The sequence below is a fragment of the Pituophis catenifer genome, unplaced genomic scaffold (genome assembly GCF_029215685.1).
Source record: "Pituophis catenifer annectens isolate HBS135680 unplaced genomic scaffold, rPitCat1.0.hap2 SCAF_7, whole genome shotgun sequence".
Lineage (NCBI taxonomy): Eukaryota > Metazoa > Chordata > Lepidosauria > Squamata > Colubridae > Pituophis > Pituophis catenifer.
In genome coordinates this window covers 2,098,233-2,168,653 of record NW_027256887.1, presented here as the reverse complement: position 1 = coordinate 2,168,653, position 70,421 = coordinate 2,098,233, and the positions used below count along the sequence as shown (strand labels likewise).

At 43.2% G+C, this 70,421-nt stretch overlaps 2 protein-coding genes across 8 annotated transcripts; both read left to right on the top strand.

The window, feature by feature from the left end:
- Positions 1 to 16,046: 16,046 nt before the first annotated feature.
- On the top strand, positions 16,047 to 36,446 carry OPTN (optineurin). 7 transcript variants are annotated; one of them, XM_070946902.1, is made up of 15 exons: positions 16,047 to 16,346; positions 16,462 to 16,567; positions 20,211 to 20,381; positions 21,269 to 21,471; positions 22,063 to 22,230; positions 24,182 to 24,261; positions 25,280 to 25,426; positions 26,413 to 26,497; positions 27,590 to 27,705; positions 29,049 to 29,198; positions 30,034 to 30,127; positions 31,125 to 31,283; positions 32,257 to 32,387; positions 33,879 to 33,934; positions 35,102 to 36,446. In XM_070946902.1, the coding sequence occupies exons 3-15, from the start codon at positions 20,216 to 20,218 to the stop codon at positions 35,224 to 35,226; spliced, it is 1,680 nt and encodes a 559-aa protein (XP_070803003.1). In that variant the 5' UTR covers positions 16,047 to 16,346; positions 16,462 to 16,567; positions 20,211 to 20,215; the 3' UTR covers positions 35,227 to 36,446. The 7 variants fall into 7 exon arrangements, with proteins under 7 accessions (XP_070803003.1, XP_070803007.1, XP_070803008.1 ...); XM_070946906.1 differs by having other exon boundaries at positions 20,205 to 20,381; positions 21,272 to 21,471; XM_070946907.1 differs by having other exon boundaries at positions 20,205 to 20,381; positions 24,182 to 24,255.
- A 2,755-nt stretch (positions 36,447 to 39,201) lies between these two features.
- Positions 39,202 to 64,709, top strand: MCM10 (minichromosome maintenance 10 replication initiation factor). The gene is made up of 19 exons (XM_070947447.1): positions 39,202 to 39,224; positions 41,524 to 41,888; positions 42,660 to 42,764; positions 43,170 to 43,307; positions 44,227 to 44,398; positions 45,652 to 45,817; positions 48,440 to 48,607; positions 49,812 to 49,928; positions 51,091 to 51,290; positions 52,239 to 52,339; positions 52,775 to 52,879; positions 53,609 to 53,726; positions 57,640 to 57,862; positions 59,452 to 59,590; positions 59,883 to 60,001; positions 61,228 to 61,341; positions 61,800 to 61,945; positions 62,843 to 62,885; positions 64,538 to 64,709. Exons 1-19 carry the CDS (start codon positions 39,202 to 39,204, stop codon positions 64,619 to 64,621), a joined length of 2,646 nt encoding a protein of 881 aa, XP_070803548.1. The 3' UTR covers positions 64,622 to 64,709.
- Positions 64,710 to 70,421: the final 5,712 nt, after the last annotated feature.

Sequence of the window (70,421 nt, the reverse complement as noted above, 5' to 3'; positions counted from 1 at the left end):
GAGAGAGATTGATGGATTCTCTAGCTTGGTTTCCATCTTCTCCCATGAAATGACAGCAGCTGTCAGAAGAGAAATGACATTAGAAGAAAGAGAGTTTTGATAAAAAGCTAGTCTGGGCAGTGAGTTTAGCTGTCCTTCAAAACCTAGGACCCTTGTCCCGTAGTTAGCTGCAAGTGGTTACGTCGGCTTTTTAATTGATGATGGGCTGCATTTAAATGAGCAGACTGATAAATTAGCTTTATTTAATTTAAAAATAATAGTTTGCCTGCTGCCCAGGCAAATCAGTCCAACATAATTCATGTTTGTGTGGATTCTAGAAGTTCATAAAAATACAGAATAGCCAGAAAAGACAGAGAGGTGGGATTCCATCATTGTTTCCTGGAAATTTAACCCAGAACTTCCAAGATGTAGGAGAAGCAGAGGCAGAGCTTGGAGGTGGAGTCAAGAGAGGAACCAGTCTGGAGTCATTACATTGCCACAAATGTTCTAAACTCAACCCCTCTTGAATTCCATTGACTCTTACATAATGCCCATTTAGTGCTGATGTTAGTTGACTAGATTTTGTGTAGTAATAAATCATCTTAACTAGAACTTAACTGTGATATCCTGATTCTTCATATCTGGTACAAGATCGTTCCAGGCTCCATCCGGAGGGAATTCCACCAGAGGTGGGCTTCAAACATTTTAGCAAGGGATTCTCTGCCCGGTTCCTGGGTGGACGTGGCCATGGTGGGTGTGGCCTAGTTGGTCTCCTGCACCATGGTGGAGGGAGGGCGTTTTTGCCCTCCCCAGGCTCTAAAGGCTTTCCTCGAGCCTCCGGGAGGGTGAAAATGGCCTCCCCAGGCTCCGGAGGCCCTCTGGGGAGGCCCTTCCAGAACTTCCAATAGGCCCATTTTTCAGCCTCTTCCAGCCTCCATGTGCACCCTGCACTTACCTGCATCCAAAATGGGCCACGTGGGGACTCCTGGGAGGGGCAGGGCAGGGTAGGCGGGGCAGGGCCAGCCAGGAGTGGGATTTGGGGGTTCGCTGAACTGCTTAGCTCAGAATGTTAGCTAGAGCTTTTCCTGAACCCCCAGCAGCCCACCCCTGAATTCCACCATGGTCAGTAAATTTACTGCAAGTACCTTTTACTCGTAAGAAGGTTTGTTTCCCAACTCAGCAATTTTCCTTTGAGCCTAAACCTTCAATAACCTGTAGATCAAAGCCAGTGCTTTGATTATGGATTTGAGACTGCTATGTTTCCAGATTTTTCTTTTGCAAGCAGTCCTGGTTACACATGCAATGGGCAAAATCACCTTGTCGACAGAATTAGGGAAGATTTCCTAACGTTATTGTTTTCCCTCTACAGGGAAATACCATTTTCCTGCTTCCTGAATTGAATTTATTTCCAAGGTACGTTGAGATGAATCAGGGAATAAAATATGAATCAGATGAGGGCTTAGCAAGGAGAAGCAAGGGGGTAATTTATTTATAAAATCAACTTTGCAGAGATGTGTTATCCCTGATTTTTTAAAAAAATATATTAAACCACAATATATTGGTTCGTCCATTTAAAAAAAGAAAAGAAAACATGCTACCTGATCCTCTAATTTGAGTTTAGTTTGGGGATGTTGTGAATTTTATTTTTAAGTTTACTGAGAAATATATAGTTAGGTGAATTGCATCCAAGCCATTTGCGAAGGGGATCAAAACGATGATTGCGCAATCAAAGCTCCTCCCCTTTTGTACATGTCAATGCATGTGAAAGGGGGCGTGGCTTAGAACATGCCCTCGTGGCTGCCATCTTGCCTTTTTTGACCCCCTCTATGGGCATCCCTTAGATCTAAAGACCCTCCGTAATACAGTTCTCTGCATTGCTTAGGAAGAAACATTAAAATAAAATTTTGAATGCAACAGATATATTGCTTCAAATTAAGGAGAGGCTAAGAAATAAATGAATGTATTGAATTAATTCTCTTTTTAAGTGTGGACCCTGGAAGCAATTTTGGAATTGCTCACACCTTCCATCATATCCTGAATCGGATTGATGGAGCCAGCTTGGTTTCACCAAAAGCTACACCAAGCCCCCTAAACAAAAATAAGCAAGTAAGGAATAAGGCTTTTTTTAAAGCAATTAACTTTTGCTATTGTTAACAAGGAACTAACAGCTGTTTTCTCATCTAAAAATAATGCTTGAATACCAGCACGGATGGCAAATTGTCAGCAAAGGAGGGTCTTGCGGTAATTACCTTAAGCTCTGCTTCGTTCCAGAAGGCCTCAGGTGAGTGGTACGGTTTCCAAGAGACTCTTAAGAATGATGACTGCAGCAATAAGCCAGCATCGATTTACTGGTTTATAGGTTGGAGTTTTCTGGCTTCCTTCATACTGCCATCTACTGGAAAGATGGGGAGATAGTCAGAATAGAGCTGGAAGGGATTCTGGAGGTCTTCTAATCCAGCCCCCTGCTTAAGGAGGAGACCCAGGAGTGAAATCCAGCAGGTTCTGACAGGTTCTGGAGAACCGGTAGCGGAAATTTTGAGCAGTTCGGAGAACTGGCAAATGCCACCTCTGGCTGGCTCCAGAGTGGGGAGGGAATGGGGATTTTGCAGTATCCTTCCCCTGGAGTGGGATGGGAATGGGGATTTTGCAATATCCTTCCCCTGGAGTGGGGTGGGAATGGGGATTTTGCAGTATCCTTCCCCTGGAGTGGGATGGGAATGGAGATTTTGCAATATCCTTCCCCTGGAGTGGGGTGCGAATGGGGATTTTGCAGTATCCTTCCCCTGCCACACCCACCAAGCCACACCCAACAGAACCGGTAGTAAAAAAAATTGGATTTCACCACTGAGGAGACCCCATGCCATTTCAGACAAATCAGTTCCTCAGAAGCTTCTTGGATAACAAGCGAAACGTTTTCAAGGAAAAACAAGAAACGCGTTGCTTTTTGAAAAAAGCATCTTTGGCTCTTACCAGCTTCTGAGGTAGCTTCAGTCCACCGATGTCCTGTTTAACACCTTGCTTTTTAACTCTACAATTTCTGCCATGCTATCTTGCTTTCCTTAAACCCAGATGCTCTAACCTACAACAAATTAAGATAAGAGTCTTTGGGTATTGAGTTGCGAGACTATATATGCTGAAGGTCGAGACAATTAGGAGGACCTTCAGTGGCTAAGACGCTGAGCTTGTCGATCGAAAGGTCGGCAGTTCAGCGGTTCGAATCCCTAGTGCTGCGTAATGCGGTGAGCTCCCGTGACTTGTCCCAGCTTCTGCCAACCTAGCAGTTCGAAAGCAAGGAAAAAATGCAAGTTGAAAAATAGGGACCCCCTTTGTTGGGAAGGGAACAGCGTTCCATGCACCTTTGGCGTTGAGTCATGCCGGCCACATGACCATGGAGACGTCTTTGGACAGCACTGGCTCTTCGGCTTTGAAACGGAGATGAGCACTGCCCCCTAGAGTCAGGAACGACTAGCACATAGGTGCAAGGGGAACCTTTACCTTTAAACTTCAGTGAAAGTGAAGTGAAAGAATGGTGCCTGGGGGGAGTGAGGACCTTTGAAAACTATGTCAGTAATTAATTCATTCATTATCCCTTAGAACAGTATTTCTCAATATGTGGAATTCCCCAGTCAGTTCCTGGGGAATTATGGGAGCTGAAGTCCCAGTGGCCAACCCTGCCTTCGAACGTTGCGAGAACACAACCTTAAATCATGGGAGTCCCGAAGCTAGGACCCAAAGAGGAAAAAAAGGAAAACGTATTTTCTCCAAAAACTCCCATTTTGTGGCAAAATGCAAACTCCGTCCGTTTGGTTTCATCCAAAGATGCGTGCAGCTTTGACCAACACGGAGAATAATAGGGTGCCAGCTCGGAGGTGTCATTGGGCATTCTCTGGCCTTAAAAATATTATGGATGTTCTTAAGCGAACGCTCCCTCGCCTGGCCTTGGCTGGAGAACGGTGGCATAAAGCCAAATCAGTGCATTCTTTTGTGTCAAAAGCTTTTACATCGGAGCATAATACCGCCCCTACATCTCCCAGGGAAATCTTGTTTCCACCCTTCCCTTCCCACCAAAACCATTAGAACTGTCACTGGTCACCTGCTGAGATACCTTTTATGACTCGCCGTGCTCCCCATGCGCCAATGTACCTTCCAGGGACATGAATTCATTCCTGCTCACCAGCAATTACCTCTTTTCGCTCTAATCCGCCAAGCAAATCTACGTCGCTGGTTGAAAAGGGCAACCGTTGTTGGAGAAGTGAACGCCGTTTTCATTCCAATGCGGATTCCCACTCGCTTTTGCAAACAATACCAAGAAAAATATCTATGGAGATTCGCAGTCCTCTAGGTCAGGGTTGTCCCAAAGGAGCTTTTTTTTCAAGAGACAACTGGACTTTGTGGTTTTTCTTTGAAGGCGTTTCGCTTCTCATCCAAGCAGCTTCTTCAGTTCTTCCATCCTCCACCATTCACCCTGAACTGAAGAAGCTGCTTGGATGAGAAGTGAAATGTCTTCATAGAAAAACCAGAAAGTCCTCTTGAAAAGTCACCTTTGGGAATGCCAAGAAAAGCACCATAACTGAACTGTCGAACTCGGGTTGGCCATTAGAGGGGGACAAAGAGATTCAGAAAAATCTAACTCTTTGCTGCCACCTAGAGGCAACCTGAGAGAAAACATTTCCCAAAGGTGCTTTTTTTCAAGAGGCAACTGGACTTTCTTTTTTTGTTTTTCTTTGAAAGACGTTTCGCTTCTCATCTAAGAAGCTTCTTGAAAAAGCACCTTTGGGAAAGTCCATTTCGTATTGTTAGCATTATGATTTAAGCTTAGTTTTATTTTATTTTTTCTCCATTTATAATGAGACTAATCCTCTTATCAATAACAAGCAAGAAGTAGTATTCAATTAGTCTTTTTGCGGTGGTATTACTTACTGGCTGTTTAGAAAAACAACTCTCTTTTTTCATCGAGAGAAAAACAAGAGAAACTGGCACAAAACAGAGAACAACGAACACCTCAATAATTCTCTCAAAAGGTGCTTTTTCAAAAGACAACTGGAGCCTGGATAGGCCTTGATTTAAATCAAGCTCAATTCAGGATCGTTACATAGTGCAGTGGACCAACTGTAGCGATCTAGAAAAAAGCTGATCTTTAGAAAATATGCTTTACCCTCGCAGGGTAAAAGACTTCTAAAGATCAGCTATTTTTCCTACATTTTAGATCCCTGCAGTTGGGACCAATGCAATATAGGGTGGTTTCAAAAATAATAATAATAAATCAATAAAATGTCGAAGTGGGCATTAGAGATGCGCTTCCGGTGCCCAGGACATTGGCACGTGGTTAGGCCTAGGATACTGGCAATAGGAGTATGTGGGTCATTGTGGATGCTTTTGTAAGCAATTTGCAAATCCGGTTGTTGAATAAAGCACCAAAGTCAATAAAGTGACAGATAGCAACCTAGAGGCAACCTTGGAAGCCCCCGCCCCCCAAAAAAACAAGTCTGTATGAGCCAATCTCTCCTGGCACCAATTCTCTTCTGCAAACTTCTCCCAGCCGTTCTCCCTTGCCAGGTGGACGTGATTCATCTCCCAGGTGTTTGGCACTGCTTGGAGCAATCCGTCGCATGCCTTCGCACCGTGTGCCAAGCTGAAAGCTGTCAGATCAAATCAATCGCTATTGTGATCAGAGAGCAGGAGAAGGGGATCTGGGTGCAGCTATTAGGAAGAAACGTAAAAAGCAGAACGGGGACAAAGCTAAAAGGGGTGGCAGGGAATGCAAACCCTGAGATTTGAAAAGCAATTGCATGTAAGGGCCACATGAAGAAGGAAGGAAGGAAGGAGGGAGGGAGGAAAGGAAGGAAGGAGGAATGATGATAGGTATGTAGATGATAGGTGAGAAAGAGAGATGATAAGATGATGGATGGATAGGTAGATTCAAAGGAAGGAAGGTAGGTAGGAGGAATGTAAATGATAGATGAGAGAGAGATGATAGATGGATAGATAGAGAAAGAAACAAAGGAAGGAGGAAAGGAAGGAAGGAAGAAAGAATGTAGATGAGAGATGAGAGAGGGATAATAGATGATAGATGGATAGAGTTAGGAAGGAAGGAAGGAGGTATGTAGATGATAGATGAGAGAGGGATGGTGGATGATAGATGGATAGAGTTAGGAAGGAAGGAAGGAGGTATGTAGATGATAGATGAGAGAGGGATGGTGGATGATAGATGGATAGAGTTAGGAAGGAAGGAAGGAGGTATGTAGATGATAGATGAGAGAGGGATGGTGGATGATTGATGGATAGAGGAAGGAAGGAAGGAAGGAAGGAAGGAAGGAAGGAAGGAAGTATGTAGATGAGGAAGGAAGGAAGGAAGGAAGGAAGGAAGGAAGGAAGGAAGGAAGGAAGTAGATGAGAGAAGGATGGTGGATGATAGATGGATAGATAGAGGAAGGAAGGAAGGAAGTAGATATGTAGATGAGAGATGGTAGGTAGGTAGGTAAGTAGATGATAGATAGATACATAGATAGATAGATAGAAGTGACAAGTGAAAATATAAAAAGAAAATATAAAAAGAAGAGAAAAACACTTCCACATTCTGCAACAAACCCAGTGATTGGCAGCCCCAAGTTTTCTTTCCACCTTATTTCTTCAACTATCAACTGATCTCGCACCCCTTCCATGTTTTCCCAAAGACTCCCAGTGGGTTTATTTATGAATCCCTCAGAACCATTTAGGGACGGGCAAAGCCTCAGGCAGGTGCGCACCTTCAGCCGATCCGCATTCAAAAAGAGGATGGGAAACGGCAGCTACACCCGGGCACACACACCCCGTTCCCCCTGTGGGCTGCCTCGGGGAAGGGCCCTCCCTTGCCCAGCCAAGACCAAGGGAGGGTTGAACAATCTGCCATCTAGAACGGGGCAAAGTTTCAAAGCCGTGGACCTTAAAACGGATGCAAAGCTTATTACCTTGAACTTGCATTATGGATTGTGGTTTTCTTGTTGTGAGCCGCCCTGAGTCCGTTGGGGATAAGGCGGCATACAAGCCTAATAAAATAAATAAAAATAAATAAATAATCTGATATTATCCAGAGGGAGGTAGATGGTTTTTGTGACAAGGACAGGCGTTGTGTCCCACTGTGATTAACAGATTAACAGAGTTGGAAGGGACCTTGTAGGTCATCTAGTCCACCCCCCGTGTCCAAGCAGGAGACCCTACACCATTTCTGACAAATGGCAGTTTCTTCTTGAAAGCTTCCAGAGGTGAAGCTCCCACAACTTCTGAAGGCAACTTCTGTTCCATGGGTTGATTGTTCTCACTGTCAGAAAGTTCCTCCTCATTTCTAGGTTGAATCTCTCCTTGTTCAGTTTCCATCCATTCTTCCTTGTCTGGCCTTCAGGTGCCTTGGAGAATAGCTTGACCCCCTCCTCTCTGTGGCAGCCCCTCAAATATTGGAAGTCTGCTATCCTGTCTCCCCTGGTCCTTCTCTTCACTAGACTAGCCAGGCCCAGTTCCTGCAACCGTTCATCATATGTTTTAGTCTCTAGTCCCCTCATCATGCCAATTATCTGAACTGGCCAGAACTGTGCCAGTTTTGTGTTTACAGGACAGAATAAAATAACTGTTTTTTGTTCTCTCTCGCTCTCTTTTTGCTTTCATGTCCCTTGACCTGGCTCTCGTTCCTGAAGATCAAAGGGCTTTTCCTTATGAAAATAAAACAGAGATGGGAAGGGGGCACCGGATGCGTTTCGGGGAGCCCCGTGTTGCCAGCGCATTGACTGAACTTCCTCTGCTTTGCACAGGGTTGATATTGGGCCCCCCCGGGACTCTTATCAGGCTTCTATTTCCGCCTCCCTCCCTCAAGAATAGAAGTTTCCAAACAGAAACCAAACTGGGTATCTTCTTTTCTCTCGTTAAAATGGTCAGTTTTGCCTTCTCTGTCGGCCCCAGCCCTTCTTCTGTGGGGTTCTTCTTTCCATATCTGTGCAGATAGAATTCTGGCTGCAAGCCAACCAAATCTTGTTTTTCCCAACTCCGTATCTAGTGATCCTAAAAGAGAAAAAAAAAAAAAAACCTTCAGGTTTCAATTTTAGGTTAGCTTTATGAATCTTTTGCTTTATAACATGAATCGGAGGCCAATTCTCTCCCTTCCCTTCCCTTTCTCATGTTCCTTCTTTCCTTCCTTTTCCTCCTCTCCCTTCCCTTCCTTCTTTTTTCCTTCCTTCTTTCCTTCCTCCCCTCTTCCTCCTCCCTTCCCCTTTTTCCTTCCTCCCCTCCTCTTCCCACTTTTTCCTTCCTTCCTCCTCCCTCCCTTCCCCCTTGCTTCCTTTTTCCTTCCTTCCTTCCCTCCCTTGCCTTCCCTTCAATTACCTTTCCTTTTTCCTTCCTCCCCTCCCTCTTTTCCTTCCTTGCTTTCTCCTCTCCTCCCCTCCCTCTCCTTTTCTTCTTCCTCCCACCCCTCCCTCCTCTTTCCACTTTTTCCTTCCTTCCTCCTCCCTCCCTTCCTTCCCCCTTGCTTCCTTTTTCCTTCCTTCCTTTCCTCCCCTCCCTTCCCTTCAATTACCTTTCCTTTTTCCTTCCTCCTGTCCCTCCCCTTTCCTTCCTTGCTTCCTCTCCTCCCCTCCCTCTCCTTCCTTTTCTTCTTCCTCCCTCCCCTCCCTCCCCTCCTCTTCCCACTTTTTCCTTCCTTCCTCCTCCCTCCCTTCCCCCTCGCTTCCCTTTTTTCCTTCCTTCCTCCCCTCCCCTCCCTTCAATTACCTTTCCTTTTTCCTTCCTCCCCTCCCTCCCTTTTCCTTCCTTGCTTCCTCCTCTCCTCTCCTCCCTTCCCTTTCCTTCCCTCGTTCTCCTTCCTCCCACCCCTCCTCTTCCCTCTTTTCCTTCCTTCCTTCCTTCCTTCCTTCCTTCCTTCCTTCCTTCCTTCCTTCCTTACCTTCCTTCCAAAGGCTTCCAGGACTGCGTACTTAGAACAACCCGATGTTACACCAGATGTTACACTACAAGTTGCATCATCTTCAGCCCCTCTGGTCAATGATCATTTTGGCTGGATGGCGATCACAGCTGTCACCCAGCATATCTGGAAGCAAAGACTTTGCTATTTCTGTAGGCTGACCTATCTAAGCGATCCAAAGTTCTCGAATTGGGGCTGTGTGATCCTTTAAAAAAAGTAATTATCGTAAGATGATTGTGGTATTTAAGTGCTGTTGTAAAGTTGTTTAGCACACAGTGAGGAAAGGATCCATTGCTTTTAAGTGCTGTAAAGGAGAAACCGGAGTCAACAGCTTCCATAAGGCTTCTGGTAACTCCACTTATCTTCTCCCTAACCTCATATTTATGGAGGGTATCAAATTAGCAGCTGGAGAAAACTCTTCCCCCCCAAAAAAAACTGGTCCTAAAGCTGTCCATCTCTGACCAATTTTTTTTCTACTGAGACCAAAACATGAACAGTGAAAGAACTGAAGACAGCCGGAGAACATGGACTGGGAGTTTTCTGATCACCCCGTAGAAGTGGCGAAATCCAATTTTTTTTTTACTTCCAGTTCTGTGGGCGTGGCTTGGTGGGCATGGCAGGGGAAGGATACTGCAAAATCCCCATTCCCTCCCCACTCCTGGGGGAAGGATATTGCAAAATCTCCCTTCCCACCCCACTCGGGGGCCAGCCAGAGGTGGTATTTGCTGGCTCTCCAAATTGCTCAAAATTTCCGCTACCGGTTCTCCAGAACCTGTCAGAACCTGCTGGATTTCACCCCCTGCCCCGCAGGTATGTATTTTTCAAAAATCACATGTAGATTTAAAAGTTTAATGTTTACAATCTGGTTTAGGACAGATTGAGAAATGTATTCAATTTTTAAAAAAATCAATTAAAAAAAATAAAAAATAAATAGAATGACTGTGGCAGAAGAAAGCAAAGGTAGCGCCAATAGTCACAGGGGCCTTGGGTGCAATCCCAAAACATCTGGACCACCACTTGAAGATCTTTGGCATTGACACATTTGCCATCAGTCAATTGCAAAAAGTGGCTTTACTTGAAACGGCTTACATCCTGCGTTGGTATCTTTAACACCATCAAAGAAGAACTTCTGCCTATCCCAGGTCCTTGGGAAGGATTCGGTAGCTGGACCGAAATGCCAAATCCAATCTCAACATCTGGATGACGGTGCAACCAGCCACAATAACAATGCGCAGTATCAGCTTTCTCCATTTTCCGATCTAAGTTCCCTGGCAGCCAACCACCACAAAGGCGCTACTGCCATCTGCTGGAAACACACAAAAATGACATTAAGATATTCAATTGAGCCTGTAAAGCCGATTTAGTTTTTGTTTTGTTTTGAATTGTTCCCCCTTCGCGAGCATCACTTCCTTGGAGAGTTGCCTTTGAAGGCACAAAGAGGGATCTTTCACAGCCCTTGGGCTCAATTGCAACCTTCACTTGAAAGTCACCAAGGCGGAATTTGAAACATTCTGTCTGCAAAGTTATGAAAGGATCTCTGTTCTTCTTAGATTTTATTAGAACAGAACAGAACAGGAAGAGAAGAGAAGAGAAGAGAAGAGAAGAGAAGAGAAGAGAAGAGAAGAGAAGAGAAGAGAAGAGAAGAGAAGAGAAAAGATGGAATTGAATAAAATATAGAATATTGAATATAGGAATAGAATAGAATAGAATAGAATAGAATAGAATAGAATAGGGTAGGGTAGGGTACGGTAAGGTACCGTAGGGTACAGTAGAAGAGAAGAGAAGAGAAGAGAAGAGAAGAGAAGAGAAGAGAAGAGAAGAGAAGAGAAGAGAAGAGAAGAGATGGAATTGAATAAAATATAGAATATTGAATATAGGAATAGAATAGAAAATAGAGTAGAAAATAGAATAGAATAGAATAGAATAGAATAGAATAGAATAGAATAGAATACAATACAATAGAATACAATAGAATACAATAGAATACAATAGAATAGGGGAGGGGAGGGGAGGGGAGGGGAGGGGAGAAGAGAAGAGAAGAGAAGAGAAGAGAAGAGAAGAGAAGAGAAGAGAAGAGAAGAGAAGAGAAGGAATTGAATAAAATATTGAATATAGGAATAGAATAGAAAATAGAAGAGAAGAGAAAATAGAAGAGAAGAGAAGAGAAGAGAAGAGAAGAGAAGAGAAGAGAAGAGAAGAGAAGAGAAGAGAAGAGAAGAATCCCAACTGGCCAAGTATGATCGGACACACAAGGACTTGGTCTCCGGTGTATAAGTTCTCAGTGTGCATACAAGCAACAAGTGGCAAATCATGATCATCATCATAAAATACAATCATCATAATCATAAGATACAATACTCAGTGATAGTCATAGGATACTAAATAAGCATAGAATCAAAGTTATGGACTTTGTTATAGAATCAAAGTCTAGAATCAAAGTTATTTTATCCCTGGAAAACAAAATAGCAGGATCACTTCAGGAACCGTGGCCAGACTGACTTCCAGGTATAGTAAGCCTGTCTAACTGTCTTCCAAAGCTGGCCTTCTCCCAGCATGTTGGTGTCAACCCTGAAGCTGACTTGACCAATGGAGTTCTGTTTGCTATGGGTGTATTACTTGGAACCCTGACACTTGGACTACAACTCCCATTACCCCCAGCAGACTCCCTCCTCCTCTTCTTCCTCCTCCACTTCGCACTTCCCTCCTCCCTTCAAGCACTGATGACGTTACCTAGTTGGGTAATGAAATGTTTGCAAGAAAACAGCCAAGAGCACCAATGAGCCCACAGTCTTTTGGACTTTCCTCCATTGCTTGAGTACCTGAAGGACAGCTCCTTTTAAAATGTGCATTTGTTACACCGCTTCCTCGTGCAAAGGGGGGTGACATTTATGATGTAACTCTGCTAAGTGGGGTGGAAAAAACCCTCTCCACCGTTCAGAGCTAATCTCCTCCCGGAGTTAATCTTCTTAACTTTGAAAGTGGCAGATCTTTAGGGTACTTTAAAGTCACCTGCTGTTGGAAATATGACTGAAATCAGCAAAATCTGGCCAAGACTCAGGCATTTATCTTGGCTGCAAATCAAGGGATTTGAGCTCTATCCATCTTCCTGCTGGTTTGGAGTCCTGAAGAGAGGCACAGGGGAGGAAAATGCGTTTAAAATTCTGGAAATGAGGTTGCAATGTTCAACAGCACTCGCCTTGATTGACGGAGGTCACGGCGTTGGGCCAAATGCAGGGAAAATCAGAAGGGAAAAAAAAATTAGGAGGAAAAGAGAGGTAAGACAAATTGCCTTCCATAATAAAACAGAGGACAACTTCCTAGCTGAGACCAAGAGTCACAACGCTACAAACTGGAAGTGGTTGGACAAACAGAATGACTTTCCATGTGCAAGGACCATCCATTTCCTAAGATTGGCCCTTTGAAGGAGAAAGAAAAATGGAACAGAAATAGAATTCTTTATTGGCCAAGTATGATCAGACACACAAGGAATTTGTCTGCGGTACATAAGCTCTCAGTGTACATAAAAGCTGTAAGTGATAAATCATGACCATAGTCATCATAAAAAATACATTCATCTAATTCCTAAGATACAACACTGAATGATAGTCATGGGATACTAAATAAGCCATCAACATAAATCATAGTAGGAAACTAAATAAAACAATATTTATTTTTATTTATTTTATTATTCATATTTCTATGCTGCCCACTCTCCGAGGACTCTAGGCGGCTTACACCAAAGACAGTATACTAAATAGCATATTGCCCCCAACAATCTGGGTCCTCATTTTACCTCGGAAGGATGGAAGGCTGAGTCAACCTTGAGCCGGTGAGATTTGATCCGCTGATCTGCTGAACTAGCAGTCAGCTGAAGTAGCTGCAGCACTGCACCCTAACCACTGCGCCACCTCACATTATAAATCGTAAAGATACAAGCAACAAAATTATAGTCATAAGTAGAATAGAATAGAATAGAATAGAATAGAATAGAATAGAATAGAATAGAATAGAATAGAATAGAATAGAATAGAATAGAATAGAATAGAATTCTTTATTGGCCAAGTGTGATTGGACACATAAGGAATTTGTCTTTGGTGCATACGCTCTTGGTGTACATAAAAGAAAAGATACATTAGTCAAGAATCATAAGGTACACCACTTAATGATAGTCATAGGGAACAAATAAGCAATCAAAATCAGTGGTGAAATCCAATTTTTTTTACTACCAGTTCTGTGGGCGTGGCTTGGTGGGCATGATGTGGCTTGGTGGGTGTGGCAAGGGAAGGATACTGCAAAATCCCCATTCCCACCCCACTCTGGGGCCAGCCAGAGGTGGTATTTGCCGGTTCTCTGAACTGCTCAAAATTTCCGCTACCGGTTCTCCAGAACCTGTCAGACCCTGCTGGATTTCACCCCTGAATCAAATCATATTAGGAAACAGTCAATATAAATCTTAAGGATACCAGCAACAAGGTTACAGTCGTACAGTCATAAGTGGGAGGAGATGGGTGATAGGAAGGATGGGAAGATTAATAGTAGTGCAGACTTAGTAAGTAGTTTGACAGTGTTGTGGGAATTAGTTGTTTGCAGAGTGATGGCATGCAGGAAAAAACTGTCCTTGTGTCTAGTTGTTCTGGTGTGCAATGCTCTATAAATTCAAGGCCCAGGGGCCAGATTCGGCCTGCAAGGTGCTTAAATCTGGCCCGCAGAGCTGTCCTAGAAACAGCAAAGGACTTGTCCGCGGTGCCTGTACCAGCGAAAACGGAGCTCAGGGGGAGCCTGAGCTCTGTTTTCAATGGCAGAGGGTTGCAGGAAGCCAACACAGCCGAAAACGGAGCAAGTGAGGACTACGGGTGGCCCTCCCGAGCTCCATTTTCGCTGGTAGAGGGTTGCAGGACACCGTCGCAGCCAAAAATGGAGCTTGGGAGCCCGTTTTTGCTGGCATAGCACTCAGATTGCCACAGGCACTCCCGACATGAGAGATGTCGAGCTGGCCACGGCTGTGCCAAAGTAAATCAATGTACTTTGATTGTAAACACAGATGAAAAATACAAAAAAGGGAAAAATCAACAAGTGACATGAAAAAGAAAACAAACACCGCAAAAACATGCCTTGCTTAGAACAAACACATCATTTCTGAAAGGCAACATTAAGCTTGATTGAGCCTAATAATGATTAATAAACCTTTCTGCTTCGTTGCCAGTTCAAAAGTAAACAGCAAACGCAGACTGCAGATGTCCAGGTTTTTTTTCTAAAAATTAATCCCTCTTAGTTCCTTTGATCAGTAAAGATTATACTTAATCTGCTACAAAACCTCTCTAAATTAGCTATTTTTTTCTCCAAAGTCTTTCCTCTCCAATTTTCAGCTTCTAGGAGTCAACAGGTGAAAAATCCGGAAGGGGAATCTTCATCTCTGGAAGTTGTCCAAGTTAGGAAGAACTCAACTAGGTCTTGCAACCAATTTTGGTCTGTTCTGCTTGGCAACGTATATGACCATCTTAAAAGTGAATATTCCCATAAAGACGGGGGAAAAGACCAAAAGGAGGCTGGGAGGCCCTTAAGAACATCCGAATATCCCATTAATTTATTTAACCTCAGTTTCCATTTGAGGAAATCACAGGGTACGAGCAGTAACTAACGGTTCAGTTACAAGGAAATGATGTTTATGGTTAGAATGGACTTTAGTCATGGATACCCAAAGATCATTTGGATAAGCAATGGGTGGAAACTAATCCAGGAGAGAAGCAACCTAGAACTAAGGAGAAATTTCCTGACAGTGAGAACAATTAACCAGTGGAACAACTTGCCTCCAGAAGTTGTGAATGCTCCAAGACTGGAGGGTTTTCAAGATGACAAGATTGGGCAACAATTTATCTGAAATGGTAGGATGTTTGGACAGGGGGTTGGACTAGAAGACCTCCAAGGTCCCTTCCCATCCTATTATTCTATTCTATTTGCAACCTTCCCAGTTGCCTCTTGATGGAAAGGTGGAGCATAAATGGACTAAAGAAAGAAAGAAAGAGGAGACCTCAATCTCCACGCTAAACATACAGAAGTAATTCAATTAAATAGCTTCACTTCTAACTAGTTCATCCTTCTGTTCTGGAGAAAAGAGGGGGGGGGGAGAGGGAAAAGGGGAAGAGGGAAAATGGAGGGAAAGAGAGAAAAGACAAGGGAAAGAGAAAGAGAAATTAAAAGAAAAAGAGAGAAAAGAAGGGAAGGGGGAAAAGAGGGGAAAGGGAAAGACAGAAAGGTGAAGAAGGAAAGGAAAAGAGAGAAAGGGGAAAATGGAAAGAGGAGGGAAAGAGAGAAAGGGAAAGAGAGAAAGGAAAAGAGAGAAAAGACAAGAGAAAGAGAAAGAGAGAAAGGGAAAGAGAGAAATTAAAAGGAAAAGAGAGAAAAGAAGAGAAGGGGAAAAAGAGGGGAAAGGGAAAGACAGAAAGGGGAAGAAGGAAAGGGAAAGAGAGAAAGGGGAAAACGGAAAGAGGAGGGAAAGAGAGAAAGGGATAGGGGAAGAAAGAAAGACAAGGGAAAGAAAATGAGGGGAAAGGGAAAGATGGAAAGAGAAATAAAGGAGGAAAAAAGAGAAAGGGAAAGGAAGAAAAGAAAAGGAAGAGAAAAGGAAAGACAAAAAGGGAAAGAAAGGAGTGAAAGCTAGAAAAGACAAGGGAAAGAGAAAGAGGGGGAATGAAAGATAGAAAGGGGAAGAAGAAAAGGGAAAGAGAGAAAAGACAAGAGAAAGAGAAAGAAGGGAAAAGGGAAAGAGAGAAAGGGAAAGAGGGAAAAGACAAGGGAAAGAGAAAGAGGGAAAAGGGAAAGAACAGAAAGGGAAAGAGGGAAAGAAAGGAGAGAAAGCTAGAAAAGACAAGAGAAAGAGAAAGAAGGGAAATGAAAGGGAGAAAGGGAAAGAGAGAAAAGACAAGAGGAAGAGGAAGAGAAAGAGGGGGAAAGAAGGAAAGAAAGGAGGGAAAGGGAGAAAAGCCCAGGAGAAAAAGAGAGGGAAAGAGGGGAAAGGACCTGGCGGCTTCCCAAGGCGCGTCCTCGCTTCTTGCCGCGGCCGCGGAGCGAGTCAACTCCCCGGAAAAGCCGGGGCGGAGGCTCTTCCTTGCGTCAGCTGACCGGAGCCAGCAGGGAGCGGGCCGAGGATTCCCAGGCCGGCCGCCGCACCGCGCCCTCCTTTGCGCTCTCCCGTTTGCGCTTTTACGCACCAGCCGGGCCGCCTTGGCACCCAACAGCCGCTGCCCGGCCGGGCCCTGCCGCGGGGGCCCCTGAGCCACTGAGCCGGGGGAAGAGCCCGCTTGGAGCCGCCGCCCCGGGGAAGCCCGCCCCGGAGCTCCTGCCCGTCCGAATGGGCCACTAAGCGGGGTCTCCTTTCCTTTCCCTCTCCGGCCCTGGAAAGGCTTCCTCTGCGCCCCGTTTCTTGCAGCCGCTTTTGCAAAAGGTAAGGAAGGTTGGGGAAGGGCCTGGCCCGATCCAAGCAAGGAGCTGCGCACCCGGAGACTGCGCTCAGCCCTTGGCCAGTGCTTGCAATGCTCCTCTCTCTTCTTTGCATGCAGGGGGTCCTCGACTTGCAAACAGGCTTGCTTTGCGGAATCGGTTGGCCCACAAGATAGATATATATAGGGGAGGAGCTTGGATTTCTCCAAAGTGAAGACAACACAGGTAAATTCTGGACTTCGTTTAGTGACCGTTTGCAATTACAGCGACTGGTTTTTTCCACACTTACGACCTTTGCAGCGTTCCCCACAGTCACGCCATCAAAATTTGGCTGCAACGGATTCATATTTATGACCTTTGTTGCGTCCCCGGGGTCACGCACAGTCCCCTTTTGCGACCTGACAAAGCAAAGTCAGTGAAGAAGACAGGTTCGCTTCATAACCGGGTTACTAACTTATCAATGGCAACGATTCGCTTAACAACGGTGGCCAGGAAAGTCATAAAACGGGGCAAAACTCACGTCACAACAGAAATGCTGGGCCCAATTGTGATTGTAAATCAAGGATTATACCGAGATTCAGTTTCAGCGAGAGGCCTTTCCTGGCCCTGCCATCACAGAGATCAATAAACAGAATAACAAAGAGTGGGAAGGGACCTCCGAGGTCTTGTAGCCCAACCCCCTGCTTAAGCAGGAGGCCCTCTGCCATTTTGTCCAGTCTCTTCTTAAAAACCTCCAGTGATGGAGCATTCACAATTTCTGGAGTCAAGATTTGGAGCAGGGCCCTTCCTGAAATGAGAACAGGTTTTATCCAAGCAGGAAAAGGGGTCTCTTATTGCTTTGGGGGAAATTGCTGTTTCCCCCCCACTCCATCACATACTGGCGTCACCGATTTACATGCATGAATGCTCAGAGCTGGAGCACCCCAAATCATGGAAAGATCACGCACTTTCCTACAAGTAGCAACAGGTAAACTGTAGAAACTTTTTTCCAAGCCATCTTTCTTCTCATGTGATTTTTCAGTTTGTAATTCAGGGGGCCTTCAGATTAGGCTCAAGGATAGAGCGATTACCAAATATGATAAAACTTTAAAAGACTTTTTATAATCTCAGGAGTTTCTTGTGCTTCACCAGCCAGTGCAAAGCAGCGTTTTTTCAAACTTGGAAAACTTTTAAGAGGGTGTGGACTTAAAACTCCCAGAATTCTTGAGGAAAGCTGGATAAGGTGTGTGTGGACTTCAGCATCCAGAATTGTCCTGCACGCTGGCCGAGGACTTCTGGGAGTTGAAATCCACGCCTCTTCAAACTGCCAAGTTTTTTTGGTGGGGGGGGGGATTGTTTGCAGAGAAAGGTGAAGACTTTAAAAGGGTAATCCGTCCTGGCCAAAACGGTTATTTTGCACAATAACTTTGCCAAAGCCTGAAATGCTGGGAAAGAGAAAAAATACCCAACTTTTTGGTCCACTGAGAAATTTGTTTTAATAATGAGCGCAAGGTTTCTTATTCCTTAAAAATAGGAAGAAGGCATCTTGAGTTTCCATCCGCAGTTACATTAAATGTTATTTTCCTTTTGTTTGTAGTTAGTAAAACACTTGAAGGTGTTTATTACTAATTTGGTTACACATTTGAGCTTTTGTTACATTTCTTTTTTTTTAAATTTGGATCCCTATTCTTAGTTAAGTTTTAGGCTGCTCTTTTCTGGATTGGCTTACTTGTTGGAAATAGCATAGAAGGGTCATATGATTTGAGGTTTTATCTTGAAGAAAAGTTGTGACTTCAGGTTTTTGAAAATAATTTGGGCCCTTTAGAATGAGAGGGGAAAAGTTGAGTTAAAGACACACTGGCCTGTTTTAATTTTGCTCCAGGAGTCTTGTTTTACCAAATGAAAATATTTTTTTAGGAAACTATAAAGTGTACTGTATATTAATAGAAACTGTAAAAGGCTTAGAGGCATTATTTTGTTTAATAGGCTTACTATAATGAACGTGGAATATGAGTGCTTTGATAATGACTAGTTGTAGTCACAGTGAACAAGAAAGTACTTCGTTTCTTGTTGGGATCCATAAATTATAACATGTTTTAATCACGAAGAGCATTTAATGATTTTGATTGTTAATTCAGCTAATTCTACTATCATCCCGATTTATTTCTGAGTTTCTTCAAAGGACTGTCCTGAAATAGATGTTTTTTCTAAGCTTTTTAATTTGAATTACAACTAATGATTGCAGAAAAGTTTAATATTATTAAGAACTTCCGGTTGAGCAGAACGCTCCTTTTTTTAAAAAAATCATATTTAGAAAATTGGAATACATTCAAAGCATATATTCTAGAACCTGATAGATATTTGATGTTAGACTGGGAAAAAAAAAAGAATAATAAAGACATGTTCCAGTATTCTGTCTGGAGCTTTAAAACCAACTAATTTTAGATGATTTTAGAATGCTTCATTAAAAAGATATTTATACGTACCCTGTGGTAAGATGGGTGGCCAATAAATTTGACGAATATATTAACAAAAGAAAAAACCTTTTTAATGCAAACTCCATTAAACTTTTAACTCTTTGGGACTCTTGCAAGATATATGTTTGCTACAGCTAGGAAGAAACCTATCAATTTTAGTTTTATACATTTGGGAAAAAAAATAGTTAAATATCTATCGCTGTTTTATGTCAGAAATCATGGAGGAATCTTATAGACTAGAGCATGTATGTAAAACTAAGGGAAAATTGGGGCAATTATATTATGAACACTAAGTATTTTTTTAAATGCACAGAAGAAAAAAACTGTCAATTGGGTGTGAAAACTGTCGACTGAAGCAATCAAAATATCTGAATCTTATCTCTGGAATTCAGGCCAGAAACAGTGATATATTGCCATTGTATTCAGAGACACGGTCTATTAGTCACCAGGTTTTTATTTTTATGTTTATTCTCAAGTACTGTATATCAATCAGATTGAACTGCAAAACTGAATAACAGGTTTTTGGGGACGGAAATTCTCAAGTGTAATACATAAAAGCAATTTGGCATAACCATAGCTAATAACAAAAAAATAACAGATTTATAAAATGAAGGAAAGTTCCTAAAATCCCCATTGAATGTAAAACCCTTATAGATTTATTAGCAGAAGTCATTAATGAGTTATTTAATCGTACTAAAAAAATTCCTTTTTCATTCTGTGAGGCTTATAGTACCAGACCAAAATCAGAGGAAGATTCAGAGAAAGAATTATAGACCAATATTGATTGTTTAATGTGGATGCATAGATTCTGGATTCTGATTACAAAACATATTGCTATTTATAGTTTATCTAACTTGTCTGAAACAGACAGATCTCTGATAATATTTTAATAATCATATAATCATATGAATATGATTTTAATGATTTGCTGTTTTGGAAATAGCTGTGCATAACTTAAATCAGCCAGGGGAAGGAAGCACTTGTATAATTTTGGTGACCTCAGAAGCTTAGTGGATTAAACCATAGTTTGAATTTAGATAGCAAACTCCATAACTTAAGTTAGACGGGAAGTTGCAGAAAGAATACAAAAAGCATTTTTTTAAAAAGTGTAGAAAGGTTAAAATTGGAGAGTCTAGATGAGTTTTTCAAACTTGGCAATTTTAAGACGTGTAAACTTCAACTCCCACAATTCCCCAGTGGAGAATTCTTAAAATTGCCAAGTTTGAAAAACTGGTTTATCCAATTTTAACCCTCCTTTAAAAAAAAAAAAAATCCCAGTGGGGAATTCTGGAAGTTGTAGTCCACACGTTTTAAAATCGCCCTGTTCTAGATCAGGGTCTTGTATTAAGATTGTTTCTCTTTTCTTTCTCTCCATTCCTTTTTATTTTAAAAAAAAAAAACTGAAGCTACAGGAGCCATGTCGAAGAAGCCTTTAAACATCCCTCTGGAAAACGGAAAGTCGGAGAAGTCCGAAGTGGAGAATGGACACCCCAACCTGATGCCACCCACCCTCAGCACCTCCAGTGTGGAAGAGATGGTCCAACAGATGAAAGAACTCATCACGGAGAACAACGAACTTAAAGGTGAACGTTCAGCATCGAACATTGGCGAGCAGGTCCTTCTCGGACCTCTATGTTCCACAGAAGATACCGCCTCTGGGTCTCTTCACCCTGTAGTAAGAATTACTACTAAACACTTAGGCTTAAGATGCCCTGGATGCCCTAGTTCCTCTGATCTTTGGGGATATAGGCAAGTGATTAAATTCTAATTAATTGTTTTCTATTTTCTATATTTTAATGAAAAGAAGGATCAGGGGTGACACGATAGAAGTGGTCCAATATCAGAGGGGTTTCCACGAGGAGGAGGGGATCAACTTATTCTCCAAAGCACCTGAAGGCAGGACAAGAAGGAATGGCTTCCCCATGGCAGGGGAAGGATACTGCAAAATCTCCATTCCCACCCCACTCCAGGGGAAGGATACTGCAAAATCCCCATTCCCTCCCCACTCCTGGGAGAAGGAAACTGCAAAATCTCCATTCCCTCCCCATTCTGGGGTCAGCCAGAGGTGGTATTTGCTGGTTCTCCAAACTACTCAAAATTTCCGCTACCAATTCTCCAGAACCTGCTGGATTTCACCCCTGGTTAAGGCCCTCCTCAAAGTATTTCTTGCAATATTGGTAGATGGTCAGTGCCAGTGGTGGTATTCATCCGGTTCGGACCGATTCGGGCGAACCGGTAGCGGGAACCGTGAGTGGGCCTGCTCACCCGGCCCGGCGCTATGCTGTCCTATTTAGTCACGTTTTCGAGGCCGGCCGCCTCTGAGGAAGACACGCGCGGTGAACCAGTTGTAAAAATATGTGAAACCCACCACATCCCGCCCTCCCCAAAATTTTTCCTTGAACCCACGTTCAGTGTTTTTAGGGAACAGGTCATGCGGACATCTAACTGGGTATTTCTTGGGGTCAACCAGAAGCCATGAGGCAACGGAACCAAGCCATGAAGGACCGTTTCGAGGAGCTTTCCGCCTGGAAGGAGAAATTGAAAGACGAACGGGAATTTTACGAATCGAAATTCAAGGAAGCCCGGCAGTGTTTGGCAGCCAAGTGTCTGGAGAATGAAAGCCTCCACCAGAAGCTCCAAAGCCTGGAAGAAAAAGAAGAAAGGAGCACCACGGTAAGTGAAAAACAAGATTTTTGACTTTGTCTGGGGCCGAGAAGGAAGAGGGGGGGCTCCCAAATTGAAAAACCAGCCAAAAAAAAAAAAACTGTTTACAGGTAGTCCTTGACTTACAACCACAACGGAGCCCAAAACTGATGACGCCGAGTGAAAAATTTGTTTAAGTGAGTTTTGCCCTGTTCTACGGCTTTTCTTGCCACCGTTGTTAAGTGAATCACTTGCCATCGATAAGTTAGCAACCTGGTTGTTAAGTGAATCTGGCTTCCCCTCCTTAGACTTTGCTTGTCAGAAGGTCGCAAAAGGGGGATCACGTGACCCTGGGACGCTACAACCGTCATAAGTATGAATCGGTTGCCTAAGCGCCTGAATTTTGATCACGGGAATGCTACAAAGGTCGTAACTATGAAAAATGTTCCTAAGTCCCCTTTTTTCAGTGCCGTTGTAACTTTGCACAGTCACTAAATGAAGCGTTGTAAGTCGAGGACTTTCTGTATTTATTGCCGTATGACGGTTGGAACCTTTCGCGGTTTGGCCCGTAACATCTCGGCCGCTCTGGAAGGTGAGTCACACCTGGGTTTCTTCTCCTAGGAGAGTCCCATTTTGAGGAAGGAGATGACCCAAGAGGTGGAACAACTGAAGGCCCAGGTGGCCAAGCTGCAGGCCGAAAAGGCGGACCTGGTAGCCATCATCTCAGAGCTGCAGCTGAAGCTCAACGCGGCCGCAGCCGAAGACTCCTTCGTCGAGATCAGAATGCATGTAAGCGTCCTCCGATCCTCCCTCAAGAAGGATCCGGTCACAGGCAGGGAGTTTTCTCAATCTTATGTACAGATCTTCAAACCCAAAACCTGTTTAATGGGCTTTATCATCATCATTTAACGATCCCATAATCCTCTGCGGGTTGAAGTCTGGGCAACTGAAGGGAGCTGAGTGTTTACTGGCCGGATGCCTTTCCTGTCGCCAATGCGGAGTTTTGTTCAGCAGATATATTCTCTAAAATTTTAAAAGAATTAAAATTTTATTTTACTAAGACCCAACTGGAAAATAAGCCCTAGCATGATTTTTCAGGATGCTCTTATTATAAGCCCTACCCCAAAAATAAGCCCCAGTTCAGATCGTCAGCCAGAACAAATACATTGAATATCATATTTCCCGGGAAATAAGACCTACCTGGAAAATAAGCCCTAATGCATCTTTTGGAGCAAAAAATCAATATAAGACCTGGTCTTATTTTCGGGAAAATACGGTAATTATTAATGTAATAGTGTAATACACGAAGTACTAATGTAATTACTCATGTAATTAACAATTGCAAGGATTCGCTTAACAGTGGTGGCAAGAAAGGGTCGTAAAACAGGGCAAGACTCACTTAACAACTGTCACTCTTAGTGACATAAATTTTGGGCCGTAAGGCGAGGACTACCCATAGCCTCAGAGGTGGCAACCCCGATTATTTAATCTCCGGGATGGATTTGGAAGTGGGTGAGGAAGGGCAAAGGAGAAAGAAGGGAGACCTTAAAATTGTAGAGATCCAAGGTGGATGAGAACTTTAAAAGGATTCACTTCGCCTCCAGTTTGCCAGCTTTCCCTCTCCCCACCACCACACACACCCCTCCCCAAAATCAGCTTGGCTGGTTTGTTTGCCAGAAAAAAACTCTCATTTACTCTGCTTCTTACAACCTGTTCTTAAACTGCTGTGTAGTTACATGTATGTATCTGTATGTAAATCCCCATCCACAGCACTTTTTTTTAAAAAAAAAAAAATATGGTAAAATGAGGCAAGTCTCCCTTAACAACTTTCTCGCTTAGCAACAGAAATGTTGGACTCAGTTCTGGACTACCTGTAATTTAGGCTTGGGGTGGGAGGGGAAGGGTATTCATGTGTTAATTAGGAAATCCTGTGACTCCTCTTCATAAAATGGTAAGGAAAGTTTTCTTCTATGAGATTACCATAATTTTGAGCTGGTCCCACTTCGTTTCTTAAACCAGGAAATGCTTTTAGCAAACAAGTTAAAATACACTTTTGTTTGTATTGTATTTTCTAAAAAAGACTTCTATCTGTTAACGTTTCTTAAAAGTGTGGTTGTTTTTCTAGGCTTGTGAACACTGTAGGCCACTTAACAAAAATGCAAATTGTACAGGCTGAATGTAATGTTACCCGTGAGCACCTGGCTCACTTTTTTTTTTTTTTTTTTTGCTTTAATTTATATGCCACCCTTCTCCGGAGACTCAGGGCGGCTTACAATGCGTTAAGCAATAGCCTTCATCCTTTTGTATATTTATACAAAGTCAGCTTATTGCCCCCACAAACTGGGTCTTCAATTTACCTACCTTAGAAAGGATGGAAGGCTGAGTCAACCTTGAGCCTGGTGAGATTTGAACTTGCAGTAATTGCAGACAGCAGTTGTTAATAACAGTGCTTTAGTCCACTGTACTACAGGCTACATTGCCAGTCCTACCCCCAAAAATAAGCCCCAGTTAAGATCATCACATAGACAGATGCACTGCGTAACATATTTTCCCCGAAAATAAGACCTACCTGGAAATTAAGCCCTACCTGGCATCTTTTGGAGCCAAAAATTAATATAAGACCAGGTCTTATTTTCAGGCAAACACAGGTAATTCCTTTTGACACACCCATAAAGTGTGTTTATTCGGAGACGGGAAACCAGTCAATCGAAGTGACAAAGCCATTCGTTGTTTTCTACAGGAAGGAGAAGCGGAGGGGTCTGTGAAAGGACATCAGGATGCAGACGTGAAAAGAATAAACGGGAACGCAGCTATGTACGTGTGAGTAGATTTTCTCGGCTCTTTCGAACTTCTGCTTCTGTCCTGCCCTCCTTTTCCAGCTCGGTCAACAGCTGCTTAGGACAGCTGCTGAAAAGGAGAATATTCTACATCCACAGGTAGTCCTGGACTTACGAGCGTCACTGAGCCCAACGTTTCTGTTGCTAAGTGAAGCATTGGTTAAGTGTTTTACGACTTTCCTCGCCACCGTTGTTAAGCGAATCATTGCAGTTGATAAGTTAGTAACCCGGTTGTTAAGCGAATCGGGGTTCTCCCCCATCTTAGAAGGTCACAAAAAGGACTCCAGGGATTCTGCGGCCGTCATAAATATGAACCCGTTGCCAAGCATCTGAATTTTTATCATTGACCATGGGGAATCCTGCAATGATTGTAAGTGTGAAAGAAGTCACTTTTTTTGGGGTGCCGTTGTTAACTTTGGACAGTCACTAAATGAACTGTTGTAAGTTGAGGACTATCTGTATCTGGAAGGGGCTGAAGACAGACCCTTCCCTAATTCATATGAGTATAAGGTACAGTGCAAGCAACTTGCAAGATTCTATTATTAGTAGTATTACTACTAATAATAATAATAGTGGCCTTGTGGTGGAGTTGATCTCCTGGTGTGGTCTACCTGGTGGGTAGACTTAGGTCGTAATCCAAATTCAGTCGTGAATTCACTTATTGGGTGCCAGCTTGTTGGTTGAGCTCCATAACTGAATCTGGATTTCAACCTTCCTTGACTTAAGAGGAGAGGTCTTCAAACTTGGCAGCTTTAAGTCTTGTGGACTTCAACTCCTAGAATTCAACCTTCCTTGATTTAAGAGGAGAGGTCTTCAAACTTGCCAGCTTTAAGACTTGTGGACTTCAACTCCTAGAATTCTCCAGCCAGCTATGCTGTCTGGAGAATTCTGGGAGTTGAAATCCACAAGTCTTAAAGCTGCCAAGTTTGGGGACCCCTAACTTAAGAGTAAGGGAGTGCTCATCATTTCATCCCAAATGTGTCTTTTCTATCTTATTAAAGCCGGAATAAATCTGTGGACGAAGCCAGGAAATACTTGGAAAAAGAAGAATTAACCGTCAGCCAGCTTCTGCATTCCCTCAGGACCGAAACTCAGAAGCGGGAAGCCCTGGAAAATAAGATGCAGGAACTGAAGGACAAGTGTCAACAGTCTGTATTCTTCTAGTTGTATCTGACATCTTTGCTAGCCAGCTTCAACCTTTGTGCTTCAACCATTCTCTCGCTTCCGCGTGTAACTCTGTAGTATCTCCATCTTGGCGTCCTTGCCCCAAACAAGATTTTGGTGTTCTCCAGCCAATCAACCCCAAAAAGGTGGAGATGGAGTTGAACTTCATCTCACCTACTTCTAGGAGAGCAGAAGTAGGGAGAGCAACCCAGCTGTGGTGGGACAGATGGGAAGAAGGCAACGCAAACGAGCGTGTTAGCTTGGAGGAAGTAGGTGGAAGGCCACCAATGGTTAGCTGTCCCATTGTGCATCTCCACAGGAAGTGCTGACTGGTTGTTGTAGCCTTTCCTGTTGAATAGGAGCCAAGCCATAGAGTTGACTCATTTTCAGTGGCTAGAAAGGTCTTCAGCTTCATGGCACGTATCTCAGATAGTCCAGTTTTTAAAAACTTTGTAAAGAGGTGATAAGAGGCCTTATCAGTGCTCAGGTCATACCACTATGGCTCTTGAGCATCCAAAAAAGCTTCAAGCATGTTCTTGGGCACTTATATGACCTTAATATAAGACCTTTATGTTATGGCTCTCGGCAATTTAAGATGCAACTTGAGTTAAACAGCTCGTCCTTCAAATCTTTTTTTAAATCTTTTTTATTTTATTCGAAAGGTTAAAATACAAAACGAGAATAAATTAAACAGCGATAAAACCAAACCAAACAAAAACATTGAAAAAATGTGAATTTAAAAAACAAAAAAGATATATAATTATCCCCCCCTTAAACGCCAACAAATCTATTGTAACAATAGCTTGTCCCCTTTGCAAAGCAGGTCCAAAATGTTTAAGCTTGTACATCTGTTTGCATGTGCATCCATTTGCAACATCCTTCAAATTCTGCAAAAAAAAATATTCAAGCTAAATGCGCTTTGATCAGACGTTCTAGATGAATGTTTCACCGGAAACCTTGCTTTCCACAGGCTGTTGAGTTTGAAAAAGAAAACAAACGACAAAGGCACTCAAACGGAACCAGAAACCCACAAGAAAGAAGAGAGAAGTGAAAGTGTAAGTACTACCCATTTACCAATAGAAGAAAATATTTGTAGCTCAGGGTTGAGTTGTGGGGGTCCTTGGTGCTCTCTGAGCTTGGCGATTTTCTTGCAGACATTTCATGACCCAATTAGGTAACATCATCAGTGCTGAAAGAGGAAGAGGAAGAGAAGGACTGTAGGGTCCTTGGTGCTCTCTGAGCTTCGTGATTTTCTTGGTGTTTGGTAATGAAACATTGCAAGAAAACCACCAAGTTCAGAAAGCATCAAAGACCTCCACAGTCGTCTTTCTACTCCTCCTCCTCCTCTTCCTCCTCCTCTTCCTCTCCACACCCACACACACCCTGTCGAAGCGTGACTCAGCCTCGTTCCCCCCCCCCAGGGAAACTTAATTAATTAGAAGTGAAACTGTAATTAATTAGAGGTGTATGGATCTTGTTTTCCATGCTGTATGCTTTCAAAGAAGGAAAACCCGAAGTATATATTCTAAGAAACATTTTATTATAAAGAAATAAAACAAACTTACTACATCGTTACCGGACAAAGGAGAAAGATCAAGAAGTTAGAAAAGAAAGAATGTAGACATGCTCAGTAGTTCAATGTCTCACAAGACCAGTCTTATCTCTCTTGCTATAGAGACGTGATAAGGTTCCCCGGCAGACTACCGTAAATCTCAGAATGGATGCTCGGCTGACAAATACTTAACGCAGTGACACACCCCTCCCTTCTAGCACTGATGGTGTCACACGCATCACTTAAAAATGGGGTGCGTTTTAAACTTGGTTGCAAGTACCCCCCTTCTTTGCTGTCCCCTACTTAAACAGAAAACTCTTCCCGTGAGTGACCAACAATGGTGCATTTTGCAGAATCAGCCAGGAATACACACTGGTTTTGTAGGAGCATCGGTTGTGTGTGTGTGTGTGATTCTTGAACTGTGCCTCAAGGGCCACAACAAGGGTTTGTTTTAAATTCTGAGCGGGCGATTTATTTTAGAGTCAGATACCTGTTTGACTTCTGCTTGTGCTGTTGGCTGCATTCTTTTGCGCCTTGTCATGTTTTCAGCAAGACTGGATCGGGGGTTTTTCGGTTGACCAATTCGCTCTTTTAGGTGGGCAGCGAAGTGGAAGTGCTGAATCTGCAAGTCTCTGCCCTTTTCAGAGAGCTCCAGGAGACCCACGCCAAGTTAAAAGAAGCCGAAGTAATTCAGAAAAAGCTGCACGAAAAGTAAGCATCTTATGCTGTCAAAAGCCTTTTTTTAAGTCGAACTCAACTCCGGGAGAAAACATTGAACAATCCAGGTAGTATTTCTTGGCCATACAAGAAGTCCTTGACTTAAGACGGTTGGTTTAACGATGGTTCAAAGTTACCTCAGCCTCAGCCCATCCTTAAAGACCGTTGCACATCCTCAAAGTTGTGTATAGGTAGTCCTCGACTTGCGACCACAATTGAGCCCAAAATTTCTGTTGTTCAATGAGACATTTGTTAAGTGAATTTTGCCCCCTTTTATGACCTTTCTAGCCACTGTTGTTAAGTGAATCACTGCAGTTCTTAAGTTAGTAACCCAGTTGTTAAGGGAATCTGGCTCCCCCCTTGGCTTTGCTCAGCAGGAGGTCGCAAAAATCACGTGAGCCCGGGGACACTGCGACGGTCATAAAGCTGAGTCAGTTGCCAAGCGTCCAAATATTGATCACATGAGCACGGGGATGCTGCAACAGTCGTAAGTGTGCAAAATGGTCATAAGTCACTTTTTTCACTGCCGTTGTAACTTCAAAGGGTCACTAAACGAACTGTTGTAAGTCGAGGACTATCTGTATGCCGCGCCCCATAGTGCTTTACAAGCCTCTCTGGGTGATCTACAATGTGGAAGTATTATTTGTTTCTTGCCCCTAACAATCTGAGTCCTTATATTACCAACCTCGGAAGGATGGACGGCTGAATCAAGCTTGACCCAGTCAGGATTGAACTGCTGGCAGCCGGCAGAGTCAGCCTGCAATACTGCATTCTGAACACTGTGCCACGAGAAAGGGAATAAGAGGGAGGAAGGGAAGGGAAGGGAAGGGAAGGGAAGGAAGGAAGGAAGGAAGGAAGGAAGGAAGGAAGGAAGGAAGGAAGGAAGGAATGCTGAGTCAACCTTGAGCCGGTCAGAATCGAACTGGTGGCAGTTGGCAGAGTCAGCCTGCAATACTGCATTCTGACCACTGCGCCACCAGGAAGGAGGATGAGAAAGGGAATAAGAGAGGAAGGAAGGAAGGAAGGAATGCTGAGTCAACCTTGAGCCGGTCAGAATCAAACTGCTGGCAATCGGCAGAGTCAGCCTGCAATACTGCATTCTGACCACTGCGCCACCAGGAAGGAGGATGAGAAAGGGAATAGGAGGGAGGAAGGAAGGAAGGAAGGCTGGGCCAACCTTGAGCTGGTCAGGATCGAACTGCTGGCAATTGGCAGAGTCAGCCTGCAATACTGCATTCTGACCACTGCGCCACCACGGCGCTCTATCCGAAAAAATACTGGCGGTTCCTTCAGATTTTTAACCCCGTTTCTTCCCTTACGATGTCTCCATTCCCCAGGTGTCAGATTCTCGAAAAGGAACAGCCCGCCAGCGTTGGAGACTTGGATGAGAAGCAACAATTGTTGTACACCATTAAGAAGCTGGAGTTGCAGGTGGAGAGCATGCAGTCCGAAATCAAGCTCGAACAGGCGAAAACCAACGACGAGAAGTGAGTGTCGCCTTGGGAAACAGAGAGCAGAGGACTGGATCCCCCCATCTCAAAGGTGCTTTTCCAAGAGGCAACTGGACTTCCTTTGTTTGTCTTTTTTCCTTGAAGATGTTTCACTTCTCCTGCAAGAAGCTTCTTCGGTTCTTGACTGAATGGTGGAGAAAGGAAGGATTTATATTTATAGAAGCTTCTTGGAAGAAAAGCAAAAACAGTTCAAGGAAAAATACCAAGGAAGTCCAGTTGCCTTTTGGAGTTAAAAAAAAAAAGCATATTTGGGACAGTCACAGCAAATGTTTTATTTCTTATTTCCTTATCCCCTGTGTATGTTGCCAAGCAGTGTTTCCGGATGGAAAACTGGTTAAAGCTGTGCACTGCAGATTTGGCATTAAAGGTAAAGGTTCCCCTCGCGCATACGTGCTAGTCGTTCCTGACTCTAGGGGGCGGTGCTCATCTCCGTTTCAAAGCCGAAGAGCCAGCGCTGTCCGAAGACGTCTCCGTGGTCATGTGGCCGGCATGACTCAACGCCAAAGGCGCACGGAACGCTGTTCTCTTCCCACCAAAGGTGGTCCCTATTTTTCTACTTGCATTTTTTTACGTGCTTTCGAACTGCTAGGTTGGCAGAAGCTGGGACAAGTAACGGGAGCTCACCCCGTTACGCAGCACTCGGGATTCGAACCGCTGAACTGCCGACTTTTCGATCGACAAGCTCAGCGTCTTAGCCACTGAGCCACCGCGTCCCACAATTTGGCATTAACCAGGCTGGGAAAGGGGGAAAGCGGGAGTAGGAGAGACCCTCTGTTGGCGCTTAAATTTTCTCTTCCTCCTCCTCCACCAGAGCCAAATTTCATAGCCTCCAGGATGCCTACGGCAAGCTGGGAAAGGAACTGAGCGAGGCTTTGCAGACAGTTGAAGAATTAAAAGGCAAAGAGGTGAGCTTCGCTCTAGACCAGGAGGACCGTGGGAGAAAGGGATGGAGGGGCCTTGTGGGAAAATAGCCCGGGCTTCCCACTTGCCACCCAGGCAGAGATTAGAAAGCGCTGATTTTGGGGCGGCTGTGAAATGGCTGTGAATATTGAGCCCCACTGAGGACAGCGGGGTTGGGCTAAGGATGGGAAGCCATCTTGGACGGCTACTCCTTAAACCTACACTGAGTTTCCTCCTCTTCTTCCTTCTATCTTCTCCTCCTCCTATCTCTTCCTTCTCCTTCACCTACTACTACTATCTCCTCTTTTTTCTCCTTCTAGCTCCTCCTTCTATCTTCTCTTCCTTCATCTTCTATCTCCTGCTTGTCTTTTTTCATCTCTTCCATCTTCCTCCTCCACTTTCTCTTCCTCCTCCTTCCTCCAATTTCTCCTCTTCCTCCTCTTATCTCTTCCTTCCTTTTTTCTACCTCCTCCTCCTTCTGTCTCCTTCTCCTGTTCCTTCTATCTTCTCTTCCTTCTCCTCCTCCATCTCCTCCTGCTCTTTTTTCTATCTCCTCCATCTTCCTCTTCCACCTCCCCTCCTCCTATCTCTTCCTTCTCCTCCTCCTGCTCCTTATATCTCCTCTTCCTTCTCCTTCCCTTTTTTCTACCTCCTTCTCCTGTCTCCACCTTCTTCTATGTCCTTCTTCTTCTGTCTCCTTCTTCTATCTTCTCTTCCTTCTCCACCTCCATCTTCTATCTCCTCCTGCTCTTTTTTCTATCTCCTCCTCTGCCTCCTCCTTCCTCCTCCTCCTCTTCCTTCCATATGGGATGGTTTTCAACTTCCCAGCCTACATTACATTTCCTGGTAGTCTCTCATCCAAGCAGGAACCGGGTCCAACCCTGCTTAGCCATTTTTTCCCCCAAGATCGACTTGGTGACTGGGCCCCTGGAATCCAACAGGTGACATCCTACTGCAGGGGCAGGAATCCAACAGGTGACATCCTGATTCATCCTACTGCAGGGGCAAAGGGCCAACCAGGCGACGTTAGACGAATTAATTCACAAACTGGATCTTGCCGAAAAGGCTCTGGCTGCCAAGCAGTTACAGATCGACAAAATGAAGCAAACGCTTATGAAGCAAGAAGAAGAGCTGGAGACGATGGCTGTCCTGCGAGCTCAGGTATAGTTGAACAGGGTGTAACTTCCCGGGTCTGGTCTGTAGCTTGAGATTCCTTCCTGGTGGTCTTCCATCCTGATCGGGGACTGGCCCTGCTTAGTTGCGAAGTCCAGTCAGGTCCTGTCGCCTGAAAAAAAGTAGAGGAGATCTTCCTCACTTGATCTCAACTCCTGATGACTTTGTGGATACGTCCACCTAGCTTTTTGGGGGGCATGGAAGTGGTTTGAAATACCTGGGTCGTTTTTCAATTTCCCAGCCAAGGCTAGATTTCGTGGTGGTCTCCCATCCAATCCGCACCGGGCCTCGAACCATTTAACTTCTCAGCCCAAACCAAGTCAGCCAGAAGCTGCCAGCCTGGTTAGATAGCAATAGCCCATAGACTTATATACTGCTTCAACTGCTTTGCAGTCCTCTCTAAGCGGTTTACAGAGTCAGCCTCTTGCCCCCAACCATCTGGGTCCTCATTTTACCAATCTCGGAAGGACAGAAGGCTGAGTCAACCATGAGCCAGTCAGGATCGAACTGCTGGCTGTGGGCAGAGTTAGCTTGCAATACTATATTCTAACCACTGCTCCACCAGGAAGAAGGTTGAGAAAGGAAATAGAAGAGGAAGGAAGGAAAGGAAAGGAAAGGAAAGGAAAGGAAAGGAAAGGAAAGGAAAGGAAAGAATAGCAATAGCACTTAGACGTATATACTGCTTCACAGTGCTTTTATAGCCCTCTCTAAGCAGTTGACAATCAGCCTCTTGCCCCCAACAATCTGGGTCCTCATTTTACCAACCTCGGAATGACGGAAGGCTGAGTCAGCCTTGAGCCGGTCAGGATCGAACTGCTGGCAGTGGGCAGAGTTAGCCTGCAATACTGCACTCTAACCACTGTGCCACCAGGGTTCTTAAGGTGAGCAAGGGCTGAAGATTAGACTTCAGAATGAAAATGTTGGGGACTGTTTGAAGTGAGACCGTCGTTTTCCTGAGCAGATGGAGGTCTACTGCTCCGATTTCCACGCGGAAAGAGAGGCGAGAGAGAAGATCCACGAGGAAAAAGAACAACTAGCCACACAATTGGCGTACTTCTTGGCTGAAAACCAAGAACGTGGAGATCTTGGCAGGTGAGCAACCAATGAAGGACTTCTTTTCCCTCCCTGTCTAGCAAAGAGAGTCTCATCCTTCTCCATCAAGGTTCTTGTCACCTTCTTCAGTTAATTGGACTACTGCAACGCACTCTACATGGGCCTGCCCTTGAAGAGAGTTTGCAAACTTCAGTAGGCCCAGAAGGCAGTGACATGAGCAATGTTGGGTCCACCACATGATACCTTTGTTAATTTAACAGATTAACAGAGTTGGAAGGGACCTTATAGGTCATCTAGTCCAACTCCCCGCCCAAGCAGGAGACCCTACACCATTTCTGACAGAGGGCAGTCCAGTCTCTTCTTGAAAGCCTCCAGTGATGGAGCTCCCACAACTTCCGAAGGCAACTTCTGTTCCATGGGTTGATTGTTCTCACTGTCAGAAAATTCGTCCTTATTTCTAGGTTGAATCTCTCCTTGGTCAGTTTCCATCCATTGTTCCTTGTTTGGCCTTGGAGAATAGCTTGACCCCCTTCCTCCTCTCTGGGGCAGCCCCTCAAATATTGGAAGACTACTATCCTGTCTCCCCTGGTCCTTCTCTTCCCTAGACTAGCCATGCCCAGTTCCTGCAACCGTTCATCGTTTGTTTTAGCCTCCAGTCCCCTAATCATCTTGGTTGCTCTTCTCTGCACTTTTTCTAGAGTCTCAACATCTTTTCTATAGTGTGGTGACCAAAACTGGATGCAGTACTCTAGGTGTGGCCTTACTAAGGTTTTACAGAGTGGTATTAGCACCTCACTTAATCTTGATTGTATCCCTCTGTTAATGCAATTTAGGATTGTATTGGCTTTTTTAGCTGCTGCTGCCACTGCTTTGTATGGTATGTTTTCTCACAGTTGGCTTCTGAGTTCAGTTCAAATTGATGGTGGCCTCCCATAAAGTCCTTCCTGGAAGAGGGTAGGGTTACTTCCTTGACTGCTTATCTCCAAGTCTTTCTGACCATTCTAGAAGAGCAGGTATCCCTTCTGTGAAACGGTGTCATCTAACAGGATCCAAGAACATGTTCTCTGTCACGGAAGGACGTTTCTCCTGAGGTCCAGAGGACCTTCCATCAAGCCTTAATACTGGGGTCTCCAAACCTGGCAGCTAAGACTTATGGACTTCAACTCACGGCTGGTTGAGGAATTCCGGGAATTGATGTCCCAGAAATCTTAAAATTGGCCAAGTTTGGAGATTCCTGCCTTCAAACGTTCCCCCAAATGTCAGCCACAATAGTCAGGTTTATTATGTTGGTTTGGTTGATAGATCAGAGGTAGGTTTCGAGTCAGATGTTAGCAGCATGGCATTGTATTATTGCTTGCCACAGTTCTTATTTGATCGATCGAGTTCTTGTTCTAAAATTGTCGTTAGTCCATCCATCGTGGCGCCCTCAGATCAGCAACCAAGGAAATCTTTTTAATAAATTTTTAAAAATGAATTCCTCTCGCGGAAGTGGAGAATTGGCCTTTAACATGCACCCCCCTTTCTCCTCAGGTGCTCCTTGGCAGAAATGCAAACCCGGCACGGAAGCAGGCTGTCCTCAGATCAAGGTAATTCAACTGAGTCCGCGCAGGAAGGCAGGACAAAATTTGGACAGAATGTAGTCTGTGTTTAGATCACAAATCCCGAGTGGGTTGATGAGAACCCTCCGTTTTGAGAGAAGAAGTGGTTTTACCAACAGAAGTGGATATTCATAGCTCAGGGTTGAGCTGTGGGGTCCTTTGAGGCCTCTGAGCTTGGGGGCTTTCTTGCAGACGTTTCAGGACCCAACTAGGGAACAACATCAGTGCTAGTAGGGTTGTGGGGTTTGTGGATTGGGGTCCTTGGTGCTCTTTGAGCTTGGTGGTGTATCACTTTGAAAGGAAATGATAGAACCAGGGGGGAAAAATAAAAGAAAAATTGAATTGAATTGTATACAGCTAGTCCTCGACATGCAATAGTTCATTTAGTGACCATTCAAAGTTACAACGGCACGGGGAAAAAAGTGATTTAGGACCATTTTTCACACTTAATAACCGTTGCAACATCATCACATGATTTACATTCGGATGCTTGGCAACTGACTCACCTTTATAACAGTTGCCATGATCACGTTGTCCCCTTTTTGTGACCTTCTGATGAGCCAAGTCAGCGGGGAGGACGGATTCACTTAACAACCATGTGGCTAACTTAACCACTGCAGTGATTCGCTTAACAAGTGTGTCGAGAGAAAGTCGTAACATGGGACAAAATTCACTTAACAAGTGTCTCGCTGAACAACAGAAACTTGGGGCTCAATTGTGGTCGTAAATCGAGGACTATGTGTATAAAGAAATAAAGGGAGACTAGTATAGATCTATTTCAAGCTATTTAGCTCTCATCAGCTAGCCCTACCCTTACTCGGATTCGAACTTGGGCTGCCTGCATATTAGGCAGTTGTATTAACCTCTGAGCCACAATTTCTCCTCCCTTTTATCAGCTTGAGCCAGGAGAGAGATTATATAGAAATAGATCTATACTTGTCTCCCTTTATTTCTTTATCAGCAAATATAAATTTGGTATAAAATGGTTTGTCGTGAATGCGACTGCTTGAGGGCTCCTGGATTGGAGCTGAAAAGTGAAAGGGAAGCAGGATGCTCCCTCCCACATATTGGGGTAGACCAGGTGCTTCTATAGAAGAACACTTAATATATATATTTATATTTATTTCTTTTTTCAAAAAATGTCTGTACCTGCAGGAGCTGAAGACCAGAATCAGCAACAGCAACCAAGAGATATTCCTATACATTCTTGTCCAAAATGTGGTATAATTCTTCCGGATATAGATACGCTTCAAATTCACGTTATGGACTGTATCATCTAAACACTTTTCTCAGAAATGCTCAGAAACCTGCACTTTGTAAAAAAAAATATATGTGTCCATATGCACCTTGGTTTAGGAAGCATTGGAGACCATAACAGCTTCTTCCTAAGGATTCCCTAGGGAGGTTTAGGATTTACCGTAGTTAGGCATTCAAAATTGACCTTACAAAAACTATAACGTACATCCGTGCAATCTCTTTTCCAGCTAGCTGAACCTAAAATATGTCAGCTGCGTAATCGCTAGGAACAACCACATTTGAAAAGACGACAATGTGGGGATTATTTAACACAGCTTGTTCAGTAGGAAGAGTGCAGACTGGAAGTCTTACAGAGGCAGCTTCAAAGCTGCGTATTTATATTTAATCGCATATTTTAAAAGGGTTTAAGAACGATTTCGGAGGTTGAACCCTTTCTGTAGCTGTTTTGACCGGAATGATTCATTTTATAGTTGGAAGGCATCCGTTAAAACTCAAACGATTCTGATGAAATGAGAAGAGGACTTTGGAGGATTTAAACTTTTCACCCTCAACATTTTTGTGTGGCCCTCCGTGTGGTACTGAACGACAGAGGTAAATCACATGGTGAAATACATTGACCAACAGGTAAAATAAAAGTATATTGATTGCCAATTGAGAAAATATTCACACTGGGATGTATGTGATTCTACTCTAAAATAGTCTGAAAGCCGTTGCTGCTATTCGTGGCGTATCTGTAAATGATAAAAGACGGCGAGAGCAATAATAAGAATGCTGATTTTTACTTTTGATTCATTCGATTCTTGCTTAAATTGTGATTATTTCAGCGTGGATCAAAACAGATCACGAATTACTTAACTGATGAAACAGTGCAGGAGTCACTTAGTGGTGTAATTAAATAATATATTTTAAATGTTTATTTTAAAGCTTAATTTTGTACCTCTGATTGTTCCATAAGTACCTTACTAATACAAAGTTTACAGCAAAGCTAGGAAACCATTGAAGGATAGTATTTGTGTGGGTCACACTCGCTCACCTGAGTTTTTACAGTGAGTGGTCTTGTTTAAGATAAATGAAGATTAAATTAATTAACTGCCCAATAAATACTTTGTTGGTCCTTACGTTTGAAATTTCTGTTTAAAGAATCGTCTGGATGTTATACTTGAAAAAAAAAAAGACTTAATGGCACAAGTGATAAACGAATTGTATGAATGAAAGAAAACAATAAAGCCATGTTCTGAAATAATTTGTTTTAAAGTTTACTGACGATCCTAGAGGACCTGAATAGCTTTTTAAAAACAGTGTTTTCAAGAGTTTTCTTTGGGTGCAACTGGACAAGATCTTTTAAACACTTCAGAAATGTCTTAATCCGATCTGTTGTCCCAGAAAGCTCCTCTTAGTTTATCCAACATGCGGGCCCAATAACCATACCAGATAGGTGGAAAGGATTAAAACTTATTTGCAAATGAAAGCTTGTCCAGAAGCAGCTTACAAAATGGGCACACCCTGCCTTGGAGAAGACCCCCTTTTTAAAATAATTTTGAACAGTGTACATCACTATGAACCAACTATAAAAATAAACATCATGGCAAACCAATTATAAAAGATAACCTCGTGCCTACAATTATTCTTCCATAGTCATAGTAACATAGTTCAAGATTCGACTAAACTTGAATTTAAACGAAAGAGTTTATTTTTATCGTTATCGTTCCTGAACAACTTGGTACCAGGGGAAAATTCTTCACCTTAATGAGCAAGGATTCCTAAATGTAAGGGTTTTTTTACCTATTTCTGTCCTCTTACTTAGCAAGCAAGTCAAGACCCTCGTAAAGATTACAGAACACCCTTGCCGTTACTACGTGCTGCACGGATTTAAACGGTTTACAATATTTGGGTAATAAAAATGTGGATTAACATGGGCTGTCTCCGTCAGATTCAGACTCGTACATAAAAAAAAAAAACTATCAACAAGGAAGAATAATAAGAAGTCCCCACTGTGCCAAGAAACTTTGCAGTCACATCACAAGGAAAGGGGGGCTTCCAACTACTTTCCCACCAGAAATGCAAACCAGCAAAGCACCTTTTTTCTGCAACAACCACCCTGTGAGGCAGGTTAGGCTGAGAGAAGGGAACTGCACCAAATATATTCAGTGAGCCTCTATATTTAGATCCTGATCTGTTCAGTACCTTCATCGCTACATTATCTTGGTTTGAGGGGTCCTTGGTGCTCTCTGAGGATGCTTGTTTTCTTGCAGACGTTTCATGACCCAACTAGGGAACATCATCAGTGCTAGTAGGGAGTGCAAACAGCACACCTTACTAGCACTGATGTTACCTAGTTAGGGTAATGGTAACATAAGAAAACAAGCAGCTCAGAGAGCACCAAGGACCCCTCAGTTCGACCCTGAGCTACAAATATTCTCCTTTATTGATATCTTGGTGTGGTTAATTGCAAAGAAATGTAGATTTAGATTTAAACAAATCTAAGCAAATTTAGATTTGTTTGCTGCCCATCTCGCTTCGAGGTGATTTTTGGCAGCTTACAAACACTGGAATAAAACCTTAAAACATTAAAAGCCAATATATAGCTTCGGCGTCTTTATCCTGTCTTAACTGAAGCCTGGAGATATGCAGAATTAATTGCTTTTTCAGCAAAAACCTGTCTCCTTATACAGCAGAGTCTTAACGGCGTACACCACAATTTTCCTAAATTTTAAGAATCGTGGCTTTTGCACAAAAGTACATATGCGTACACTACACTAATGCTGTAAATGCATTTTAAATGTTTATTGAAGAAGAATGCATCAGCTACATTCGCACAACTTGCTTAACCTGGGTCTTGCATTAACCCAGTTTAACCCTTGGTTAACTGGGTTTAACCCTTAAATCCAGTGGGTTACTAGCACAATGCATTAAGGTACTTAGGGGGTTGAGGGAGGAAATTGTATTAAGGGAAGCAAAGCACGTGTAGATGCAAACTCCACGTCTTCACGTGTCTAAACTAAGCCTCTGCCCTGGTAGTTGCACTTGGGTGATAAGCCCAGCTTTAAAAATCCCTACATTCTCGCTTCTAGCAACTGCGCATGCGGATCACGGGAGCGACTCTTAATTTTCTTATCTCTTTGGCTCGTCGGGCCGCAGAGCGCGCCAATCACATCCCGCCGCGCATGCGCAGTCATGAACGCCGGAACCGCTTCGGCCTCGCTCTTTGTATCCTTCCCAATGGAGTTCCATAGAGATACTAACAAAGAAATCCCTGGTTTAATGCCCGGAACTGCGTGCAGACGCGTCGGGGGCGGGTCGGAATTGAAACTTTTGGCGGGTTTTCAGCGCTGTTTCTTCTTGGGCGGAAGAGAAAAGTTTGCAATCCAGGTAAGAAAGTCGCAGCTTCGCCAGCGGGCTGCAAAAAGGGAATTGCAAGCCCATGCGTTGGGCAAAGAGAGATTTGGAAGGGTCCCCGCCGGTGCAAAAGAGGGCAGATAAGCAATTTACATTGCAAAGATTTTGCACTCAAATTCCAAGCAGCTGATCCGGAAAGTGGAGTTGCAATTGCAAAAAAGTGTGCTTTTTTGGAATGGGGTGCAATCTCAGCCTTTGCCCCTCAACAAACTTGGGGAAAGAGTAAAATTAAAAAAAAAATGAGTTTCAGTTCCAGGAATGGGAGTTGTGCAAGGAAACGGGGGAAAATGGCAAATTAAAATTTAAAATCTTCTTTATTGGAGTTGGTTTTCATGCAAGGGTGGAGTTTTGCACCCATAGAGTGGATATTTTGGCTGATTGCAATGATTCTCAACCTTAACTTTAAAGATGGAGGGCGATTTCAACTCCCAGAATTCCCCAGCCAGCTGTGCTGGCTGGGGAATTCTGGGAGTTGAAGTCTCCCCTCCCATCTTTTGCCACCTCTGCATTTTCTCTTCACTTCCTCTCTGGATTTAGTTACATATCAAGAATGTGTTTATTCGTTTCTTAAATTTATATGTCAAGACATCTCACTATCCAAAATGACTACTGGGCATCTTACATGGTAGAAAAGCATAAATAAAAAAACATTTAATTATCTGTTATGTTTTGTTAATTACCAATTATGCCTTGTTAATTATCGGTTCTCATTTGACCAAGGAAATTCTCCAAGGCTGTATCAATATATATATATATATATATCCTAAGTGGCAATTTTCAATTCCTTGAGTTATTTATATTTTGCAGTTTAAAATAAAGGTTCGGCTAAGCTTAACCCCCAGCTCTTTGGACTTCAAATTCTCCCCCAGCGCTTTTCCTACTTCAAAACGCTCAGTTTTATACATGATTTCTCACATCAGCTTCAAATAAATTTTTATGTTCTTCTTCCTCGCCCTTTTACTTGTATGAGAGTCCTATATTTATTAGTTTTTCCTGTTGCTTTTATGTTCCCAGAAAACAAGAATTATTTTCTGCTGAAAGAATGGACGGTGAGTACTGAATTTTCGTGGTGTTTTTTTTTTTTTTTTAATTTATCATATCCCATTTAGCACTGGGCAGGATTCTGCCGGATCATGGACTTAACCTTGTTGCTGGTATCCTTGTGATTTATATTGATATTGTTTCCTGATTGCTTATTTGTTCCCGATGACTATCATTAAGTGTTGTACCTTATGATTCTTGATGAACGTATCTTTTCTTTTATGTACACTGAGAGGATATGCACCAAAGACAAATTCCTTGTGTGTCCAATCACACTTGGCCAATAAAGAATTCTATTCGATTCGATTCTATTCGTTATCCACTGTAGCTGAAATGGTTCATAATTTATCCATATACAAGAGTACATGGTTTAGCTGGTATAGGGTTTCCTGCCTAAGCAGGGGGTAGGACTAGAAGACCTCAAGGATCCCTTCCATTTCTGTTATTCTATTCTGCTCTGCTCTGCTCTGCTCTGCTCTGCTCTGCTCTGCTCTGCTCTGCTCTGCTCTGCTCTGCTCTGCTCTATTCTATTCCTATTCTATTCTATTCCTATTATTTTCTAGCTGCTACTTTTCATTGCTTTTGAAAAATCTCCTGAGTTTCCATGAGGGCCCTGATGATGTTACCTAGTTTGGTAATGAAACGTCTGTAAGAAAACCACCAAGCTCAGAGAGCACGAAGGAGCCCAAATATGTGTTTTCCTGAGCCTCTAGGTATACTGTGCAAACCCAGGAAATAATGCTGCTCATGTTTATTTATTTATGTATTTATTCCTATTTCTCCCAGCCCTGTCCATCTTGGAGTGTAGCTTTTGGCCAAGTATATATAGATGCATGTATACAAGATAGTCTTCAACCTACAACCACGATTGAGCCCAAAATAGCTGTTGGCTATTATGTAGGCTGAGGAAAACACACATTTGGGGTCCTTGGTGCTCCCTGAGCTTGATCTTTTTCTTGCAGACATTTCATTACCAAACTAGGTAACGTCATCAGTTCCCCCACGGAAACTCAGGAGATTTTTCAAGAGCAATGAAAAGGAGCAGCTAAATCATGTAACTCTTGTAAATGGAGAATCCTGTACAGTGGTTGCTTTAATCATACGTCTGGGCATATTTCATACAAGGAGTTAATCGTTCCAATCCTAAATTGCATTAACAGAGGGGTACAATTAAGATGATGCGAGGTACTACTACCACTCTATAAAGCCTTAGTAAAACCACACCTAGAGTACTGCATCCAGTTTTGGTCACCACACTATAAAAAAGATGTTGAGACTCTAGAAAGAGTGCAGAGAATAGCAAACAGGATCATTAGGGGACTGGAGACTAAAACATACGATGAACGGTTGCAGGAACTGGGCATGGCTAGTCTAGTGAAGAGAAGGACCAGAGGTGACATGAGAGCATCTTCCAATATTTGAGGGGCTGCCAGAGAGAGGAGGGGGTCAAGCTATTTTCCAAAGCACCTAAAGGAATAATAGATGGAAACTGACCAAGGAGAGATTCAACTAGAAATAAGGAGAAATTTTCTGACAGTGAGAACAATCAACCCATGGAACAGAAGTTGCCTTTCGAAGTTGTGGGAGCTTCATCCCTGGAAGCTTTCAAGAAGAGACTGGACTGCCCTCTGTCAGAAATGGTGGAGGGTCTCTTGCTTGGTTGGACTAGATGACCTACAAGGTCCCTTCCAACTCTGTTAATCTGTTAAATCTGTTCCAAGACAGCTTTAAATTGAGCTGGCATCCCTTTGTTGATATTTAAAGAGAAAATTGGCATTGCTTTTGAACAAGAGGGAAAAACAGGAAACTTTCTCAGGGATGTAATTATACGTTGAATTATACTTATATTTCGCTTGGTTTGAATAGCTGAAGTGTTTGTAAAGGCTGCTCCCTTGGATCATTGCTAACTGGGCCGTTATCCATTTCCTTCCAGGGGCTGATGACTTAGACCTGTTAGCTTCCCTCTTAGAGGAGAATGAAGCAGAAGAAGACTCGGCAGAGAAGGAAAGAGCAGCTGACCATCAGGATGAGTATGATTTACTCTTTGAGGCAGAAGACGACGAGTCTTACACCGAGGAGGTGGAAGAGGGAGAGGAGGGCTCCACTGCTAGCCAAGAAAACGTGGCTGAGCTGTTTGGGGATGTGACTGACCTGTTGGAGGAAGAGAAGAAAGAAGGAAACGTTCAGAAGATGTCCCGTCCTGTAGTTCCTGATCAAGTGAATGAACCTTCCAAGGAAGATCTTCAAGGTCTCTTAAAACCTTCTTAAATTCTGATGGTTAAAAATGATCTAATCTGGGGGTTTTGTCTCAAAAATCTTTAACACGTTGTGGCCTGTTGGCCACCCAAATCAGATGAGGCGTGGGAGTCAAGGTCAGCATCAAGGCAACCTGAGAGCTCTGAGGGGGGAGAGGGAATGGAGCTGTCAGAGAGGGAGGGAGGGGGAGAGAGAGGAGGGAGGAGGAGGAGGAGTCTGGGTTGTCCATCAGCTTTCAGATGGAGAGTCAACAACCCCCAGTCTGGAGGTGGCTGATGAGGAAGAGGAGGAACAGCTGGGTCCAGTGTCTGATGCGTGGAAGGCAGAGGAGAGGAGAGCAGTGGAAATCTATGGGCCGGTCCTTGGCACGGAAGAGCCACTGCTGCTAGCGAATCCCCACCCTAGCTCTGGGGATAAAAGGCAGGGGGCGGAGATGAATAGCTATGGCAGACAACTGCTCATCTCCCCTGCTGGACGGACTTGTTAGCCTGCGGTGAGAGAGAAACTTTTTGCCAGGGTTGCTGGAACTACTAATTAAAGGAATCATTGATTTCACTTCAGAGGGTTTGTCGTGTTTGGGGAGCTGGGTCAGAACAGAACGGTTTAAAGAAATGGCGTCAGAACTGCAAACTCAAAATAGTTCAGATGTTCCTGGTGCATTAAATATTGGTTTATCCCGGGGGCGGGGGTGTCCCTAATTTTTAATTTACCTAACCTTGGGCTTCCAGTGATATTTGTCTGTCTTCTTCTTCTCGCCTCGCAGATGAGTTGAGAAAGCTGCAAGAGCAGATGAAAAAATTGCAGGAGCAGTTGGGAAGGACGGCGATAGGAAAGCCAGCTGATTCTGATCCCTGCAAGAAAACATCTGGTAATTGCGTTTTTCCCTTTTTGACAATTCTCCAAGGTGCGATCCCACATTTTATCCTGTGGACATTCATTGTAACCCTGAGCAATTTGCTAAGATTTTACGAACGCCGGCGTTCAATAGAATGGTTAAAATGTGTGCGATATTTTCACGTCGTGTATACATTTCAGATTCAATACCAGTGATCACATTTTGGGTGCTTGCAACTGGCCTGTACTTACAGCTGCTTGGAGCATCCCACGCAGTGGTGGATTTCAAATTTTTTTACTACAGGTTCTGTGGGCGTGGCAGGGGAAGGATACTGTAAAATCTCCATTCCCACCCCACTCCAGGGGAAGGTTACTGGCTGTAAAATATCTCAATTCTCTATTGTATATTTTAATAAATTCTTTTGATTTCTTTGATCAGGGAAATCAACCGCTGGTGTCATTAAGGAAAGGACTCCTTCCAAGGTTCAAAAATGCCCGTCCTTTTCAGCCCAACTGAACAGTCCTGCTTTAGCCCTGCCAAAAAGCCAGTTCCAGAAATCAAAATCTATGATTGCAGGTATATTAAGCCATTCCTTCTGCTTCATTTCTGGCAGAGTGTTGTAAAAAGAACGGTTGCAGGAAGTGGATATGTCTAGTTTAATGAAAAGAAGGACTAGGGGTGACATGGTAGCAGTGTTCCAATATTTGAGGGGCTGCCACAAAAAAGAGGGAGTCAATCTATTCTCCAAAGCACCTGAAGGCAGGACAAGAAGGATGGAAATGATTTAATGAAGGGGAGAAGCAACCTGGAATTAAGGAGAAACTTCCTGACAGTGAGGACAATTAACCAGTGGAACAGCTTGCCACCAGAAATTGTGGGTTTCATCACTAGAGGCTTTAAAGAAGAAGCTAAACAGCCATTTGTCTGGGTCTCCTGCCTAAGCAGGGGGTTGGACTAGAAGACCTCCAAGGTCCCATCCTCCTCTGTTACTCTGTTATAAAATCTGCTTCTTTCATATCTTTGAAAGGGTGAAGACATGTTGTTTTAAGGCAGTGCCTTCACGGCTCGGGAGTTGATCTAGTAAAATGCAAATAGGTTCGTGCAGATTACATTCTGCATCTGGAATATAAAATGTTATCATAAATTGGAGAAGGACACAGTTTTTTTTCCAGCATGCTCTCTTGCTGAAAAGAGCAAAGTAAATCAGAATGACTTGTGCGGGGGGGTGGGGGGGATATTTATCTGTGTTTTGGGGCTGCCAGCATCTTCTGTTATTTTATTTTTAAAAAAAATATTTTCTGGAAGAAAAAAATACACCTGCAGGCAGAATTGATTGTGGCTGATTTGAAATTTTATTCCCCTGGGAAAAATTACTTATTGTTAAACAGAGAAGTTTGAGAAAAAAAGCTTCCATTTTTAAGTCTTTTTTTCCTCCATGTTGTTTTTTCAGTTTTCTTCTGGGATAATGGGGTATTCTTTGTCTTCTGTTTCTTAGTGAATAAGAACCACACTTCAAAAGCTACGCCTAGTCTGCTCTCTCAGCCACTTAAATCTGTGGTTGGAAATAGACCTGCTGCGGATTCCAGTAAAAAAATTCCAGTGACAAAAAATTCCGAGGTCAAGAATCAAAATGTGTCCGTGGAAATCTACTCTGGCTTGAAATTAAGGTGAGCAAACTATCCGGAATAACTTAATAATTAATTATTTTTAAATAGTATGTGGACCACAAAGGGTAATTATATACATTTCTTGCTAAGAACAATTCTGTCATGGACACCAAGGGCATAGTTTTATTCTGGATGTATTACAGGCAGTCCTCGACTTATGGCCACAATTGAGTGCCCAAAATATCTGTTGCTAAGCGAGGTAGTTGTTAGGTGAATTCCGCCTCATTTTACGACCTTTTTTGCCACCGTTGTTAAATGAATCACTTTCGTTGTTAAGTTAGTAACCCGGTTGTTAAGTGAATCTATTCCCCGCTGACTTTGCTTGTCAGGAGGTCGCAAAAAGGAGATTACGTGACTCCGGGACACCACGACCGTCATAAATATGAGTCAGTTCCCAAGCATCTGAATTTCGATTATTGGATTATTACAGGGATGCTGCAACCGTTGTTAAGTATGAAAAACGATCATAACTCAGTATTTTTCAGTGCCGTTGTAACTTGGAACCGTCACTAAACAAATGGTTGTAAGCCAAGGACTAACTACTCACAAGAAGCATTTGAAAACCTCTCTAATACTTTTCCAGGCATGATTTTTTCAATCTTAAGGACTTGTCTGGGCTTTTTAAAAAAATTCTTCTTCAATTCCTTAAAAAAATTATTTAAGGAGTTCTTAAGGAGCCGAATTTGTTAGGCAAGACTTTTTTGGCGGAGTATTTTTGATAAATAGCAATAGCACTTAGATTTATATACCGCTTTACAACCCTCTCTAAGCGGTTTACAGAGTCAGCCTATGGCTCTGGGGTCCTCATTTTACCAACCTCAGAAGGACGGAAGGCTGAGTCAACCTGGAGCCTGGTGAGATTCGAACTGCCAAATTGCAGGCAGCCTGCAGTCGGCAGAAGTAGCCTGCAGTACTGCGCTCTCACCACTGCGCCACCGTGAATGTTGGAAACTTCTGAACCGAGGTGGCGGGAGTGCAGTACTGCAGGCTACTTCTGACTGCTAGCTGCAGTTCAGCAGATCGAATCTCACCACTCAAGGTTGTCTCAGCCTTCCATCCTTCCGAGGTGGGTAAAATGAGGACCCAGATTGTTGGGGGCAAGAGGCTGACTCTCTAAACCGCTTAGAGAGGGCTGTAAAAGCATTATGAAGTGGTATATAAGTCTAAGTGCTATTGCTATTGTCACTCAGCCTCCTGGTTGTGTCAAGCGATGGGCGATTAAGGCAGGATGGGGATTTCTGATTTCTTTGCAGAAAACCTCGTGTCTCTTCGACCGAGATGGAGAGGAAAATGACCGGGCGGAAGCTGATTAGGCTGTCTCAGATACAAGACAAACTCCGATCGTCAAATCTTGAAGAAATGGATTGGGTCACCTTTGGCGTCATAATAAAGAAAATGACTCCTCAAAGCACCAACAATGTAAGTGCTTGAATGTTTGCTCGGGTCTCTTCGGCCTTCTGCTGACCGTCTCCATCCCTGGCTGGCCAGAGAAAAAAGCCATATATTCCTATGAATTTCTCACTTGCCGTATTTTGTTGTGGCCTGTCAGCCGCCAGCCCCTCCAGTACCCGAATCAGAGGAGGAGGAGGTGTGGGAGTCAAGGTCAGCATCACGGCATAAGCTCCAAGGGGGAAGAGGGAATGGACCTGTCAGGCGGAACCTAGGTCGTCCGTCAGCCCTCAGATGGAGAGACAACAGCCTCCAGGTCTGGAGGTGGCTGATGAGGAAGAGGAGGAACAGCTGGGTCCAGTGCCTGATGCCCAAATGCGCAGAAGGCAGAGGAGAGGAGAGCAGTGGAAATCTATGGGCCGGTCCTTGGAATGGAAGAGCCACCTCTGCTAGCGAAGCCCCACCCTAGCTCTGGGGATAAAAGGCAGGGGGCGGAGATGAATAGGTGTGGCAGACAACTATTCATCTTCCGGACGGATTGTCATGCCCCCGTCGGAGTCTGAATCCAAGGGGAAAGACGAACAGCTGACAGAGAGCGGGAGAGTGGCTCCGTTGGCTGTGGAGGAAACTGGGGAAGTGCAAAGTCAGGCTGGGCAGAGCAGGGGAGAGGTAGAACAAGGGTTCAGATGAAAACCAAGGCCCACTCCCTCCTCATCCTATGGCACACAGGGAAGAACGGAGAAGAGAGCAACATGGGTTGCGTGGCTTACAAGGGAGGAAAGGGCCCCAATTCCCTTCACAAGGCACACCTGGGGATGGAGTTTAAAGGAGAGGCAAATGGGAGGGTCGGTTGTCGGGAACAAACACTGAGTTCATTTTGTGTTAACTGCTTTATCTGAGTTCCTGGCATCCTCCCAACTGGTTTGATTTACTGCTGTGCTACTTCACTCCTGGAACTCCTTATCTTGCTTGCCCTGCTGGATTGATTACTTTAGCTTGCCTTGTTGGATTTATATTTGGAAGTTTTCTGCTTATAACGCTTGGACGGGAGTATTTTCAGCCAACGGCTGTTCCAGTTTTGTGGGAGAGTTTTTCTCCAGACCGGAGAGCAAAAGGGACGTTGGAGACAAAGTTGGAGCTAATAAAAGGACTTGTACTTATTCTCTGGCTGTGTTGCCTTTGTGCCACGCCCCGGGTCATCACACAGATAGAGTTGTTAGCCTGTGAGAAAGAGACTTTTTGCCAGGGCTGCAGGTGCTCCTAATTAAAGGAATCTTTGCATTCACTTCAGAGGGTTTGTTGTATTTGGGGAGCTGCATCAGAACATATTTTTCTAGGACTGTAACAGGGGTGTTAAGTATTGTAAACAAGACTCCTCTTTGATAAGACATTTGGGCAGAAGAAATTTTAAAAAACGATCCTTTTGTTTTCTTTTGGCCTCCTGTTGATCTTGCATGATTCTCGGAGAGGTCGCCGGAATGAAAGACATCAATCTTCCATTTTGCTTAAAACGACCGAGCAATTCTGCATTAGTTGGACATCGCTCTAGTCTCTATCTGCCCTTCGTTAAATGCCTCGCTTATCATCCCTAAACGGGAGACAAGTATCGTACTCGAGTTACGGTCATAATCGGGGCCAAAATTTCTCATGCTGAGAGAATCATTTTGTCAAATGAGTTTTGTCCCATTTTACGACCGTTCTCGCCACATTTGTCAAGGGGATCACTGCAGTTGGTTAAGTTAGCAACACGTTAAGTGAATCTGGCTTCCCCATTGACTTTGCTCCTTAGACGGTCGCAAAGGGGGATCATGTGACCCTGGGATACTGAGACCGTCATAAATATGAACCGGTGGTCCAGCATCCGAAAGTAAATTACGTGACCATGGGGATGATGCAACGGTCGTAAGTCTGAAAAATGCCCATCATTCACTTTTTTTCAGTGCCGTTGTAACTTCAGTCACTAAATGACTGAATGGTCACTGTTGTAAGTCAAGGACATGCACAGTCTTCTATCCATATATAGGAGGTGAATGGTCCAAGGTTTAGCAATTAACCAAATATCTAACGATATCAATAACTTAGCAATAGCAATAACACTTAGACTTATAAACCACTTCATCGTGTTTTTACGGCCCTCTCTAAGCGGTTTACAGAGTCAGCATATTTGCCCCCAACAATCTAGGTCCTCATTTTACCCACCTCGGAGGGACGGAAGGCTGAGTCAACTTTGACCCGGTCAGGATCGAACTGCTGGCAGTGGGCAGAGTTTAGCCTGCAATCCTGCATTCTCACCATTGCGCCATCACGGCTCAGAGGAAAGGGAAAAGGAAGGAAGGAAGGAAACGGGGGAGAGAAGGAAGGAAGGAAAATATTGCAATAGCACTTATATACCACTTCACAGTGCTTTTTACAGCCCTCTCTAAGCAGTTTACAGAGTCGGCCTTTTGCCCCCAACAGTCTGGGTCCTCATTTTACTGACCTTAGAAGGATGGTAGGTTGAGTCAACCTTGAACCGGTCAAGATCGAACTACTGACAGTGGGCAGAGTCAGCCTGCAATACTTCATTCTAACCACTGCGCCACCAATTCACCACGTAAACCTATTATTGCAAATTAATGTAGGAAGGTGCTTTTTTCTCTTCGTCTCTTCCAGGGTAAAACGTTCAGCATCTGGCACCTGAACGACCTGCGTGACTTCAGCAGGTCCGTCTCCCTCTTCTTGTTTGGGGACGTACACAAAGAGCACTGGAAGACAAATCAAGGCATGGTTGTAGGCCTCCTCAACGCTAACCAGATGAAACCCAAGGAAGGATCAGAGGAGGTATGGATAAAGGTTGCGGCAGAAGGTCTCTCGATCTTTACCTCAACAAACACCTCATAACCATAATTGTGTAATGTAAGGTGTGGATGGATTTTCATGGTGGGAGAAGAAAAGGAGAAATCTGTGTGAGCTTCTCCTAGGTTTCTGAGGGGTTCTCGACTCGGGAACCAGTCCTGAAGTGAAATAGGAGAACTCGCTCCCCTGTTGGCTATCATCCTTGACGTTCCCTGGGCTGAAGGCCAGAAGAAAGTTCTCTGAACAGTGTTGAGGAGCAATTGGCCTGTCTCTTAGGAGAGGACCTCCTTGAGAGGGCCCTTCCACTCACAAACTCTTCCATGCCCAGAACAGATTGTGATCCGGACACAACTTGAGTGTTTGGAGTTGTCTGCAGAACAAAAATAAAAGTTGAATGAAGGGAAATCTATGTGTCCCAGGAAAATGCTGCAGGATCCAATCTGGGTCGAGAGGTTTTGTCTTACGGACTTCTGGAGCCCATCTTCAAGGAACTTCTATCTAGAGGAGTGTTTGCTGTTCTGTGTGTGGTATTTATATGGTCTTTTTAGTTGTCGATTGGGGTGTTGATGGCCAACTATTAAGTTGCCAAACTCTCACCTTCTAAGTACTTGATAAGCTGGTGGTAAATCAGCACTCCTGTTGACTGACAGGGGGCCTGTTTCCATCATTTCCCTGACTGTTTTTGTCCCTGCCCGTCCAACAATCTTACTTAGCTGCAAAATTGAATGTGTATCCTTGTTCATTGCGCTCTGCTGAAGATGGGCTCCAGCACAAATCTCAAAGCTTGGAAGACAAAACCTCTGGTCCCGGTGACCAACCCAGCTCGGATCCTGAAAAACAAAGCTGGTTTGTTCCAGATAAAGATTGAAACATGGTTGTTCTTGCACCGGCATTTGTGGGAGAAGTGAAGAGTAGGAGAAACATCTCAGTAGCTGCTGAACATCAGAATCATTTTAGCGGAATTAAATCTTCCTTGTTGGGCTGCCACGAAGCCTTTTGTGTAGGAAAATCAAAGCTCCTTTTCCCAAGAAACTAAGCCACAATATTTGCGTTCCTCCCGCCACGAAAAATGTGATTAAAACGGCTGAGAAAATATCTGTTTGATAAGGGCCCTTAATCTGTAACAACGTTGGATATAAATCCGTTCAGCTTCCTGAAAGCCGAAAGCTGCCTCCCTCTTTCTCCTCAGGTGTCTCTATCCGTCGATCATCCTCAAAAGATCCTGATTTTGGGGGAAGCCATGGACTTGGGGACTTGTAAAGCGAGGAAGAAAAATGGAGAGCCCTGTGCTCAGATAGTTAATCAGGTAAAAAGAGTGTTTGGGCTTCCAGGTTTTTGTACAGGTAGATATTAATTACCTGCAAATTACAGTTGGGGGGGGATCATGAAAATATTTAAAAATAAATGATAACCACAGATAGCCAAGTACTGAGTTCTCTCTCAGCTACAAATTTCATTTATAAAAATAATCCAGGGACTCTTCGATTTACGACCACACATTGAGCCCAGCCTATCTGTTGCTAAGGGAGACGGTTGTTAGGTGACTTTTGCCACATTTTACGACCTTTCTTTCTACGGTCGTTAAGTGAATCGCTGCAACTGACAAGTTAGTCACCCGGTTGTTGAGCAAATCCGGCTTCCCCATCGACTTTGCTTGTCAAAAGGTCGCAAAGGGGGATCACGTGACACCCCCCCTTTTCTCCTCCCCCGGGAGACCCTACAACTGTCATAAATACGAGTCAGTGGCCAAACTTCTGAATCACGTGACTGCAGGGATGCGGTCATAAGTGTGAAAAACGGTCTTAAGTCCCTGTTTTCAGTGCTGTCGGAACTTCAAACGGTCACTGAACAAATGGTTGTAAGTTGAGAACCGCCTGTAAAAACGGGATATAAATTAATACTGAATAAATAACTTTCCTCTGCCCACTTTAAAGGGCGTGTTCAACCTCTAAGGGGAATCCTGGCTAGCTGCAAATGGAGTTTATCTATTTATTTACTATTTATATTATTATATAATTAATTTATATTATATTATTTTTATACCTTACGATTCTTGAGGAACGTATCTTTTCTTTTACAGTATGTACACTGAGAGCACATGCACCAAAGACAAATTCCTTGTGTGTCCAATCACACTTGGCCAATAAAGAATTCTATTCTATTCTATTCCATTCCATTCTCATTTTCTATATTCTACTATTCTATTCTACTCTACTCTACTCTACTCTACTCTATTTTCTATTCTATTCTATTCTATTCTATTCTATTCTATTCTATTCTATTCTATTCTATTCTATTCTATTCTATTCTATTCTATTCTGAGAGCGAATGCACCAAAGACAAATTCCTTGCGTGTCCAATCACACTTGGCCAATAAAGAATTCTATTCGATTCTATTTTTTTTAAAAAAATATTATTTTTGATCAGCGTCTCAGTTTCACGGACTTAATTGGTGTCTCCCGTTCCAGAGCGAGTGTGAGTATTGTCAGTATCACATACAATCCGAGTATCGAAAACGGAGCTCGAAGAGGGCAGACCTGCAGTCTACTTTCTCCACCACCCGGGCACCGAAACGGTCAGCCAAGCAGAACCTCGGCTTGAAAGAGAAGCTCTGCCAAGACGGTTTTTACTACGGAGGAGTTTCCTCTGCGGCTTACGCTGCCTCCGTGTAAGAAAATGCTCCTGTGTGCTTTTTAAGGGTGATCTGATCCCCAGAGTTTGCTCATCCAGATCTTGGTTTAATTAGATTAACAGAGTCGGAAGGGACCTTGGAGTCTTCTAGTCCAACATTTTAGACAAATGGCTGTCCAGTCTCTTCTTAAAAACCTCCACTGATGGAGCACCCACAACTTCTGGTGGCAAGCTGTTCCACTGGTTAATTGTCCTCACCGTTAGGGCGTTTCTTCTTAGTTCCAGGTTGCTTCTCTCCTTGATTTGTTTCCATCCGTTGCTTCTTGTCCTCTGGTGCTTTGGATAATAACTTGACCCCCTCTTCTTTATGGCAGCCCTTCGAATACTGAAAGACAGCTATCATGTCAGAATACAAAATTACAGCGTTGGAAGGGCCCTTGGAGGTCTTCTAGTCCAACCTCTTGCTCAGGCAGGAGACCTTGTACCATTTCAGACAAATGGTTGTCCACTCTCTTCTTAAAGAACTCCAGTGATGGAGCAACCACAACTTCTGGAGGGAAGTCATTCCGTTGATTAATGTTCTCATTAATCAGGAAATTTCTCCTTAGTTCTAGGTTGCTTCTCTCCTTGATTAGTTTCCATCCGTTGCTTCTTGTCCTGCCTTCTGGGGCTTTGGAGAATAGGTGGACCCCTTCTTCTTTGGGGAAGATCCTCAAATATTGCAACCCTGCTACCATGTCACTCCTAGTCCTTCTTTTCATTAGATTAGACATGAAAAGAAGGACGAGGGGTAACATGATAGCAGGGTTCCAATATCTAAGGGGCTGCCATAAAGATTAGAGTAGCTGGATGGAAACTAATCAAGGGGAGACCCAAGCTAGAACTTTTCCTTCCATAAAATCAGAATTAATTGTAATGTTTTAAACAGAGACGTGTGGGTTTGATTTCCAGCCCTTGAGTTGTGTTCTTGTGTCCCCCACTTCAGGGCCGCAGCTGCCATTCCCAAAAAGAAAGTCCAAACGACGTTGACAAATTTAGTTGTGAGAGGAGTGGATGCGATTCTGCAGGAAACCAAAGAAAAATTGGGTAACTTCTTCCGTTTTCTGTCTTGGATAGGCCAGGTTCTTTCAGCCTGGTTCTTTCCCTAAGAGGTCGTCCTCAATTTATACGACCACAGTTGAGGCCAAAATTTCCATTGCTAAGCAAGACAATTGTTAACGGAGCTTTGCCCTGTTTTACGACCTTCCTTGCCGGAGTTGTTAATGGAATCTGGCATCTCCGTAGACTGCTCACAAAAGGAGATCACCTGACCCAGGGACACTGCAACTGTCATAAATACATGCCAGTGGCCAAGTCTCCAAATTTGGATTACGTGGGATGCTGCAACGGAAGTTTTGAAATTTCGCATTTTACAGTGCCGTTGTAACTTTGGACGGTCTCTAAATGAAGTGTGATAAGTCGAGGACTACCTGAAATTGAAGTTGAAGAGCTTCCTCCATCTCATCTGTGGTTCCGTTTTAGGTCTTGGAAAGCCACCCTGTTCAGAAGAATTCAAGGAACTCTTGGCGATGCCCTCGTCTGGAGCCCGGAACCTCAATAAACACTTCACCCAAGGTGGGGCATCAGGTACGTCGGAAAGGAACATGGGATACATGCTGGCTTGTTGGTTTGAGAAGAGCTGTCACAGATTCTCGGTCATCCAGGTCATGGTTGTCCCAAAGGGGCTTTTCTAAAAAGGACACTGTTCTTTCTTGGTTTTCTTTGAAGATATTTCACTTCTCATCCAAGAAGAAGCTGCTCCTTCTTCTTCTTCTTCTCCTCCTCCTCCTCTCCCTCCCCCTTCTACCCTCCTCTCCTCTAAATCTTCCTGGATGAGAAACAAAATGTCTTCAAGGAAAATCAAAGACTAGTTGACTTGGAAAAGCAACTTTCGGATGTCACATCTTCAGTTTTCTCTCTCTCTCCTTTCTTTCTTTCTATCTTCTCTCTCCTTTCTTTCTTTCTTTCTTTCTTTCTTTCTTTCTTTCTTTCTTTCTTCCTTCCTTCTTTTTCTCTCTCCTTTCTCTCTTTTCTTTCTTTCTTCCTTCTCTCTCTTTCTTCTCTCTTTCTATCCTTTCTTTCTTTTCTTTCTTTCTTCTCTCTTTTCTTTCTATCTTCTCTCTCCTTTCTCTTTCTTTTCTTTCTTCCTTCCTTCTCTTTCTTTCTTCTCTTTCTTTCTTCTCTTTCTCTTTCTTTTTTCTATCTTCTCTCTCCTTTCTTCCTTCTCTTTCTCTCTCCTTTCTCTCTTTCCTTCATTCCTTCCTTCCTTCCCTCCCTCTCTCTCTTTCTTTCTTTCTTTCTTTCTTTCATTTTCAGGATCTACAGGGAAGCCAACTCCAGCTATCCACTCCATCTCTCCTTCAGCTTTGCTGAAGCTACAGAAACAACAAATGTTGGCGGCCCGGAAACGAAGATCTGATGAAATCCAGAGAAGGTAACACTTTTTCCATTTTGTTCTGTAGGAACACATGGCTTAATGGTCCTATTTTTATTCATTTTTTTAGTCCTTGACTTACAACCATTTGTTTAGTGGCAACTATTCGATGTTGCAACAGCACTGAGAAATGTGCAGCATCCCCATGATCGCTTGATCAGAATTCAATTTTGAACAACTTTATGAAATGTTAAAGATTCACCTTGCACATATGTGCTAGTTGTTCCTGACTCTAGGGGGCGGTGCTCATCTCCGTTTCAAAGCCGAAGAGCCAGTGCTGTCCGAAGACGTCTCCGTGGTCATGTGGCCGGCATGACTCAATGCCAAAGGCGCACGGAACGCTGTTCCCTTCCCACCAAAAGTGGTCCCTGTTTTTCTACTTGCATTTTTAACCTGCTTTCGAACTGCTAGGTTGGCAGAAGCTGGGACAAGTCACGGGAGCTCACCCCGTTATGCAGCACTCGGGATTCGAACTGCTGAACTGCCGACCTTTCGATCGACAAGCTCAGCGTCCTAGCCACTGAGCCACTGCGTCTCTAACTTTTTTATGAAATGTTAAGTCAACCTCTTTTGGGGAGATCATCAGCTATCTCTGATGGAGCCCCCCAAAAATCCCACATTTGGACAATATATGCCATTCTCCCCAAGATCGTGATAATAAAACATTTTGTTTCTGTGCCAGAATGGTCTGCCTCAGGGCCATTGTGTTTTTTCCAGAACGAGAAGTTGTGGCGCATTCCAGAAAACGAACACCATATTCCAGAACGTACCGGAATGTTCTTTCTTTCAGACTTTATATATACACAGCTAAGGAGCTTTACTGAATAAGCCCTCAGCCATTGTTTTCACAGGGGCCACATCAATGATTCTGACGTAAATTTTAAAATGTTTTGTTTCCTCTCCGGCTTGTTGAGATCAAAGTGATTTCATCAGGCTCCATCGATTCGCATGTTTTATGCAGGATTTGTTTTTATCTGAGGAAAGATCTGCTGATTTTTCATTTCTAATTCATTCCTAAATGGAGTTTTAGTTCTCCCATTTTTGTCACCACTTGAGCTGATCTTCCTTTTCTATTTTATTTTATTTTATTATTTTATTTTATTTTATTTTATTATTTATTTTATTTTATTTTATTTTATTATTTTATTTTATTGAAAAGACACTCAGGATAACAATGCAAATAAGGCAGAGCCAGAGAGAAATCAATGGCAAATCTTAACATACAAGCTAATAACTATAACTGTGCTATGTTAAGAGTAATTACAGTAATACAACTAAAAAAAGAGAGAAAATAAAAGAAAACTTCAACTAAATTTCTACTTACGTCAGCTTATTTACAAATTTTTCCATATTATATCCATAGTTTTATACATTTTTGTTGTACAGACATTCATAAACTTCCCTCTCATTTCTACTTCTTATCTTTATCCAGTCATAAAATTTATTCCATGTCCTTTAATATTTCGAGTCTTCTTTATCTTTAATTTTTACAGATCTGTCCATTTCAGCCCAATCTCAAATTTTCCTAATTATGTCATCCTCTGATCATCTCGGATATTGATCCATTTTCTTTGTGTTGATAGCAGGGTGGATTTGATTTAAATCGAGTTGATTTAAATCACAATTTAAAATCATGATTTAAATCACTAGTAAAAAGGCTTGATTTAAATCAACTCGATTTAAACCATAATTGTTAAAGAGCAACGGTCATCTCTGTTACTCCTTTGACCCACTGTTGACTCACTGATAGTCCCAGGGTTGCAGAATATACAGCCTCATGCTACGTAACTAAGCTCCATTTCATGCGGAATAAACTAAATTATTTATGTATCTTAAATAGAAAACTATCTTAAGATAGATTTTTACCCCAAAAGTTTTTTATTAAAATAAATTCAATAAAAATAAAAAAAATCTGATTTAAATTAAAAAAAACAGATTTTTTTTTGATTTTTTTAAAAAAATCATTGATTTTTATCCACCCTGGTTAATAAGTTTCGTTTCAGGGCTGCCTTACCTAACTAGGGGGGGAAATGCAATGTGGATTTTGTTAACAGAGGCTGGTTGCATCAGCCATTCTCAACCATGCAAACCAGAAGGGTTTATTATGTGGAGTTGCTTAGAAAATTACATCTGTGGGAAGCTTGCCAGATTCTTCTATCAAACTTAATTGTCTTTACAATAAAATATGTACAGGCAGTTCTCGTCTTACGACCATATTGGCGTAATGGAACCTGCTGTCCTGGTCGTAAGCCACAACGATCATAAAATGGGTCACACATGAAATTTTACGAACCTGATTTTACAATCTTTTTTTGGCAGCCGTTGTTAAATGAACGCCATGGTCGTTAATCAAACCAATAGTATATAAGTGCTGGTTTTCAGCAAAACCAGCGTAAAATGCAGCCACGTGTTTGGTAAACAGGCATCCGTGCAACCCTATACAAATGTGGAACCCTATACAAACCCCGTGCAAACGTGGTTGCTGAGTGACCCATGTTTGATCATGTGACCCCGGGGGGGGCAACGGTTGGATCTCTGAATCCGAGCGGTAAATAGCCTCCCTATAGGTCTGCCGTAACTGAATGGTTGTTAAGCAGCCAGTCATAAGTCAAGGACCCTCTTCATAGAAAACTATATTGATGTTGAAAGAAAAAAAAGCTGGCTGGGTGTTGTATTTTCGTTTTGTTAAAATAATTTGCAAAAAAACAAAACAAAAAAGACTCGGAGAATAAGAAATTAATTGAAGCAGAAAATGAGTACCCTGTTTCCTCCAAAATAAGACATTCCCCTGATAATAAGCCCAATTGGGCTTTTGAGCGCATGGCAGTAAGGCCAAGCCCTTATTTCAGGGTTCAAAAAAATATAAGGCAGGGGTCTTATTTTCCGGGAAACACTGTAGAATAGAACAGAATAAATATTGGAATGAAGAATAAGAGTAAGAGTAGGATAGAGTAATAGAGTAAGAATAGGATAGTATAGGATAGAATATAGAATAGAATAGATTAGAATATAGAATATAGAAATAGAATAGAACAGAACAAAATAATACTTTGGCCAAGTGTGATTAGACAAATAAGGAATTTGTCTCCAGTGCATAACCTCTCTGTACATACAAGTGATAAATCATGTTCATTGTTTGTTTTTGTTTGTTTGTTTTTGTTTTTATGAAATTTATATACCGCCCTACTCCCGAAGGACTCAGGCGGTGAACAGGCACAAAATAAAATACATAGATACAAAAGTTAAAAGACATAATTAAAACCAGATTAAATAATTTAGCCCGAGACAATTAAAAATCCCAATAATTTAAAACAGATTAAAATTTCGATTTAAAAGAATTTTAAAACAGGGGAGAAAATTAGGCCAGGCCGGCTTGCTGGAATAGGAGGGTCTTAAGAGCACGGCGGAAAATGCGCAGATCCGGGATTCTCCGTATCTCTGGGGGGAGCTCATTGCAGATAGTGGGTGCCCCCACAGAGAAGGCCCTCCCCCTGGGGGCTGCCAGTCGACATTGTTTGGCTGATGGCATCTGGAGGAGTCCCTCTCTATGAGAGCGTACTGGCCGGTGGGAGGCTGTTTGTGGTAGTAGGCGGTCCTGTAAATAATAAAAATACATTCGTCATAAATCATAAGATACAATGGTTAGTGTTATAGGATGCTAAATAAGCAATCAACATAAATCGTACTGGGATACTAAATAAAACAATATAAATGAGTTGTTTGGCAGAGTGATGGTATTGGGGGAGGGGGACGACGACTAAGGGTCTGATCCAGGATTTGGCAACTGTCATCAACAAACAAACCACCATCACTTCCCGAAAAATGCTCAAAACAGACATTGGAGCAGATGCTTCCTGGAGTTTATCTCCTTCACTCAAAACTATAATTTTTTATTTTCACCACTTTGTTGCAGATTTCTTCAGGACCCTGCTGTTAAAAAGACCCCAGTCTCTTCTGTGGGGCAGGCTATGCTGCAGTCCCCAACTCCAGCGTCCGAGTTTCCTAAAGCTGGACAAGTGTCCAGTCCCCAGACCCCCAGACTTGGTTCGGGTCTCTCTGAAGGGGACGACGTTCTCTTCTTTGACGATTGCCCCACTCCGGCCCCCAAACTGAGCCGCTTGGCAGAAGCCAAAAAGGTAACGGGGACCCCCAACTCGTAATTCCCTTATGTGCAAAAAGGCAGGATATAAAATGAAGCCGTTTCTTTATATCTATATATCTATGTATATAAACGTGAAAACCACTCACGCCGTAATCACGAAATCTCCAGAACCGTAAAGCCTACAAACTTGAAATTTGGCACATTTGTTCCTCTTGGCTTCTAGGTGCTCACTAGAAATGACCATCAGATCATTAGTATTTCTTTTATTATTATTATTATTATTATTATTATTATTATTATTATTATTAACATGCTCTGAGGGAGAGAAAGGGATAAAATAGGAGAGGCTTCTGTGGGGAAAGCCTGAGGGAAAGAAGGGGAGAGGAGAATTTTCAAGCTGTAAGTGTCGATTTATCAAGCTTGATCACATAGTTTCGGGCTCGGGTATCCAGCTAGTGTGTGTGTGATTGTGTGTTCTGAGGTTTTCGCGGGTGTTTGTATGTAGGTCTTTGGTTATTCGGGTTTTCTCCCGCGTAAAATTGGACGTTGCCGAGACACCTCCAATTTTACGCGGGAGAAAACCCGAATAACCAAAGACCTATATCTATATCTATCTATCTATCTATCTATCTATCTATCTATCTATCTATATTCTGAGGTTTTCGCGGGTATTTGTATGTAGGTCCTTGGTTATTCGGGTTTTCTCCCGCGTAAAATTGGAAGTGTCTTGGTGACGTTTCGATGTTTCAAATGAGACTTCGTTGAAACGTCACCAAGACACTTCCAATTTTACGCGGGAGAAAACTCGAATAACCGAAGACCTACATATATATATATATATGTCTTTATTCAGTTTTGAAAACAAACATTAAAGTACAAGTTAGCATAAAGAGGAAACTGAGGAGGAGAATAACAGCTGCCAACGGCAACCAAATAATCCATCAAATATATAACAAAAGTAACCTCCAATTTATTTCAAGTAGACAAGGAGAAATACAATATATATAACAATCTTTCTTTAATTTACATAAATAATATTTAAAACCTCTGAAAATCATAAATAGTCTTTAAAAAATCAGTACTTATATTCTTTGCTTAATTTTAATTATTAGAGTGAAGGATGAATTGGTTTATAGGTTAGTCCTTTTAAGATCTTGATTCCCAGCACTGCCTGCTAACCTTTTTTTTTTTTTTAGCCATTTTGATAAACTTTCTGCCAATTCTCCAAATTCATTTTGAATGACGTATTGGTACATATTAATTGGGGTTCCTTCTAGAATCCCCCCCAAATTTCTACTTGAAAAACGGATGGAGAATTGGATGCTAAATGGTATAAAACCTTTTTTTCTCGTTTTTCTTTTTTCTTTTGTTCAGAGGGAAAAAACATAAGATGCGTGGCATGCTTTGGGTGATTTAAATTTCTTGTTATAACCTATGATCTCGCAGATTTAACTTGTGGGGGGAAATCTGTGAGTGTTGGACGTGTATAACTTTTTAGAAGTTATGGTTTCTGAAAGGCCTTGTTCCATTGGTGTTCGGGATGTAACTTCCTTTTGTCGTGCTGGCTTTTCGCACGAGATTTAATTGAAATGGTTGACTGCGTTTCTAATGGCTTTCTTTCAGATGGCAGCGATAAAGAAACTGCGCGCAAAAGGCCAGATCCTTTCCAAAGTAGATCCCAACAGCGTCAAACGGAAACGATCAGATTTTGACGTTCCAGGGATTTCTGAAAGAGTGGAGCAAAATATCGCCGATTCAGAAGGTGCGGAAAACCCTAGATCCGATGACGGTTATCCTTTTGTTTGTCTATTTACAAGGGGGTCCTTGACTTACAGCTACAACTGTAATTCCTGTTGCTAAACGAGACATTTGTTAAGTGAGATTGATAGATAAATAGATTGATAGATAAATTGATAGATAGATGAGAGAGAGAGAGATAAAATATGTCATAGTTTAACAAGTTAAACAGATCCTCGAAACAATTAAGACTGGCTAATTAAAGGAATCCTCTTGCCCAGCTACACTACTTGAATTTGTGTTGTGTATTTCTGCAGAGGGGGGAATATTAGAGCCCGTCGAAAAGAAACGGCGCCAGCAGCTTGAATACCTGGAATCGGAGGAGTTTCAGGAGATCCTGAATGCTCGCTCGAAACACAACGGTGTCCTTAAGGAGGTGAGCCCCGTCCTACGTAAAACCGTTTGGAGAGCGGCCAAGAATCCGTCAAGGAACTGACGAAGCCGAACTGTGGCTGTGCTTATGGTCTTGGCATCCGTTTTCCTTTTGTGTTTACGGACTGACTTGCAAAAGCCATAAACGATCATCAAAGCACTTTTAAATTTGGAAGATTGGATCGTAAAGGTATTTTTTTTTTCGTCACCGTCGTAACTGGAATGGCTGTGAAAAGTTGCTAAACGAGGATGGACTCTATTGGGCAATTTGGAAGGGTACAACTCTAACTTTAAAAAAAAAAACTGGTGATCCAATTTGAATGAATTTTACAGTAGAACTTGGGGTGCTGGTTATAAAGCTATCCTTAAACCCTTTGCAGGTAAAGTAGGAAGTAAGAGTCCTACCTATCAATGGGTGGAAAAAACCACTAAAGTGATTTAAGTATGTTAAGCTAGAAATTTTCCCAGTTTTCTTTTTGACAGACAGGACTTTCCATCCAAACTTGGCATATCTCAAGGAAATTTGCACACTAGTTTGTGTATTTATGACCCGGTTTTGAGACAGTGATTGTACTCCAGGGTTTAAATACAGGTCCTCGTTTAGCGACTGCCTCAGCAATGCCATAATGCCAAAGCAAAAGTAACTTTCCAATGGCTTTTTACATCCAAGCAATCCTCAAATTAAAAACCTTCCCAGGTCCGTAAAACAAAGAAAAGCTGAAAGATTTCCTGCTACATGCATCTTAAACGTTTAGGCAAAGATTTTAATAATCATGGTTTCTAAATATACCTTCTTATTCAGGTTCTTGAGCAACTCCTTGTTTGGAAAAAATAATAAAAATAACTATTTCCCCCCAAGGCATTTGAGCTAGGATGTTTGGAGTCTGATGCTGGCATTTTGTTTGGGGAGTTTCCTGTTTTAACTAAGGGGCTCAGATGATGTGGGGTGGTTTTAATTTTTGTACCCTAAACAGTATCAGTGAAATGGGGAAGGAAGGAAGGAAGGAAGGAAGGGTTAAGGTAATGATGATTTAACAGGTGACCAGCTGCTGTAAGGCTGGGTTGTCTCAAACTAGCAATCACACTGTAAACACTGACAGGAAAGATGGAAGGAAGGAAGGAAATTTGTCTTCAGCATAACTCATGTTATTTATACCAGTTATTTTACATGGCAAGATTAAAACTTTATCATCTCCAGTTCAATCTCTCTCTCTCATTCCCATATCACAGTTTGAGGCTGAGATGCAGGAAAGGTACTTCGAGCCCTTGGTGAAAAAAGAACAAATGGAAGACAAGATGAGGAGCATCCGAGAAATGAAATGCCGTGTGGCAACTTGCAAAACGGTAAGCCAACTGGAGAGGGAGGGAAGGAAGGGAGGAAAGAAAGAGAGAGAGAGAGAGAGAGAAAGAAAAAAAGAAAAAGGACGAAGGGAAAAAAGAGGAAGGATTATGACTTCCACCTTTCTTCTATTGAGTAATTATCCTTTTATTCTTCCCACTTCTTCTTTGACCCTTTTTAATCCCCAGACTCATAAATAATCAGTCCTTTTTCAACAAAAAGTCCCTATATAATTGTTCCAGTCTTCTAGAAGAGTCTTTATTATTTTTTCCTTCACCAAACTGGTTAGCTTGCCTGTTTCTGCAACTCCCATACATTTTTTTCTAATCCAATCCTCTATTCTAGGTATTTCATTATTCTTCCATCTTGGTGCATACAATAATCTCGCCACAGTTGTCACATGCATCTATTTTTTTTTCCCCTCAAACTGCGTCTCTTCTTTTTCTCTTTTTCACCCGTGAAGTGCAACTACACCTATTTCAAGTTGCTGGATTCGTGTGTGGCGGAAGGTCACGCTTACCACTGGCACAACGGGGTGAAGAGATTTTTCAAGTGTGCCTGTGGGAACAGAGCCATTTCCCTGGACAAGCTCCCCAAAAAACACTGCAGGTATGCGAAGTGGAGGGGGGTGGTGTCTTCCTTTTTGTTGTGGCCCGCTGGCAGCCCGCAGAGCTGGCAGCAGAGTCGGACAGTGAGGAGGTTGGAGAGGAACTTGGGCCAGCTCTGGGGGCTGGGGAAAGCTCGGACGAGGGCTCTGCATCGGAGGCAGAGAGGGAGATAGACAGTAGCGAGACAGATGAACAGCGTGAGCCCGTTCCCAGTGTGCGCATGCGCAGAGCTGCCAGAAGACAAGAATAATTAAGAAAGCAAGGTTGACTTGGGAGTAAGGCCACACCTTGGAGATAATTGGCCCCTCCCACAGGACATAAAAGAGGAGCGAACGGGACTTTTGCAGGAAGCAATTAGTTCATTTGGTCGATTCAAGGTTGGAAAGTTCTGTTCGTGACTCTAATAGACTCTGTGCCAAGTTTGGCCTTGCCCTGCGTTTGGAAATCGGTTCTCTGGCAGCGTTCCAAGGGAGATGCGGTGGGTGTTGATAAGCATTCCTCTGGAAGACTGTTTGCCAAAGCCTTGTTGACTGTGAATGACCGTAATTCATAGTCGTTTAAATAAAAGAGGTTTGGGTGGAATTAAGACTTTGCTTCATGCTTCCTAAGGAAGACTAGATCAGAACAACTTCTGTTTGCAACCCCTGAAAAATAACTTATTCTGGATGGAATATTTTCCGTCAAGATAGAGGTTATCCTTGATGGAAGATTGGGGTGCCCCTTGTCCAGTCTCTTAAACTAAAACACAATGGGGGGGAAAAAACACACCAGGGCATCGTTTTTAACACCAGACTTTCTATCAACAATCTTGGCTTTGTCCTCCTATTATTATTATTATTATTAAGACACGAAATGAATCTTGATGATCATTATTTTTTCTGCCTTCTTCCTCTTTCAGTAATTGTGGCCTCTTTAAATGGGAACGTGATGGAATGCTCAAGGTAAGAGTCGGCCAAAGGTTTGCTACCAAAATTGGATTAGAAAGGAAGTCCTGTGTAGGGTCCTCGGTATTCTCTGTGAGTTTGGTGATTTTCTTGCAGACGTTTCATTACCAAACTAGGTAGTATTGTCAGGGCTAGAACGGGTGGGATTCTAGCACTGATGATGTAGTTGGGTAATAAAATGTCTAAAAGAAAACCACCAAGTTCAGAGAGCACCAAGGACCCACACAGTCCTCCTCCTCCTCTTCTTCCTCCTCCTCTTCCTCCTGTCCACACCCCTCTCACTTTTAGCACTGATGATATTAGCTAGTTGGGTCATGAAATGTCTGCAAGAAAACCATCAAACTCAGAGAGCACCAAGGATCCCCCAGTCCTCCTTCTCCTTGCAAACTCCACCCCTTTATAGCACTGATGAAGTTACCTACTTGGGTCATGAAATGTTTGCAAGGAAACCTCCAAGCTCAGGGAGCACCAGGGACCCCACAGTCGTTGTCGTCATCCTTCTCCCCCTACCTACCCCTCTCCCTTCTAGCACTGATGATGTTACCTAGTTTGGTAATAAAACATCTGCAAGAAAACCACCAAGTTCAGAGAGCACCAAGGACCCCCACAGTTCATCCCTGGGCCACAAATAGTCTCTTGTATAAGAAGCCTTAGCTTTGAAGATTATTTATGCTCTCAGAAAAATCCAAACATTAAAAGTCTGAAGTTCGCGGCCTGAAAATTCCAAGGAAGTAACTTCAGGGAGATTTCATAAAAAAATATTTTGAATTGGAATTGCATTTGGGTGGGATTGTTGTTAGAAGCTAGCTTGTCCTGAGGAGACCTGGGTGACACCATCACTGTATCTACAGTTAATTATGGGCTAATGGATTGAATTATCCATTAAGAATAATGGATTTGAATTAAGAGCCTGTAGTACAGTGGACTAAAGTACTGTTATTAACATCTTATTAACATCTGCTGCTTGCAATTACTGCAAGTTCAAATCTCCCCAGGCTCAAGGTTGACTCAGCCTTCCATCCTTTCAAAGGTAGGTGTAATGAGGACCCAGATTGTGGGGGCAATAAGCTGACTTTGTATAAATATACAAAAGTATGAAGGCTATTGCTTAACGCATTGTAAGCCGCCCTGAGTCTCCGGAGAAGGACGGCATATAAATTAAAGCAAAAAATAAATAAATAAAAAATTATGGGTTAATGGATTGATATTGGGACGTGGTGGCTCAGTGGCTAAGACACTGAGCTTGTCGATCGAAAGGTCGGCAGTTCAGCGGTTCGAATCCTGAGTGCCACGTAATGGGGTGAGCTCCCGTGACTTGTCCCAGCTTCTGCCAACCTAGCAGTTCGAAAGCAGGTAAAAAATGCAAGTAGAAAAATAGGGACCACCTTTGGTGGGGAGGGAACAGCATTCCGTGCACCTTTGGCGTTGAGTCATGCCAGCCACATGACCACGGAGACGTCTTCGGACAGCGCTGGCTCTTCGGCTTTGAAACGGAGATGAGCACCACCCCCTAGAGTCAGGAATGACTAGCACATAGGTGCAAGGAGAACCTTTACCTTTAATGGATTGAAGTTTATTTTGATGGGAAGGATTGTGAAGCTTATTTTGATGGACAGCAATGGCAGCTAACGGGACATTTCCTTTCCTAGGAGAAGAAAGGCCCCAAAATCGGGGCAGAAACTCTCCTGCCAAGAGGAGAAGAACATGCCCAGTTTCTCAACAGCATGAAATAATGGTGGATGGATCCTGCCTTTGGCTATTGAATTTCCCCTCTGGAGAACTTCAGAACTCCGTGAAGCGTTTTCACACAGCCATCTTCCTTCTACGAACGACAGTCCGATCCGAATAACTTTTTCTGTCCCTTTGAAACTTGGTAGGGATGTGGCTAATGCTCGTCCTTCATTGGATTTGGGAAGAAATGTCTTCTCGGATAGTTCGTGGCGTATTTAGAACGGAACCGTGAAGTCCATTTCTTTGGAACTTTCTCTGAGATTTTGGCAGTTCAGGATGAGGCTGAAAAAATATTGGAACTCTTGTTTTCTGAGGTTCAGTTGTAGCTGAAGAAATCCTTCTCCGGATAGGTCTTCGCCTAAAGCAGTGTTTCTCAACCTTGGAAGCTTGAAGATGGGTGGACTTCAACTCCCAGAATCCCCCAGCCAGCAGCGCTGGCTAGGGGATTCTGGGTGTTGAAGTCCACCCATCTTCAAGCTACCAAGGTTGAGAAACACTGGCCTTGGCAATTTTAAGACTTGTAGACTTTTAACTTCCCAGAATTCATGGCTGGCTGAGGAAATTCTGGGAGTTGAAGACTTAAAAGTTGTCAAGGTTGGACACTCCTGTGGTTACGGCTTCATCATCCCTTGAAATAGGATGTTTTAAAAATCCTCCTTGCTTTAATGTTGGATCATTAACAGCACACCTGTGTGACTGTTGGATTTTAACCTTAGCAACCTTGATATATGTACCCAAGTGTTTGAAAGAAGACCCTTGTGATTTTAATAAAAGCAAGAGAGCCTGTGTTTTACGAGCTTCGCTTTTTAAATTCTGTTTTAATCCAGGAAGCTAACATCTGTTTGCTGATGATGTTTCAGAAAAAACACACACTACAAGTCCCAGCATCCACTGCCACTATCCGCCATACTAGTAAGGGCAGCTGAATGTTGTATTTTAACATAGTTTACAAAGTTGAATCTTCAAACCCTGAAAGAGTGTGTGGAGAGTTATGAAGGGCAACCAGGAGGGATTTTTTTCTGGAAATAATGTTTCCAGAGGCACCCTGGGATGGGCAAAAAAGTCAACATGGCGCCTCTTAAAAAAAGGGAGACAAGGTTTTGATTATGCTGCTAAAGTTGCCCTCTTGACTTTTTTCAACCTCCTCCTGAATGTGATAAAAGTGTGTCAAGAAATCGTGAGCTCTTCCAAATTAAGAAGAGTTGACGTGTAGGAATTGGTACTGAAACTTTGCTAGTGTTTTCTATATATTGAGACTAATTCCATTGTGGAATCATTTACGTTGATCATTTGAATAGTTTGTTGGTCGTATGTCTTTTTTTTTTTCCCATCTGTATTTCTCAGAATAATCCCTTCACTTCCGATAAATAAAATTGCCATCGATCGGCAGATATTATCATATGTCTACCGGAATGTTGAAATGGGCTGCAGTGGTTGAAATTTTAACCTGTTGTTCTTAACTATAAATGTATAAAAGTTTAAAAGGTTGGATTGGTTATCCATACCAAGGCTTATTTTGCCCAATTCATTACCTGTAGCTATCAATCTTTAGAAATATATATATGGACTTCAGAGCAGAGGTGGGTTTCAGCAGGTTCTGACCAATTCTGGAGAACCGGTAGCGGAAATTTTGAGTAGTTCAGAGAACCGGTAGTAAAAATTCTGACTGACCCCGCCCCCCATCTATTCTCTGCCTCCCGAGTCCCAGCTGATTGGGAGGAAATGGGGATTTTGCAGTAACCTTCCCCTGCCACGCCCACAGAACCAGTAGTAAAAAAAATTTGAATCCCACCACTGATGGACTTCCAGAGTTGTTAATAAGGAGAGTTCCTGATTTGCCTTCCACAAAGGCAAAACATTAAACTGACTTGCTCAACTTGATCTTATGGTGGACTCATGGTACCATCAACCATGGTCTTCTTCTAGACTGGCCTTCAAGGGTGGTGGTATATTGTATTAGTGCTCCTTCATAGTTCCAGTGACCAAGACAGAGGTCCTGCCCTCAACCCAACCCTGGGGTGCCACGGAGTTTGATGCTTTCTCCGTTCCTCTGTAACATCTAGATGAATCTGTTGGGTAAGGCCATAGGTTGGTCACTAGCCAAGGGATGAGGTATCATCAGCATGCTGAAGATATCTTTGCTTTGTGTATCTCCTGTAGTGAAGGGATCAATGCTGTTGATATCCTGTCTTGTTTCTTGGAGGCGGTGGGGCAGAGAGGAAACAAGGACTCAATCCTGACAAGGCTGAGAACTTTGGGTGTTGGAGCCACCCAGGATCTGGGAGTTTACCGTCTTTAGTTATGAATTGTGTGGCGCTGCCCCAGACTCGGTGTGCAACCTGGGGACCTTCAAAACTCATGACTCCTACTCAAGGAACAAGTGGTAGTTGTGGCAAGGAGGACCTTAGTCCTTTGAGGCATGCGGCCGGGATACAGCAGGACTGCCACACCCCAAATCACACCTGCTCACCCCAGAACATCCAACAGAAAGGACATGTAAGTCCTATCTATGAAGGAATGAAAGTGGGGGGAGAGGGAAAGGAAGGAAATAGGAGAAAGGGAAGGAAGGGAAAGGAGAAAACGGGAAGGAAGGTAGGAGAAAGTGAAAGGAAGGAAATAAGGGAAAAGAAACAGAAGGGAGGGGAAGGGAAGGAAATAGGAAGAGAAGGGAGGTAGGGGAAAGGGGAAGGAAGGAAATAAGGGAAAGCTGAAAGGGAAGGAAGGGAAAGAAGAAAGGGAAGGGAGGGAAAGGAAGGAAATAGGAGAAAGGGAAGGAAGGGAAAGGAGAAAGGGAAGGAAGGTAGGGGAAAGTGAAAGGAAGGAAAGGGAAAAGAAATGGAAAGGAGAGAAAGGAAGGGAGGGGAAGGGAAGGAAATAGGAAGAGAAGGGAGGTAGGGGAAAGGGGAAGGAAGGAAATAAGGGAAAAGAGAAAGGGGGAGAGGGAAAGAAAGGAAATAAGGGAAAGCCGAAAAGGAAGAAAGGGAAGGGAGGGAAAGGAAGGAAATAGAAAGGGAAGGAAGGGAAAGGAGGTAGGGGAAAGTGAAAGGAAGGAAATAAGGGAAAAGAAACGGAAGGGAGAGAAAGGAGAAAGGGAGGGGAAGGGAAGGAAATAGGAAGGGAAGCGAGGTGGGGGAAGGAAGGAAATAAGGGAAAAGAGAAAGGGGGAGGGAAAGGAGAAAGAGGGAAGGAAAGGAGGAAGGGAGGGAAAGGAAGGAAATAGGAGAAAGGGAAGGGAGGGAAAGGAGAAAGGGAAGGAAAGGAAAGGAAGTAAGGGAAAGGAAGGAAATAAGGAAGGGAAAGTAAAGGAGAAAGAGGGAAGGGAGGGAAAGGAAAGGTTTTGGAGCCTTCATCCTCATTTCCTTTTCATTACGTAAAGCAAATAACTCAGACAACTTGAATCTAGAGTTGTTTTAAACTACCATTTTATTTTTCAAAATATTCATCTAACTTTGGCCACACAATGTCAGCTGCAAAACTACAGGAGCATTTTCAAAATGCTGCTATTTTTCAATATTAACACCTGCTAGAAAGAGAATGCCAGAAGCTAAAATACATTTCATAAACAGAGAAATGGTTACAGGCTAATAAACGATATCTTTTAGCGATATCCTAAGATTCATTTGAGAGAGATCAGAATATGATGGTTTTTCAAGCATCCCTAGCAAAATGCTAATGATTATTTGGGCATTATACCTTAACGGGTTTTCTGTGAATGGAAACGTGCATGTTGGCAGTCTGCAGAAATTAAAGAAACAATTTGGAAAAGGTAACTTTTGAACCACCTGGCAACATGAGGACAGCTGCATTTTGCAACTCTTTAAAGCAGCCACTTCTTTATCCAGTAAGGCCAGAGGGCAGTTCCACCATCCTGGGCAAAGATGCAGCTGCTTTCAAGAGCTGTAGATAGATGGTGCGTTTGTGATCCTTCCAATGGAAGCATTTTTTGGAAGCTGAATCCGTAGTATCGTACAGCCTTAATCAGAGGTGGTATTGAGATGGTTCAGACCGGTTCGCCTGAACCGGTAGCAGAAATTATGGGTGGACCCACCCACCACCCCGGCTCTATGCCATCCTATTTAGGCACATTTTTGAGGCCAGGTGCATGCGCGGAAGGCGCGTGCACGAGCAAAGCGCATGCGCGAAAGGCTGGGTGCATGTGTGGAAAGCAGTGCACGCGCCAAGCGAGCATTCTCGCGCAGCGAACCGGTAGTAACATAATGTGAAACACACCGCTTGTCAACTTGCAAAGCTTTCAAGTTGTCAGGAGCAGGAGGGAGGGAGAACTGATGGAGCTGATTGATTTCCCTAACTGAAACTACATTCCACAGATGCCTTTCTACCGCAGTCAGTCGGAGGGTGTTGGGTTTCACAGTCAGCCAAAGTGGTTAATTGGAGAATGTGATTTATGACACGGCCAGGGAGGAGGGGAGAGAGAGGGTCATAGGGGAACGTAAATCTATGTGGGATTAGTTCTAACTGCATCCGAATATTGCTGAAATGGTGCTCCTAATAAATGACTGTATTTCTTTTGAAGTTTGGCTCGTGGCTCATTAATTAATTAGGGCATCTTTCGGAAACTTCACACCGCTGCTTAATATGCATGGTGGTAGATAGATAGGTACACACAAACACACACACACACCTCTTAAAGAGGTGTGGTCCTTCCCGAAGATAAAACTTGATCAATGTTCAGGATTTTCTACATATTTGTGTTAGACAGTAAGAGGCAACTATAAGCAAAATCACGGATAATATGAAATGCATAATTGACGTCGGCGCATTAGAGAATGGCAAATAATTCTAGGCTTGCAGATAGTTGGTCGATTCAACAGGTTTGGATTCCTTTCTGCCGGCAATTCTTCCACCACATGCTAATAATATTCATCAAAATATTCATACATGGGCCCCCGCCTTTCATTACTCTCGTGACGTTCTGTAGAATGGAAAAAAACCATAAGCATTCAATCGTAAATATCGATACGAATATCCAGCGGGCAACCCACTCACCTGTTTCTACCTCCTCTGCTGTGTAAACACAGCGACAAATAGGTTGCAATTAGAATACGTGTTTTAATTGAAATAGCTTGAATTTGCATTTTGTTTCCCCCCCCCCTCCCCCAAGTTTGAAAGGACCTATTTGGGTGATCCCGTTTTAAGCTCGGAAAAGAGCGGCTTTATCTTTCCAAAGTTTCAGAATCAGAATAGAGCTGGAAGGGACCTTGGAGGTCTTCTAGTCCACCCCACCGCTCAAACAGGAGACCCTAGGCCCGTGATGGCAAACCTATGGCACGCGTGCCACAGCTACTACGCAGAGCCCTCTCTGTGGGCACATGAGCTGTCGCCCAGGTCAGCTCTACTAAGCATGCCTCCCGCCGGCCAGTTGATTTTTGGGATGCGCGGGGGCAGGGCACATGTGGGAGACATATGTGCAGGGGGGGTCACACGCATGCTTGGGGGGTCACACACGCATGCACAGGGGGCGGGGCAGAGCATGGGTGGGCGGCATGCCCCCCCACAGCCCCTTTTTGGCCCCAGGAGGCTGCAGGGAGGCCTGCTAGGCCCAAAACGGGGGTGGGGGAGTCGTACACACATGTGCGGGAGGCGGGGGAGCGTGGGGGGTCTTGTGCTCATGCAGGGGGAACGGTGGGAGCGTGCGGGCATGCACAGGGGGGCGCATTGCATTATGGGTGCCGGCAGATAATAAGAAAAAGGTTAGACTATTTCAGACAAATGGCTGTCCAGTTTCTTCTTAAAAACTTCCAGTGATGAAGCACCTATAAATTTTGGAGGCAAGACCTTCCG

What these genes read in the sequence shown, in the direction of transcription:
- OPTN (XM_070946904.1), top strand. Translation starts at nt 20,216, where the DNA reads ATGTCGAAGAAGCCTTTAAACATCCCTCTGGAAAACGGAAAGTCGGAG. An exon ending in CTGAAGGACAAGTGTCAACA is followed by an intron (nt 25,427 to 26,412) that starts GTCTGTATTCTT and finishes TGCTTTCCACAG; the next exon opens with GCTGTTGAGTTTGAAAAAGA. An exon ending in GCGAAAACCAACGACGAGAA is followed by an intron (nt 29,199 to 30,033) that starts GTGAGTGTCGCC and finishes CTCCTCCACCAG; the next exon opens with AGCCAAATTTCATAGCCTCC.
- MCM10 (XM_070947447.1), top strand. Translation starts at nt 39,202, where the DNA reads ATGACTACTGGGCATCTTACATG. An exon ending in GCTTGGCAGAAGCCAAAAAG is followed by an intron (nt 57,863 to 59,451) that starts GTAACGGGGACC and finishes GCTTTCTTTCAG; the next exon opens with ATGGCAGCGATAAAGAAACT. An exon ending in GTGTGGCAACTTGCAAAACG is followed by an intron (nt 61,342 to 61,799) that starts GTAAGCCAACTG and finishes TCACCCGTGAAG; the next exon opens with TGCAACTACACCTATTTCAA.